This window comes from Pteropus medius, unplaced genomic scaffold (genome assembly GCF_902729225.1).
Source record: "Pteropus medius unplaced genomic scaffold, Ma_sr-lr_union100, whole genome shotgun sequence".
Lineage (NCBI taxonomy): Eukaryota > Metazoa > Chordata > Mammalia > Chiroptera > Pteropodidae > Pteropus > Pteropus medius.
Window position 1 is genome coordinate 16,796,543 of NW_024349803.1, and position 72,089 is coordinate 16,868,631.

A 72,089-nucleotide genomic window follows, 5' to 3' on the forward strand; every position below is an offset into this window, starting at 1 on the left:
GAGGTTATGCCAAGTGCAGAAAATGGGATTACTTGGTGCAATAATTAAATCTCTACTACCCACCTACCCACCCACGTGCATGTGTAATAGACACAACTGAAGCATTTGAAAATAGATGGTCATTTCATGTCATTTCACTCTTAAATATTTCAATATTTATGAGACTGACGCGCTGCCTGCTGCGCAAGGAGGGCAGCGTTATTTCAATATTTAAATAGGGGCATTCTCCTATTTAAATATTGGATCTGGGGGCAAGGTCCACTCACCCAAACAAGGGCAACATAGGTGTTAGGTCCTTTCAGCGGGCAGATCTAGAAAAGGCATGTTATTTTTTAATTTACTTATTTTTAAATTTTAATTAGTTTCAAGTATACAGTACATTGGTTAGACATCTATATAGTTAGTAAAATGGTCCCCCCCAATTGCTCCCTCCCTTCCCTGACCCTCCACTTAGCCAATGTATTAATGCTAATTGTATTCCTTCACTCCATTCTCCAGCCCCCAAACCCCCCTACCCTCTGTCCATCACCAAATTGTCCACTATATTTGTGAGTCTGTTTTTGATTACTTCTTTTTATTCCTTAGATTCCGCATATAAGTGAAATCATATGGTATTTATCTTTCTCTGTCTGACTTAAATACCTCTAGGTTCATCACAGCAATATCTTTTTCCATTCTCTTCCTTTTCGTATGTAAGGGTCTTGTTTTCTTATCCTTTTAGCCACTCCATCCCTTGGCTGGAGCACTTAATTCTTTTCCATTTGAGGTACTTGTTGATAGGAATGTAGCTGTTACCATTCTTTATTCGTTTTTGATACATGTTTTTTCTTCTTTAAGAAGTCCCTCCAACATTTCTTGTAATTCTGGCTTGGTGGTGATAAATTCTTTTAGTTTATTTTTGTCTGGGAAGCTCTTTATCTGTCCTTCAACTCTAAATGATAGCTTTGCTGGATAAATTATTCTTGGTTGTATATCCTGGGTCTTCATTCCTTCGAATACTTTTTGCCAAGCCCTTCTGTCTTGCATAGTCTCTTTTGAGAATCAGTTGCCAGTCGTATGGGTGTTCCCTTATGTGTAATTATTTGTTTTTCTCTTGCTGCTTTAAAAATTTTTTCTTTGTATTTAAACTTTGGCATTTTAATTATGATGTGTCTTGGTGTGGGCCTCTTTGGATCTCTGATTTTTGAAATCCTCTGAGCTTCCTGGGGTTTACGTCCATTTCCTTCACCAGGTTAGGGAAGTTTTCCATCATTATTCTTCAAACAGCTGTTCAACATCTTGATTTTCTTCACTTGTGTTGATCAGACGAATATTTGGAGCCTTAATAGTGTCCCATATCCTCCTTAAATCATCTTTACAGTCTTGGCCTCTTTTTTCTTGCTATTTTGTTTGAGTGTCCTGATTCCCGTCCTCTAGATAGGGCATGTGATCCTCTTCTTTATTCACTTTGTTTATTCCTTTGTTTCTTCCATTTAATATACTTCTCACCTCGGATAACGTGTTCTCCATTTCAGACTGGTTCCCTCTTATAATCTCCATCTCCATTTTTATCTCTTTGTTGGAGTTCTCTACATAAGATGAGTTCATATGGAAATTCTCGATTCAAATTTAACCTCACAGTGTCTTATTGTAATTTCTTTGATTTAATATTTGTTTTTGCATCTCTTTTCTCTTACACTGAAAATCTTGGTTTATAATAGTATAATATTTTTCTTCTAATTAAGAATTGTGTATTTGTTTTCTCCTGGTTCAAAATTATAATACTACATTAACGAAAAGTTTAAATTTTCTTTCTACTCATTTATCCTTAGATCAAATCCCACAAAGAGTGTATAATCAGAGTACTAAAATAATTCTGTTCTCCATGTAGCTATGTTGCCACATTTGAAATAAAGTTAGGCCCATTTGTCCCAATTTGTTTTCCATTTTAGGAATTTCTTTTTTCTTTTTTTATTTTAATTTTTTGAATACGTAAAAAAACATTTACATGATCCCAAAGTAAAAACTATATGAAAGGTAATCAAATTCACAGACCCTCGTCCTTCACTTCATTCCCCTGCCTCATATAGGAAACCATTTCTATTGTTTCTTTTTGAAAATATAAGCAAATACCTAAATACATTCTTATGTCTTTCTTTATAAACATGAAATACTGCATACTGTATGTACTGCTATATAATAGCTTTTTTAAAATCTAAAAGTATGTTCCGGAGGTTATTTCAGTTTACAGATATTTGACTTTGTCTTTTTACGACTGCCAATTTTCTAGTTCGTGTATATCCTACAGTGTATTTGCCCTCTCCTGTGGGTGGACTTTTAGGTTATTCCTAATCTTCCACTACTATGAACGAGGTTGTGTTTCACACACTTGTGTAAATTTATGGAGAGGTACTTTCAGGGTGGATTCCTAAAAGTGGGATTCCTGGGTCAAAGATTAATACATTGCTAAATTTTGTTAAATCCCATTCCACAGGGTTTGTCTTATTTTGCACTTCCACTCTTAATAGAATATATTATCAAACTTTCAGATTCAGAAGAGTTTTCATTTGCATTTCTCTTATTATAAGGACAAGTAAGCATCATTTCATGTGTGTAAGGGGCGACTTGCGTTTCTTTCTCTCTCTGTTCTTACATCTCTCTGTTTGTGACTTGTCCATATTTCTATCCAGTTTGGGGGCTCCTCTACTTCAAGAGCTTTCTTTGTATGTTTGCCCTCATCTGTGAAACGACTTGCAAACGTTCTCTCCCAGTTTGACATCTGTGTTTTTGGCTTGCGTATGATGTTTCATTTTGATTGTTTATTTTTAGGTAGTAAAATTTATCAATTTTTTTCCAATTTTATTATTGGATTTTGAGAGGCTTTCCTCACTTCCAGGTTATTAAGTAATTTATCTGTGCAATACTCCTTTGGCTTTGTGTTTTATATTTGGGTCTCTGATCCACTTGAAGTTTATTTCAATGCGAGGTTTGGATTCATTTTCATCTTTTTCAAGTGGCTTTCTATTTGTTTCAAAACCATTTATTAAAAAGTACATTTTTTTCCTCTGACGGGAATAACGTGATTCATTTTTAGATATTGACTTGATATAATGCAGCACACAGAGACTAAGGAACAAACATCTGGGGAGAACTGAGCTTCACAAATAGACACTTTTACTCTACTGTAGAACAGGTCTGCTCCTTCACGACTCGGAATAGAGGAACACTGCTCAGAACAGTGTGCTCCACAGGCATCTCCAGAGCCAGGCTTTGTCCTGCCCAGTTGCTTACTCAGTCCCACCCACACCCCTGCAAAAGACCCTCCTAAACCCTTTTCTCTTGTGCCTTTTTGGTCTTCAAGTGTGCCTTGTGTGTCCTGCCACAGCCTGACACTGATACCAACAGAACCACAAATGGAGACCAATCTATCAGCAAAAAGATAGGCAATGTGGCTCTATTCCACCATTCCCAAATTAGAAAGTTTACAGAGTAAAGCCAAAAAATGGTCATTGAGGTCACACGCCATTTAGAACCCCAGAGTGGTGTTATTTCTCTTGCTTATCCTCCTTATTCACTACGCAAGGCTCTGGTTTCATTTGTGATTGGTTTCACAGATCAAGCCCACCCTCAAAGATTTAAGGTTGAACTCTTCCTAGGACAACAAAGATCATGTTCCCTGCCTCTGAAGACAATTCCAGCATTGCTGAAATGTTTTGAGCTGGGATTCCCTTTGCAGGGATTGCTTTGAAGTCAGGTACAAGCATGTACAGACTCTACTCTGTTTGCCTAAAAAACAGAAACCTTATTCCCATTACTTACAGCCAAGCCCTGAGCGCTGCTTGACACATTTCTTTATTTATTAAATGACATTTATTTATTAAATGACACATTTATTAAATGACACTTATTAAATGACATATTTAGCTTTTAAAAGTCTCTGGCAAAGTTATTTAAGTACCTCTGCCTGTTATAAGTTGCTTAGTTGACCAGAGGAAAACTTCCATGGGCAGTTAATTAGTCTACTGGAGTCATGTTCAAAGTTACAATTTAGCTTTGTTTCAGTGAACACTAACCTTGGAAAGAAATGTTACCTGTCTCACTATAACACAATGTAAAAACAAAAGGCTCCAGGAGTTCTACTTCCCATGTCGGAAGTAGGGACACTTCCCGGTCCCCTGTTTTGAGCAGGGGTGATGAGGAGGGAGAGAGAGCAGAGTGCCCTCTTACCTGGGACCTGCTCCTTTTATGCTCTCATCTTACATCAGGTGTTACTCTGATTCTGAATCTGTCTTTTAGTTAAAGGATTAATATAACAACGTTATGGTTGAAGGGATCGTCAAAGTCATCTAATCTGGCCTCCATATTTTATAGGGAGGACACTGTGCCTCCGAAAGAATGTTGCTGGGCAAGCCACGGTCACACTGAGTTGACGCTTTCCACGAACAGACTGGCGTGTTTACTGTCAGCTCAGCTATGAGAAGGGAAATTGGTACCAGTCACACAAAAGCCCTTCCTCTCAAGTATTGTAGAGTTGTCCTTGAAGGTACAATGTCTGGAAAGTAGAGACCAGCTTGTTGTGAAGGTGGGAGAGAGGGAAAGCATTCTCTCTTCCCAAAGCAGAAAATTCTCTTTCACCTTCTCACTGTCAATATCTAGGATTCTGCCATTAGAGCATCATTCCTTCAACTACTGGGTCCAGTCCAGGAGACCGGACTACACAGCATTCAAGTATTCAAACCCCTCTGCTGCCTAATTCTAAATTACTTTTCAGCAATATCCCCTTGGGCTCTGGAAGGAGTCAGCGTGCGGAATTTTGAATTCTGATGCAATCACTTACCAGCAGTGTGACATATGTATAGACTTAACTTTTCTGGGTCTCAGGTTCTTCATTTGTAACTGGAGATAATAATAACTGAGAATTCACAGATTTATATAGGGATTAAGCAAGCTTAATACATGAACAGCGATTAGCATAGCGACACACCTGATGACTACTTCTCTACCACCAAAGGTCTTCACCTGTGTCTCTACTCCAGCTGCTGTGCCTCCCTCACTGTGAGGTCCTTCCCTCTCCTTTTTCTGGGAAACCTGCCTCTACCCACTCTTCAGAGCCAGGCTGAAGCCCATCTCCCCCAGGAGGCCTTCCCTGATTTCTCCAAGTCCCCAGGATCTCGCCCTCCTTTAGGATTCTACTAAATACAGTTTTATGGTTTATTTATATAAATGCGAAATTTTACCTTTAAAATGTCAAATAATAAATGATTGTTGTAGCTGCTCTTGTTTTTCTCCACGAGATTCCATGTAAGTGAAGGGGAAGGCGCCACAGCTCCTTAAGGAAACACTGTGCTGAAGCCTGGAACTCTGATGCATTCGCTGAATGGACGGGGTGAAGTCACTGGGCATTTATATAGGGGGCAAAATCCTTGACCATCCCCCAGACTCCTGACACGAAACAGTTCTAGGTGGCTGTAAGCAGGGAGGTGAAAGAGCAGACCAAGCACACCCAAGATTTGAGCCAAATGAAAGCAGATATGCACTACTAAGAGTAACTAATTCCCTGAAATCACGAAGCTTGCACGTGACTGAGGTAGGATTTGAACTTAGGTTTCCTGGGCCCAGAGCCCATGACCTTAATCACTGTGCTAATCAGGAGTCATTTGTGCTAGCCATTTCTTCATTCTACAAATATATATTAAGTGTTTACTCTGTTAAGTGGATTAGAAAAAAAATTTGTTTTTTTAGTTTACATTATGCTTCCCTCTCTTACATGAGATAATTCATTTAACCCTCACAGTAAGTAATCTGTGAGGTAAAAAGCATTATGAACATATACGCAGCTAACGACAGAGCCACAGAATGCAGAATTAAAGAGAGAAACAGAAAATTCAACAGTAATACTTGCAGACTTTAATATGCCACTTTCAATAATGGATAGAATAACTAGACAGAAGATCAACAAGAAAATAAAAGACTTGAACAGCACTACGAATCAATGAGATGTAATGTACATCTACAGAACACGCCACCCAACAACAGCAGAATACAATTTCTTCTCAAGTGCACATGAAACATTCTCCAAGATTTACTTATGTCGGGCTACTAAACAAACCTCAATACATTTAAAAGAATTTAAAACATACATGGACTGTTCTCTAACAACAATATAATGAAATTAGAAATCAATAATGAAAGAAAATTTGGTCAATTCTCAAATATGTGGAAATTAAACAATGCACTCCTAAATAAGCAATGGGTAGAAGAAAATAATCACAAGGGAAATTCGAAAATAACCTGACATAAATGAAAACAAAAACATGTATGAGATAGCAAAATTTATAGAATAAAGGTAATGCTTTGCCTGAAATGTGTAGCTGTCACTATCTTTTCACTATATTTAAAAAGAAAAGATGGTAACTAGACTTATTATAGTGATCATTTAGCAGTGTATACAAGTATCAAATTATTGTTGTATACCTGAAACTAATCTAATGTTATATGCTAATTACAGTTCTATTAAAAAACTTTTTAAAGAAAAAATATCTTATATCAATAACCTAACTTTCCACCTTAAGAAATTTAAAAATAAGTGCAAAATAAACCAAACGCAAACAGAAGTGAGGAAATAATAAATATTGGAGTGGAAATTAATGAAATAGATAATGGGGAAAAAATAGAGACCATCAAAGAAACCAAAAGTTGGCTCTTTGAAAAGATCGACAAAATTGACAAACTATTACCCAGACTGTACTAGGAAAAAAAAGAGAGAAGACTCAAATCACTAATATCAGGAATGAAATAAGCATCTTCACTGCTGACCTTTCAGAAATAAAAAGAGTAAATAGGAGAATACTATGAACAACTGTGTGACAACAAATTAGATAACCTAGATGAAATGGACAAATTACCAGGAAGACAAAAACTAACTCAAGAAGACATTAAAAATCTGATTATACCAGTAACAAGAGGTTGAATTAGTAATTACAAGTAACTCCCCAAAATGAAAAGCCCATGCTCAAATAGCTTCACTGAATTCTACCAAATCTTTAAACAAGTTTTAGCACCAATCCTTTATAAACTCCTCCAAAAATATATGAGGCCAATATTATTATGATACCAGAACCAGACAAAGACAACTAGAAAAGACAACAAGAAAACTAGTAGTGAGCCATATGCAGTGGCACGTGAAAAGGAATATGCATCATGAGCCACTGGGATTTATCCCAGGAATGCGAAGTTGGTTTAACATATAAAAGTTAAGCAGTGTAATATACAATATTAATAGATTAAAGGAAAAAACCCACAAGATAATCTCAATAGATGCAGAAAAATCATTTAGCAAAAGGCAACACTTTTTACAAATAAAAACTCTCCACAAACTAGAAATATAAAGAGATTTCCTTAACCTGATAAAGGACATGTAAGAAACATTCACAGCTGATATCCCACTTAACGGTGAAACATTTGATGATTTCACCCTTAGATCAGAAATAAAACAAGGAAGTCCACTCTTGCCACTTCTACTTAACATTGCACTAGAGGTTCTAACCAGCACAATGAGGCCAGACATCCACGTTGAAATGGAGAAAGTAAACCTATCTCTATTCACAGATTCCATGATCTGGTATATTGAAAATCTTAAAGAATCCACAATAAAACTAGCAAAATTAATACTAAACTAATCTAGTTAGGAGGATACAAGGTTGCAGGATACAAAAATCAATTGTATATCTACACTCTAGCAACGAACAATCTAAAAAATGAAAAACAATTCCATATACAACTTAAAAAATAAAATACTTAGGAATTAATTTAACAAAAGAAGTTCTATACTTGGACACTTAAAATTACAAAATATCACTGAAAGAAATTAAAGAAAATCTAAATAAATGGAAATACATCTCATTTTCGCATTTTACTTCCTAAACTGATCACAGAGTCAAATAATTCCCACAAAAATTGCAGTTGTACTACGGCCATGCCACCCTGAAAGCGCCCGATCTTGTCTGATCTCGGAAGCTAAGCAGGGTCGGGCCTGGTTAGTATTTGGACAGGAGACCACCTAGGAATACTGGGTGCTGTAGGTGTTAAAAAAAAATAATTGCAGTTGCCTAGCTTTTTTTTTTTTTTTTACTGTATTTGATAAGTTATCCTAACATTCACATGAAAATGCAATGAACCCTGAAGAGTCAAAACTACCTTGAAAAAGAACAAAGTTGGAGCAGTCATAAAATATTTTTTCAAAAGAAAAAATAAATAAATCGGTATTCATAAAAATTTTTTAAAATTTGGCTGCAGATAATATCATCGATAAAGCTCTTGTCAAAAATGGATAAAGCATTTGCAAGTCACTTATCTGATAAGAGACTTATATCCAGAATTTATAAAGAACTGTTGCAAATAAACATAAAAAAGACAAATAACTCAATTTAAAAATAGACCAAGAATTTGAACAGATGTTTCTTCACAGAAGTTATACGAACAGCTAACAAGCACAGGAAAAGATGTTCAACACCATTAGTATTTAGAAAAATGCTAATCAATGCTGTGATGAGAGTCTCTTTCACATCTAGCAGAGTGGCTTTTATGAAAAAGAAGGATAATAACAAGTGTTTCCAAGGATGTGGAGAAACTGGAACCCTCGTAAATGGTGGAGATGTATAATGCTGTGCCTGCTTTGGAAAATGACTTTGCTATTCTTCAAAATGTTCAACATAGAGTTACTATATGACCCAGAAATTCCACAACTAGGTATATACCCAAGAGAACTGAAAGCTATGTCTAAATAAAAATGCGTACATCAGTGTTCACAGCAGCATTTTTTCATAATAACGAAAAAATAGAAAGAACCCAAATGTCTACCATCTGTATAAATGGATACATAAAATATGATATGCCCATACAATGAAGTATTATTTGGCCATAAAAAGGAATTGCGTAGTGATACATGTTATAACATGGATAAACACTAAGAGAAGCCAGACACAAAAGACCAACTATTGTGTGATTGCATTTATATGAAATATACAGAATAGGTACATCTATAAAGTAAAAAAAAAAAAAAAATAGGTTAGTGATTACCTAAGGCCGGTGGGAGGGAGAGATGCTAATAGATTCTTTGGGAGATGATGAAATGTTCTGAAATTGGTAGTAGCGACAGACACAACACTGCGAATATACTAAACATCGTGAATTGGACACTTTTCAAGGGTGAACATTATGGCATGTAGGTTATATGTGAATAAATTTGTTTTTTTAATGCGTACTCTGTATTAAATTATCGGATGCTGATGTCGGCCTATAACACTAGTCTCTCATTCACTCCCCTTTGAGTTAGTTGTGAACCCTGTTACATATTGTACACACAATACACCCTGACAATGTCCCTTTCACTCAGATAGTTACACATCATTGTGTACTTCCCACACATGCAACCACAAGAGGATAAAGAATACCACAGGAGTGGGAGATGCGAGACGTGAAAGGACGGAACATTCACACAACAGAACTCGGGTAAGAGGCAGGGAGGTGTTGTGAATGTCTTAAGTAGGTAAAAGGCAATGGCAATGGTTAGAAAAAGAACCAACAGGAAATCAAACTTTAAGAAAATAACAATATGCGGTAACTCAAACTTTTTTGTAAATCATAAAGAATCACGGAAAAAATGTAATCAGAAATTATTTTGAAGTTAAAAAACTTCAGTGAAAAGCAAGACTGTCATCAAAGGATTTCTGGGTAGAGATTAGGACAGGGTTTAGGGAAAAGGACACATGCAAGAAATAATTACCTTAAGCCAGCTGTGTTCTGTGACTTCAGCTTCTTTCATTTCCTGTCTGATAAAATGTGTGTGTTAAGTTGTGTGTATTAACACTATTGTAACAAATGAGCAATTTACTATCTCTGAAAGAAGCCAACAGCCTCAAATGTACTTATGGAAGTGTATTTACAATAACAAATGCCTGTGTTAATTCCTTTTCACAAGGAGTACAATAGCGTCCTTCTTGAGGCAGCACCTTTTGATAAAGTGAATAAAGTGCTCATCACGTCATTTATTTTTTGTCCCTCTGATGTACCAGCAAGTATGTGCTTCTTTCAATTAATATTCTATTACTTACACAAAACTATTTGCCAATAGATGTGATTTGGAGGGCAGTAAAATTAGATGAAATAATGGGTGCAAAATTTGGACAAAGTTTAAGATAAAAACACTATTTATAACATCTTTCTATTCAGCTCTATCTGATCCAAGTCTACAAATAATAAACAAACACTACGTATCCTACATTGTCCTCATTTTCACATAACTTAAAATCTTACATAGAAGAAAAACTTACAAGATGATTAAAAGAACAAGATAAAGGGTGTATCAGCATATGCCATAAAGACAGGATGTAAAAATTCACAAAGTTCCTCCCTAAGAACAGCTGCTGTGTTCAATTGTGCAGTGCATGTCTACACCACACTAAAGGGGGCACTGTCCGTGTAATAGATGTGGTAGTTTTGGAATTTATCACAATTTGTTGGGAAGATAGAAGTAAAGTGTCTTTAGAAAAGAGGGGACATAACTAGCACAGAGAAGCCACCAGGGCTAGAGGCAGCCTGAGTTAAGTCATTTGGTACAGGCAAGATGATGAGTTCCTTGAGAACAGAGCTTTTCTCTTATTCATCTTTATGCAAACAGGTTGATTGAAGTCTTAACCCACTAAATTATAAATGTGAAAAACATTTATTTATCTTTTCCAATGATGCTTCAACCATTCTATGTCGAATCTTCTTTGCCTGACCCTTAAAAACATCAGGGGAAGATTCTATCTTGTTCCAGTCCCTTTTAGTGATTAATCCTTAGCCCGCTCCGGTTCAAGACTTAATGTCATATCGGATTCGAATCACTTCTTCCCTCCCACAGCACCATCTACACCTGGCGTCTCAAGATTGCTTCATATTTCTTCTAGTTCTACTCCTCCACTGGAAGTTGGAAGCGGGCCAGGACTGACAAGGAAGGTGGCATTTCTCATAAAACGGGATTCCTTTTTAAAGATCTAAATTCATAGAAAGACATCCCATGTGCTTGGGTCTGAAGATTTAATACCGTTAAGACGGCAGTATCCTCAAATTGATCTATAGATTCAATGTAATTGGTGTCAGAATTCCAGCTGCCTTTTTTTTGCAGAAACTGGTAAGCTGATCCTAAAATTCACATGGAAATACAAGGGATTCATGATAACTAACTATCTCGCAAAAGAAGAACAGAGTTGGAGAACTCACACTTTCCGATTTCCAAACTTCCTATAAATATACAGCTATCGAGAGAATGGGTACGCCAACAAGATAGATATATAGATCAATGAAATAGAATTGAAAGTCTAGAAATAAACCATTACATTTAGAGTCAATTGATGAGAATTCCAAGATAATATAATGGAAAAAGAATAGTGTTTTTCAATAAATGGTGTTCAGACAACTGGATAATCATAAGTAAAAGAACAAAGTTGGACCCCTACCTAACACCACATATAAAAATTAACAAAATGAATCATGGATTTAAATATAATCATTTTGGGATGAAAATATTCTAAAAGTAGATAATGATGGTGATTATACAACTGCACTAATACACTAAAAACCATTGTATACTTCACTTTAAATGGGTGGATTTTATAGTTTGTGAATTATCTCTCAATAAAACTATTCAAAAAAGATTTAAATGAGTTATTAGAAAAAATATAGTTGGATATTATATGATCTATAGTCAAAGGCCTTTCTAAGCATATTACCAAGGTAAAAATATAACAAAAATGATTTATATACTTGATTATAAATTATTTTTATGATTTAAATATAAAAAATAACATTAAGAAATTTTATAATAGATACCATAGTGTTAATAATATCCTTAACATATAGACTAGTTAAAATCAGTATGAAAATTATCAACACTCTTACAGAGAAATAGGTAAAGAATATGAACAATTTATAAGAAATAGAACTGGCCAATAAACATTTTAAAATGTTCATATTCATTGATGGTAAAAAAAAAATTACTAATTAAAGCACAATGAAATGTCTCCTCTCATCCATGAGATTGGTGAAGACTCAAAAGAAGTATACCTATGGCTGGTGAATACATAGGAAAATAGGATTCTTGTATACTTCCAGTGGGAGTGTAACATAGAATAACTGTGCTGAAGGCAATTTGGCAATATGAATCAAATGTTTAAAAATAAGTGAATACTTCATCTGAGCAATTTCTTTTCTAGAATTATGTTGCAAGAAATAATGCAAGAGATACTCAAAAGATTATGTACAGGGTTATACATGCTTGTAGAAAATCAGAAACAACCTGAGTGACTGACAATAGATTAGATCTAGCCATTAAAATTGTTTGGAGGGATATGAGAGTGGACATTGCTGGTTACTTAGCCAACATTTGTTCTCTCTTGCTTCATTACTAGAATCCCATGAAGTCCCAGAACTCAAGATAGGCTGATCCCCCCCAACCCCTCAGACAGAAAATGGCTGACCAGGTAAATAGTTGACGGATAAGCATGACACTTTATATAGGTCAAAGAGATACAAAGAACAGTTTGCTGGAGCTTTTGAGCAGTTTCTAGAAATAACACCTGTTTTCTCTGGCTTCTGTCACACTTGGATATGAGGCCCAGACTCTTCGCATCCATTTCCGATGGATCTAAAGGTGAAGCTGACGTCAAAGACGGTCAGATAAAAGGAAATTACAGGGAAATGGAGCCACAGCCACCAGATTTAGCCAGCCCTAAAGCCCCTCTTCTTCTGGATTGAAGCTATAAACCTATAACTTTCATTATTATTTCTGGATCTAGAGGGGTTTTCTGGGCTTTACCACCATAGGCACAGTGATCACACACTCTGTAATGCTCTATTTAAATTAGAAAGGTTTCTAATAATCATTTTCTTTTTACGTTTATACACAATAAAATCAGAATGTTTTTGTAAACAAAACTTTAGAATACTCTCTTCATCCAAAAAATAAATGAATCTTTCCATTCTAAGAATGATTGGATGCAACTGACAGAAGTCTGATAATAATTACTACAAGTTCCTTCTCCAGTTCTGCTCTTCTCCAAGGAGCTCCACTGACTTTTTGCAACTTCCGGTCGGTCAGTTGGTCAGCCGGCCAGCTGTCTGTCTGTCTGTCTGTCTGTGTCATCAGGACAAAGATGCCCAGAAACTAAATCTGGGAATGATCCCAAAAGTCCATAAGACTAAAGAGGTTGAGGGAGATAATAACATAAAATATGCATTTCCCAAATTCTGTCCATTAAAGCCGGGGCTTCAATTTCCATTGGCCCGTGTTGGATCCCCAACGGAAGCTGTGTTGTAGGAGGATGCAGGAGATGTCATTGGTCTGGCGCTTCCTTCCATTTCCCTTTCCTATCTGTCCCCCTCAGTTTCCTTTATTAAGAATTACTTCTCAATCCCTGCATAAGGTCCTGAGGGGCTGTCACTGAAGGTGTAACCCCTCTGCCCAGCGGAAGGGAAGGTATTTTCATTGTTCCCTTCTTGGAAGTTATCTTGAGCTGAGGAATAAAGAGACAGAAAACCGGTTTAATTCCATCTTGCTACGAGATGGCTACTGAGGACCTGTCCTCCTTTATTCCGACCCCAGTATCCAGCCTCCCATCCATTCTACCAGCCCCAGTATCCTTCAGGTCCATTTCTTCTCACTTAAGATGGCCCAAGGCAGTTACCGTGGTTACAGCCAAAGAACCGAACTGGTAAGAGTGTCAGTGCCTCACACACTCCATCTTTGAAAGCAGTTGTTTTTATTAATTGTGTGAGAAAGTTCAAAGATATCAACAAATTACACAGCTCTTAGATCTTTCCCGTAAGGTGTGTATTCAATCAGGACAATCTGATGTTTCATACTTGGGTTATAAATAAGTATTTCGTATTTCTATTTTGAGTTTTCTTCTTCCTCTTTTGCCTACTAGTCCTCCTTCCATCTAGATAAAACCCACCATAAGAGCATACAACTGCTGCTATTTAAACAGTCCTTGGAAATAATATAAAATAATTATAATAGTGTAAGTTATATTGGAAACATTACCTTTAAAATTTGCCTCTGTAGAGAACATGAACAATCAAGAGTAATATATCTTAAATTAAGGTGTACTTTTAAAGCCCATGGAATGGAAAAATCATCAAGACATAAGAAGAGTCATAAGCTACTCAAATTAAATTAGCCATTTAAAACTATTCAAATACAGACATGAGCTGCATAACGACATTTCGTCAGCAACAGAGGTCTCATAAGATTATCATGGCGCTGAAAAATTACTATTTTAACATTGTAAAACAACAGCTGTTTTAACATTGTAAAACAACACACTACTTATGTGTCTTTGGTGATGCTGGTGTAAACAAACCTACTGGGCTGCCAGTCATATAAAAGTATAACATATACAATTATGTACGTACATAATACTTGATAGTGATAATAAATGACTATTACTGGTTTATATATTTACTATACTTTTTTTTTTAGGCGAGGCAACCCTTGGTTGACCTCATAGATTGCAAGGACCTTGTCAGTTTACAATCTCTTATTTTTTTTTTTTACGCCTACACTTGGTCTTCCTAGGTGGTCTCCTATTCAAGTACTACTCAGTCCCGACCCTACTTAGCTTCCAAGATCAGACGGGATCAGGCTTGTTCAGGGTGGCATGGCCGTAGACTTTACTATACTTTTTATCATTATTTTTGAGTGTATTCTATTTATGTTCTGTGGGCTGCAGCCTCATACATCTTGTGTTCACCATGTCTCTTGATTGCATCATTTTCTCTTGTGCTTGATTTAATCTAGTGTTGTTTTGTTCAGCATGGTCCTTGGTCATATAAAACCCACTTCTAATGTTGCCACTAAGAGGCCACGTCAAATGACTAACCTGGAAACAAAATTAAAACTGATTAAGGACTACAAAGATGGAAAATCAGTGATGGTTATTGCTCTCCAGTCAGGCATGTCCCATTCCAGCACAGCTATGACCTCGAAGAACAAGAACAAAGTGATGGAAGCTGTTAAAGGATCTGCTTCATTGAGGGCAATGAGACTATCGAAAATTTGAGAAACACCTGTATCACACATGGAGAAACTTCTAATGACTTAGATTGAAGACAAGACACAGAGGCATACCCCTCTCAGCACCATGTCATTCACAGCCAAAGCAAAAAGTCTGTTAGCGATGTTGAAAGAAAAGGCTGGACCTGACTATGATAGTGAATTTACTGCTAGCTCTATCCAATTCCAAGAACTGTTATTCGCTCATTACATAATATGAATGTGAGTGGTGAGTCTGCGAGTACTGATCTGAAGGCAGCTGAAGAAGTGTTGGAAACTCTAGATAAGTTGATTATGGAGGAAATTTACTTGCCAGACCAAATATTCAATATGGAAGAAATCTTATTCTAGAAACAGATGTCTGAAAGGACCTTCATCTATCGGTTGGCTGAGTCAATGCCAGGTTTCAAGGCTTTTAAGGACAGGATAACAGTCTTGTTTGGGGGCAATGTTTCAGGCTACTTATTGAAATCCTTTGTGATCTGTCACAGGAACCCCGGGGCTTTCAAGCACATCTATAAGCATACACTGCCAGTGTACTACAGGAACAATAAAGTCATGGATGACCCAGCTCCTCTTCCGAGATTCCTTCCTGAATTGCTATGCCGGTGAAATGAAGAAGTACATTTGGGAGAGAAATACCTTTCTAGATTTTTGCTTATTGTTGATAATGCTCCTGGATATCCTCCTTTTACTGGTGATTTTCATCCCAATATAAAGTGGTGTTTCTCCCTCCAAACATCGCCTCTTTGATCCACCCAACAGGTTAAAGAACAATAGCAGCTCTGAAGGCCCATGACCTGAGGAGGACCTCTGCCCACACTATTGCTGCAGCTGAAGAAGACACTGGGGCCATTCTGTAAGGATTACGACATTTATTGATGCAGGATGGGGAGAATTCCCCCAAGTGGGGACTCAGGTCCTACACCAAGAGAGAGGGTCCTTGACTGCATGCGGAAAAGAATTGAAGTGCATGCCAGGGTTAGAGACAAAAGGAACGTTTATTAGAGAAGGAATAATGCTCCCCACGGACATGGTCCCCTCGCAAACACAGAGAATGAAAGAGGACCCGGGTGTTTGAAGAATTCAGTCTATATGTGATTCTTAGTTTCTATGAATTACAGTTTAAAGAATCTTGTAGCCTTATCTTCCTTTGATGGTAGGACATGCAGCATGAAAGGTAGGAGTATGCAGCATTAAAGGTATGTTAGTAATCTCAGCCTTTGTTCTGTAGGTTTCCCATGGTCTAGCCATAGGGAATGAATGGTTGGCTTTATTTTGTGTAGCGTAGGACTTAAAGACTCTGTTTTCTTGTTCTCCTTTCATGGTATGGATACCTGGTTAGTAATCCCAGCAGGAATCTTCCTTTGTTCTGCAGGCTTCCCATGGTCTGGGAGCACATTGCAGGCTCTGAATACAACCTGGTTTAATATTTAGTTCTCACGCCTCTTCCCTACATCACTATAACTGCACCAAGAACCTTGCTTGGACTTGAGGTGATGTTACCAAGCAGAGTATGAATGACATCTGGAAGAACATACTCAGGAAGTTCATCTGAAACTTCAAAGGATTTGCCAAGGATGAGGAGTTTGCAAAAAATCAACAAGGCTGTAGCTGACATAGCAAACAACTCTAATCTGGATGTGGGTAGAGATGACACTGAGGAGCTCCTGGAGGTGGTTCCCGAGGAACTGACTAGTGAGGAGTTGTTGGAACTGAAACAGGAATGTATAGCTGAAGAAGAGGCAAGAGAAAAGAAGACTGCAAAAGAAAAAGACCTCCTAAGAAAATTCACAGTGAAGAGTTGAGCAGAAGCTTTTGCACACCTCAACAAGGTCTTTAAAAAGTTTGAAAACAAGGTCACCAACACCATAAGGTTTGCATGAATAGAGAGGAAGGTTCATGGTGCATTATCCGCTTACAAGCAAATTTATGATGAAAATAAGAAACAAATAAGCAAAATATCAAGGATATATTTCTGAAAAGAGTGATATCTCCTCAAGAAGTGCTCCAGGCAGGTCCATCAGGAGGTGTTCCAGAAGAAGGCATTGTTACCACAGGCGGTGACAGCTCCATGGGTGTTACTGCCGCTGGAGGCCTTCCAGGGGGGCAGGATGTGCAGGTGTGAGAGTGATACAGATGATCTTGACCCTGTGGAGACCTAGGCTAATGGTGTGTTTGTGTCTTAGTTTTCAACAAAAAAGTTTTAAAAGTTAAAAGAATAGAAAAAAAGCCTATACAATAAGGATATAAAGGAAAATATTTTTGTACAGCTGAATGTGTTGTTTTAATACAGTGTTATTACAAGATTTGAAAGTTAAAATTTTTTTTAAGTTTATAAAGTAAAAATGTTACAGTAGGCTAAGGTTAATTATTGAAGAAAAAATTTTAATAAATTTAATGTAGCCTATTAAATTTAATAAATGTAATGTAAAATTTACTTTTAATTTTAATAAATTTATAAATGTACAGCATTTATAAAGTCTACAATGGTGTGCAGTAATGGGGAACTGATTACTATATGAGGTGTTTACTTTTACATTTTCTAACTTGGAGATCTTTAATTATACAATTATAAAGAGGTTCTATCATGTGCTTTTTCCCTCCAATAATATGTCATATGTATACTGCATTGTGTTCACTACCCCAAGTTAAATTTCCTTCTGTCACCATATACTTTAATACCTAACGCTAAAAGCACATGCTCTCTATATATTTATTTAGAAACATATATTTATTTATATCTAATTACAAATATAAATATCTAACACTAAAAGCACATACTATTTATAAAGATGCTATATATGTAAATATGCTATATGTATTTATATTTGTATAAATATATAAAAATGCTATATAAATATAGTATATAAAATATATATAGCATGCGCTTTTAGTGTTATTTACTTTTTTTGTTTTCAATACATTTTTATTCTAATAACTCCAAAGAAGTAGGGCATGCATAGATGACAAAAAAATTATATTCATATAATTTAAGTCATTTACGTGTTAAAAACATTTTAATTAAAAGCAATATTATAATTCCGTCATAGCTTCAGAATTTTTAATTTAAATTGAGATCTGTATGATATTGAAAGTACAAACATTAGTTCTGGAATTAAACCTACATTTCAAGTGCTAAAGAATAATTCAAAAGGAAGGATTTAATGTCTCATTGTTCTTTCAAGAGGAAAAAAAAGTATTCAACTGGAATAAAGGTTAAAGTGCAGTGACAATTCAAACCACTGGGAAAAAAAAAAGATTAAGAACTGCAGTTATATGAAGAAAGAAACAGCACATTCTGGATTTGGAGGATTGAATTATTAACTAAACCTGGCAATCACTCTTCCATAACTTGTTAAAATGGTTAAAAATTAATATGAGACCTAAATTTTCTCTTGCTTTGGAATTCAACCAGTATTCTATATATTTTACCTAGAGTGATAATTGCTTTTTTAAAAATTTGTTTTCAACCAAATTAAGATCATTACAGTTATTCTGACAAGAGGAGAAAAAAGAAACTATATCTATATATCTCTATCACTTATCATAATCAAAGAAAATTTTGTTTATTTTTAAATGAAGTTCTATGGCCTAAATCTGGAGATCATTTCTAATTTCCTAATAGGTTAGGAGATTTACGGTTAAGATCCTAAAGTTTTAAACAGAGTTTAGTAGTACTGTAACATACTGTTTATATGACTGGACCAACTTGACTTCCAAGTTTCCAATTAGGATAAAAAATAATCACCTGCTCCAATCCTCAGACATGAAACTGGGCAAACGAGTAGATTCAGCATTCTTATAATTAAATGGCCCACGTGTGTAACTGATTTACAAATGTAAATGTAGCTGAGGTCGCAGCTTTTCCAATTTATTGGTTACAACATTACTTGGAGGGGCTAATTGGCAATGGGAAGAAAGTGTCTGGCTGCTGAGAGCTGCATTATGGCTCCAAAGTATATCTTTGGCTGGTTGTTCAGTAGTTATTGCTCTATACGAAGAAGGCTGACAAAACTAATCTTGTCAGGTTCACAGTCACATTGCTAACTCCCTTCGAGTGCCCTGCAATAGATGTAAATCGGTCACCACTGCTAGAAACACAACTCTAGGAGAGTGCCTTAGCAACGGGGGTGTATGGCGGGATAGCCTTTATCTACCCGCTACCACCTCATGGGACAGCTGCCCCTATGCTAGGGCTTAAGATGAAAGAAACAGAAAAGTCCTCTTGGTTCTTGCTATCATCTCTCTGCATAGTTGTTGGAGAACCTCTCCATTCCCTGACTTCTGGTTTGTATAATGAAAATAATATTAGCTGTTAAGAGTGATGGAAAGATTAATTGGCTTCATCAGGTAGCAGGTATTATTTAAACCTGAGCTGTAACTCAGTCAATAAAAAGGGTTTATTTGGTTCCTACATTATACAGATTACAATATAGTTCTAAATACGTCTGGGACTTATCAAGGAAGAAGAAGACACATCTCTATTCTTAAGGAATCATTATACTTCAGGTGAGACAGGACCAACAACCCAGTGAAAGCTGGTAAGTACACTAATGGAAATATACAACCAATTGCAGCCACTGACAAGGACGCTGATGTTCCTCAATGGTCCACGACAAGATTTAGATGTGGTGAGTTGGAAGATCTGCTGAACTCCAGGAAGGAATACTAGACTTACAGGATGACTTCACTACTGAGAGTTTAACTATTTTGGTAAATTATTTTTGCTTAATTTCATGCTACTACGTATTTTTTTGTTTGAAAGATTTTATCGTACTGAAAAACTAAACTTTTATGACAAAAAAAATGATTGATTCAATTTAGTATAGCTGTATGTGTTAATTATCACTAAAATTATCACTTTCGTTTACATACAATGTTCCCCCAAGGAAAAAAAAATGTGCATATGTACATAAATGATGGTATAAATGAGACTGATGAGTTACAATACAAAAGTATTGAGTAGCAATATACATACTGCACATGCTACTGAACGCAGAGATACTTAATAAGTCTATTTCCCCAACCTGCAGCTGAAGAAATTACATTAAATCAGAGACTACACTAAGAGTAGCTAAGCAACCTTCAAATGTCAAAGGAGAAAAGCTCTAAATTTAGCTATTAAATGTATACTCATTAGCACAGCTAAAAGAAAAAAATGTCTTCATAAACTGATTTGCAGCATCTATTAAAATAAAATAAAAATCCAGAGCAGGTTATAGTGTTCAGCTGAAGTTCTCAAAGCTCAATGTTACCTCTTCTGTTGCAAGCCTGCCTGGATTGCCCACTCCATTACTTTCTACCAGAGTGTCCCTTTTTCTTCTAGAAAATTTGCTTAATAATCTGGATTGTGCTTATATGGGTGTGTTTACTTTGTGATAACCATTATGATTTGTGCTGCATACTTCAACTTAAAATGAAACAAGCCTTATTTGAGACTCAGTTTCATGAATTATTACCACATTTGTTTGATGTAATAACCAGGTCTCTATTTTTCCAATGCTTAAATGTGCTTATCTATACCTGGGTACCTTTACAGAAAGTTGTTATACCTTTGTTGTCCATTTCTTTGCATATTTTTAGTTTATTTGTGTTTATTCACTTTTCCCTGAGAAACCTTAATTTCTTTGCCTGCCATCTCGTTTGTAATTCTCCTATATTGAGGAAGAGGAAGCAATAGTGTGTTGGCAAACCTGCTTTCAAAAAAAAAAAAAAAAACCTGATTTGAAGTGATTGCCAATTTCTGCAGTGTCAATATTCCCGATTTCAAAGTTACTTTAACATTCAGCTCACAAAATTCTTTAATACTTAACAATAGATTCTCATGAACTGACAAGAGCTGGCTCCAGCCACACAGGTAAACAAGATCATTGCAAGATTTACACTGACTTAGCACAGCGTTTTCACTAACTGCTCATTCACTCATACCACCACGAAATTCCTCCAGCTGCGGGCATAGACAATCATAACATATTTCAATGTAGAATCAATGATGAGTGAAAAGTGTTCCCTCTGTGCATCCTTGCAGAGCTAAAACCAAATAAGCCAATTTGCTGAATTACTTAAAACCAAGTATTTATTGTATTGCATCACAAACAGATATTTCCCACTTGTCAGAAAAGGTAATAGAGCCAAGACACCAAGTGTTGTTTGTTTGCTGCCACAAGTGCAGACTAAACTGAATGGATATTCAATAAGCTGTATTAAACTGAAGGATGCATTTTCAAAATGGTGAGGGGGTGAATAAACAGGCAACATTAATGTCAGAAGGAATTAGGGGGATGAACGCTTTCTTTCTACTATTGTATAAACCCGCCCCTGCTATGAAAGTTTAGTGGCATAAAGAAATAATGACCATATAGATGGATTTTGCTCTTGGAAGTTCAAACACAGAAAGGCAACTGACATTTTCAATGTCGACATTTTGGAGGGCAACATTTTTCCTGATTTATGAGGATGCCTATTATTTCAGCACAGACTGATTAAAAAAAAACCAACCAGGAGAAAAATTAAAAGTTAAAATTGCTGCTGGAATATGGTGAGAAAGATCCTTTATAAAACATTGTTTCTACTGAAAATAAAAATCCAGGACTCTTCTATTTTAATCAAATGAAACGGAAGGTGGATAAATGGGACATCATCAAAATTCTCTCCTCAAATCATCATGACTTCAAATTTTCTGGAGTCAGGGGACCTGACTAATAACTGAATGCTAGCCCCTCTGACCTCTCTCTTCTATGCCCAACTCCACTGGCGTTTGAGTTTGACATTGGACAATCACTTCTATGATTTTCCTCTCTAAGTCTGGGTTTCCTAAGGAGTTATGAAAAGTATGAGAAGGACATCAGAATGGGAGCTGGTACAAGCTTGGGGATGATTTCGGGATCATGACTATCAGATCTTTGGCCACATGTTGATGGTGGAGATTTGGCCCTGCTTTACTCCTGGATATTCACCCACTTATCTACCTTCGTAGTGTTGGAACCACCAAGAACTATGGTGACAAAGGAGGAGGCGACAACATCATGCAGCTCTCACTCTGTCCCACTTGTGATCTTTCTCCTTGTCTTATGCGCATGCCTATGCTAACCCTACCACTCACATCCACCCTTTCCCAGCCTTCCAGCTAACTTTCCTCTTTTGCAGAGATGTGTTGAGAGAGTAGACAACTTTCTATGTTGTGACTGACTCCTATAATAGCAGCGTAAAAACCATCAAGTTACAACATTTTCACCAGTCTCAATACCTAAGCCAAATGTCATGCTTATCATTAAATAAAAATGTAACTGAGTGTCGCAGTGTGGAATCTACAAGAAGCAGTCTCTGAGGCAGAGTTCATGGAGTGCTTTTGAAATTGACCCCTGTGGGAAGGAGAGGAGAAAGAGGAATTGCGCAGAGGGAGAAGTCGAGCTGTGATGCAGGCTCAACGGCCTCGGCCACAGAGAGTTCTGGGGCAGAAAGTGGACCATCAGAATTGTCTCACTTTGGATGGAAAGAGTTGGTTCTTTCTATCCCTGCCTCCATCCATCATTAGATGTGAGCCTTCCCCAGAAGGGCATGACCTTGGTGAGGTGGCTCCCTATAGCCGATGTGTTCCCTGAAAGGCCTGAAGGCTGGAAGCTATTCCACTGACATTCTCACAGCAGCTGGGCCTTCCTCGAAGAGGGATTTGAGCACCCATTTCCACGTCCACCACCACAAACCTCCTTACCCTGAAAAATACCTATCATTCGCACATCACACATTCTTACGAGAACACAAGAGACTACCTAGCAATACATTAAAAACTATTTGTGATTCCAACTAATGGTGCTGGAGCAATTAGATATCCATAGGCAATAGATAAACACCTTGATCCAAACCTTTATACAAATCTTAACTCAAAATAGATCATGGACTTAAACGTAACATGTAAAGCCATAAAACTCAGAAAAAGACAAAGGAGAAAATCTTTGAGACCTCAGGTTAGGCAAAAAGTTCTTGGACAACATCAAAAGCATATGCCATTAAAAATCAATACATTGGATTTCATTAAATTAAAAACTTTGGGAAAAAAACTTTGTTCTGCAAGAGCCTATGTGAAGATGACAAGAAGAGAAGCAGCATATGAGAGGTAATATTTGCAAACTACATGTTTGACAAGAGACTAGTACCTAGATAATACAAAAAGCTCTCAAAACTCAACAGTTAGAAAATGGGCAAAGGAGATGAGCAGACATTTCATCGAAAAGGATATATGGATGGCATATAAGCATGTGACAAAATGCTCAGTATCACCAGTCATCAGAGAAATGCAAATTAAAACCATAATGGGACATCACTGCACACCTATTAGAATGGCCAAAATAAAGAATAGTGACAACCCCAAATACTGACGAAGATGTGAAGAAACTAGATCAATTACATTTTGCTGGTGGGAACAGAAAATGATACAGCCACTTTGGAAAGTAGTCTGGTAATTTCTAAGGATACCAAATATGCAACTATTATGTGACTTAGCAATTGCACTCCTGGGCATTTATCCCAGAAACACTAAACCTTAGGTTCACAGAAAAACCTACACATGAACCTTTATGGCAGCTTTATTTGTAATATTACCAAACTGGAAACAATCCAGATGTCCTTCAACAGGTACATCTAACCATGGAATACTACTCAGCTGGCTATAAAAAGGAATGAACTATTTATTGACACATGAAACAAGTTTCATGACTCTCCAGGGAATTATGCCAAGAGAAAGGGGGAGAGAGGAGGAGGGAGGGAGGGAGAGGGAAAGTGGAGAGAGAGGAGTGGCGGAAGTAGAGAGAGAGAGGAGGGAAGGACACAAACAAGACAATCTCAAAAGGTTACACATTGTATGATCCCATTTATATAACCTTCTTGAAATGACAAAACTATAGAGGCTGATTAGTGGTTGCCAGAGGTTAGGATGGAGGGGCTGTGTGTGTGGGAGAGAAGTAGTATGGTTATAGTAGGTCAACATGAGAGATCCTTGTGCTGACGGAAATGTTCTATTTATTTATTACGTCAATGTTAATATTCTGGTTGTGATATTGTACGGTAGTTTTGCACAATGTTGCAAGTGAAAACTGGTAAAGGGTAGGTGGAATCTTTCCATATTATTCTTACAACTGCATGTGAATCTGCAATTACACCAAAATAAAAAGCTACAGTAAAAACTATTTGTGAAAAAAATCCTGAACTCAATAAATCAACTACATAATCTACTATATGAAATAGTGGCATCAGACATTGGTGGGGTAAAGGGTTATCACTATATGATACAAAGGTAAGTAAATTACCTATTGCTACATAACAAAAAATATAGTGGCTTCACACAATGGCCAACTTTCTCATAATTCTGTGGGTCAGGAATTTAAGATCATTTGGGCAGGTATTTTAATCTACATAGAGTGGTGTCATTCACCCAACTGCAATCAGGTGGGGGGAGGTGGGGCTGGAAATTCGAAGAAGGCTTCACTCAAGTCGGTGCTAATAGGCTCTCCATGTGGCCTCTCTCTACGTGGCAAGCAGAGGTTCCTCACAGTATGGTAGCCTCAGGGTAGTCAGACTTTTGCCAGGACAGCTGACTTTCAAGAGAAAGTATAGGAATTAGTAAACACTGAAGCTACAGAGCTTTCCAGCCTGGAAATCACAGAGCATCGTTCTATCATATTCGATTGGTCAAAACAAACCACAGCTCAGATCGAAGGGGAGGGAAAATAGACTCCAACTCCCAATGTGAAAAGTGGCAAAGATTTTGTGGTCACCCTACTCTACCATAGGGGTGATTAATTAACTATTTGAAAAAATATTTTTCTTTGTGGGAAGGTTTTTTTTAATTACATAATCAATTTTCAAAAAAATAGATATTGAGCTATTTAGGTTTTCCTTTTTATCTTGCTAGTTTGGGCAAGTTATAGTTTCTAAATATTTTGTCTATTTTATCTAAGTTGTCAAATTTATTGGTATAAACTTGTTCGTAATATTGCCAAATTATCATTCTCATGTTGCTAGGATCTGTAGTGATATTATCTTTTCCAAACCTGATATTGTTCATTTGTGCTTTCTTTTTTTTTTCTTGATCAGTTAGCTAGAAGTTTTTCAATTTTATTAATCTTAAAGAACCAACTTTTGGCTCATATTTCATGGATTTTGCTTTTCTACATATCAATATGCTCTGGTGAGCTTTCCATATTTCTACATATAGATTTGCCTCATTTGTTAATTGCTGCCACAGTATTTCCTATTGTGGGCGTGCCAGAATTTATTTCTTCATGGGCACTCTTACTGATTTCTTTTTTTTTTTGCTATTAGAAAACTGAAAGGGACATCTTTTTATATGTCTTTTTGTGAACATGGGACAGGCTAGATTCCCAGAAGTTAAATTGCTGGGCCAGAGGGTATATTAATTTTCATTTGTAAATAGGTTACTCCCAAACTGTTTTCCAAATGGCTGTATCAACTAGCATTCTCATTGACTGGGTAGAAATCGTCCCCATTAATCCAAGTTTAGTAACATGAACCTTTCTTTTATGTTGTCATGGTTTGAATTTGCACTCGCTTGATCACAGATAAGTGTGAGCATTTAGTGGCTATTCACTGAGAGTTTTCTCCTCTGAGAATTTTTAAAATCTATTTTCTATTTTTTATTCGATTTTTCTTTATGTATTGAGGATATTAAATCTTGGTCTGTTTCATATTTTTACATTGTTTTAGTGTGTCCTTTTTCACATAGATGTTTTAAATTTTGACGTGATTAAATTAATCTCTTTTCCTTTATGGCCTGGCATTTGTACCTTGCTAAAGAAGGCCTTGTATCTGATTCTAAGAGTTCAGCTGACACTCAGAGGCTAGCCAGAGTCTCTTGTCTCTGGATGGCAGCTCTACCACTGAGTTCCAGAATCCAGCCCCTAGGGGACCATGCTCTTCTTCCCCCACCCCATCATAGTGGAGCTTTCAACCCCTCTTGCTTTATTCCAGAATTTAACATCTGTCCCCCAAACAGTCCCCCATCCCCGACCCCATTCATACCTTGAAAATAACTTGCAAGCATAGAACACTAGAGAGAATATTGGGAATTGTCTAGGCATAAACTCTCATTTTCACAGATGAGGAGTATAAGATCTAGACTTTGCTTTGTTCAACATGATAGCCAACAGCCACATGTGGGTTTTTTAATTTAATTAAAATTTGAAATTCAGTCACACTAGCCAAATTTCAAATGTTCCATAACTACATGCTCAGAATATTTCATCACTGTAGAAAGTTCTAGTAGACGAGGCTGCTCTAGAGCTTCATTATAGTACTACTGGGCTGTACTCCAAACAGAAGAGTCCCCCACAGCCAGCCTGGCCAATATAGGAGATGCCCCCAACATAGATGTGGTCTGAGAGGTGGAGATCACAGAAGGTCAGTTTCTGCAGACACACTATAAGTCTCCGGCAACACCACCAATTCCTGGAAGTGTTTTTATATGTCCTAGTCTTCCCTAAGATATTCATAAATTGGATCAAATACCATAAAAATATTAGTTATGCTCAAGGGATAACGAGCGGCTTTTTTTTTTTTTTTGTAAAACACAAACATCATCCCTATTCTCAAGGAACTTCCAGTGTAGTTGAAAGAATAATCAATAACATCCATTAAAAAACCATAACAACAGCAGTAACAACAAAAGCCATAGCAATCATACTAGGCTGAGAATCTGAGGTCTAGATGAGTGACATAGACAGTATGAATTTCGGGAGCTCAGAGAGAGAGAGAGAGGATATACCGAGGGAAGAGAGTTAGAGAAGGTGAGAAATGAACTGCATTTAAAATAAAGGGTAATATATAATACATAAGATCTAAAGGCACAACACCTATTTCAATCCTTTGTCTCTCAGCGCCTAGAACAGAGTGGGCACATAGTAGGCACACAGTAAATACGGTGGACGAATGGTGGAGAGTGGTATAATTACAACAGCAGGCAGTATCTGATGGCTATAAGACTTGAAAATAGGTTTAAAAAATTTACATTAGTGATTTCCCCTTCAAAAATTCTAAGCGCCTAAACACGGACTCTTTACACCCCTCCCGTGTACGTAAGAGCGCGGGTGAATGGAAGTTGCTGGTTCGGGCCACTACTGTAACCCCAGCATTTAGAGCAGTGAATACTCATTGCCTTAGATTCGTCCTCTCCCCTTTGCTACCCAACTGCAGGGAAGGGGAGGAGAGGTCGGGAGGCCATTCTTCGCCTCCGTTAGGGCACTTCCATTCGCCGTCGCAGCATCGATCGGATACTATCTGGGCTCTTGCAGGGCAAGGTCGCGCCTCGGTCCCAGGGTACCAGCAGGTGCCTACCTGGTGCCTAGCACCCGACAGTCCATCCCAGAGGATGGTGCTTTAACAGAGTCATTACTGAAATCGGCTACTGCACAAACTGCCAGGTGAGTCTGCCAGGGCCGCCCAGAACCCACAGGAGCGCGTCCGGCGGGACGGCGCATGCGTAGCTGGTGGTTGCGGGGGCGGGGTTGATGGCCGGGCACGCGCAAGCGCGCGGCCGCGCCGCGGGGTCGTGCGAGTGGGCGGGCGACGCATGCGCGGGCGGCGGCGGCCTTAAGGGCGGCGGCGGCCGCGGCGGCCCAGTCGGCCTGTCAGCCGGCTAGGAAGCAGAAGCCGGTTCTTACGCAGCACGGCGGCCATGGCGGCGGAGGAGGACGACGCTGGCGAGAGGTGAGTGCGGCTGGGACCGCGTTGGGCTCGGGCGCGCGCCTGGCACGCGGGCCGGGGCCGGGCGGACAGCGCCGGGGACTGCAAAACCCCGGCCGCTCCCTCGCCCGGCCGCGCGGCGCCCCGCGGAGCAGCCCCGGCCCGCTCTGTCCCGGCGGGACGCCGGTCGGCGCCGGGGCCGCGCAGAGGGGTCGCCGCGTTGTCGTGTAAGCGTCTCCGCGGGGCGGCGGCGACGGTGGCCGGGTACCCAGACCCGGGGTCGTCGTCCGCGAAGGGTTCCCTCCGGGGCAGCGGCCGCCTGGGACCCCAGCGCTGCCCTGGCGCGGCGGGTGGGCGGGCGGTGACCGGCAGGCCCTGCACCTGACTCGGGTCATGGGAAACGGCCGAGTCACTTTGACCACTTCCGAGCGTGGCTTCCGCTTTCAGGTACGCGCTGTGCTCTGTCCAGCCTGGGACCAGACCGAAAGTGCCGCCGGGGCCGAGCCTCTCGGAAGCCTGGAGGAAGGGGCGGCGCTTCCTTGCGGCACTAATAGATGCAGAGCCCAAATTCACCCCTTGAAGCCGCGGGACATAAGGGGGCGTCCAGGGAAAGAGCAGCCCATCACGAAGTAAAGGGGGTTGGGGAAGTGGGTATATGTCTTTGGGTTTCAGAAAACGTTTAATTTACAGATACTTTAGAGAAAGAAAGAAAGCTAACACGATATGGCTAGCAAAGTTCAGAATTAATCATCTTTCAACTGGAGATCTCCTTTTGCTTCCAAGTGCCCTGGCTACTGGAGAACTGTGTGTATGTGTAGACAAATGACTAATGTGAATCATTTTTATACACAGGTATACTAAGTTTAAATTATCTTCTACCCGTAACTTCATGCACTTCTCAATAAAATAGTTAATAAGCGAAGAAGTTAAATTGTTATGAACATTATTGCCTTATTTCTCAAGGCTAGTTATTTATATTGGAAAGTAAATAAACTTCTCTCCTCTCCTATGTATGGTTGATATTTTGATAACAATTCTTCAAATGTCTAGAGAAAATGGTCTGCGAAACATAATCTAAAAGATAGAAGATAATATGGAGTACAATGAAGACGGGAATATTTGGGAATATGTGGGGGAGGGGAATTGTGAAATATTAGAAACTAGATTCATATCTTGAGTTTTGTTTATATGATGAATAAGTCCATTGTTTTGGTTTGTTTTGAACTTTCTTGTTGAGGTGAGTTGCTGAATGTCAAGTAGACACAAGTAGGAACCTAACTGATAGCTTGTTCCCATCTAGTTTGTCAAAACATTTTTGGCTCTTTCTGAGACTGCTTTTAGGTGGACTCTTTGGTCTCCCTGTTGTTGTGGGGCTTGGGAGTCCAGGGTACAACTGTGAAAGGAATTTGTGGCTTTGGGTGATAGCTGAAGGTCACTGGGGACAAACTATAAAAAATTCTTAGCAACCGACTAGCCGTAGTCCATGACAGAGGTGGGCCTTCTTGATGCTTGGTCTTAGCAATACACTTGAGCAATGTCCAGTGTCCAAACTAGTATGGCTTTCTGAACTGTACCAAGCAGGACCTGCTCCTGGTGGATGTTTCCTAAACTGCTCATATTAATCCTAAGGTTGACCCTGTGTGCTGGGTATTGCTGTTCCCATTTTTCAGTTGGACCTGCAACTGGGAGGCTACTAGCACCTCACTAGTAAGTAGCAGGGTGCCTCTCAGGTGTCTGAATTTAGTCTAAGGCACTTTCCCCATATCTCTGCTGGCTCTCACCGGGATTGGAACTCATTTGGGATGTTTCTTTAGCTTACTCTACTGACACTTCTTATTTAATCCTTGTGTCGACACAGAGCTCTCTTCAAAAAAATTGTTTTTGGTTTATCAACAATAGAACTATCCCAACAGCCAAGTGGATTGTGAGAAAACAGAATCAAGTTCCCTATCTCTAAGATATTTCAGGTATAGCAATAGAAACGATTATGAAAGTCTTAGGAAAACTTTTTGGAGCATATGATTCTTGTCTTTTCCTTTGTGACTCTTAGTGAAGACAGGCATGCCTAGGAGCCACTGGCTTTCAACATCTGACCCTTTTCAGTCGCAATACAGTTGAGAAAGCTAAATGTAACAAGAGTAGGGTAGACTTCTGTGAATCGCTGCCGGAGAATGATTAAGTATCAGTTGAGTTTAGAGGAACGCTGTCACAGAATTGCTCAGTTGCGGAGTAGACCATAAAATAGGTGGTTTACAGTGGCATGCTGGAGTTAGCTTGTGCTGGCAACCATTGTTAAATTTTCAGGAATTTTGCCACCCATTGGCAGCTTGAAATCAGCCGTGGTCGTAGCATTTACACCACGGAAATCATCAAATGCTGTAAATAGGAATTTTTTTCCTTTCCTTCCTCTCCAGTGCATTTACCAGCCCCCTACTGGATTTACATTAGAATTTGACTTTATAGTTCTTGGAGATAGGAGAGGGTATTTCTCTGTCTTTTAGTAGACTGCTAAAATCAGTCACTCCTATCCTATCTGTTGTCATCTCCCCTTCCCAAACCTTTGCCACCTGACTTTGTAAAAATTTCAGAACTCCTCAATGCCAAATCCCAATGGGCTTTTATTTTTCTCTGTACTTATCTTTCTTGGGTCCTTTTCAGTGTTTGACACTCTAAAGATAGCTACTCCTTTTTGAAACTCTTATCAGACATTCTAGTGCTCAAAACATTTTGCTGCTTGTCTTACCTGAGACGAGTAGTCACTCTTATTAGGTTCTCTTTTTATTCCCCCATTCTCTGAATATAGTCATTCTATCTTCATCCTCGTCTTGTTTACTCACACTCCTTGACATGTCTTGTCTGTGGGGAGAACAATTCTCATCCTCGCTGTGGAGTCCTCTTCAGTAGTCTAGTGATTTTTCTAACTTTGTGCCAAATGTTTGCACCTGATTCCTCAAATGTAAAATGTCCAGGCCAGGATCTTACTTGTACCCTCCTTCCCCTGAACTAAACATTATGAAAGCTCAGTTTTTTCCCTCGTCTTCCCTATTTTTATTAGGACACTTTTATCAGGGTCCTTTTGGTCACCCAGATTCAGAACTGTGGTGTGATCTCTCAACTCCCCTCTTCCCTCTTCATTGCCCCAAATACCAAATCTGTTGCCAAGTCCGATAGATTATAAGAACAATGTCACTTTTCTATTCCCACTGTCACCTGGGAGCCACCTGGTTCAGTCTTACCTTATTCTCTTTTCTAGATTATTGCCGACTTTAGTAACTAATTTGGTTCCTATGCTCTTGACATAGCTTATTTCATTAGTTGCTTTTATATTCCCAAGAGACACCATCTTTTTTGTAGCACAGCTACCCACAGTGGCTTTATTATATGTCCTCGCCTGACTTTAAAGCCCTTTGCAGGCAGTGTGGCTGCCATCTATCTTTGGAGTCTTATTTCCTGTCTGTGCACTGGACTGCCAAGCTGTGTCTTTCATCCCTTATTAAACATTTTCCTTGCTCACTTCCATTTCCCCATGGCTTGGTTCACATTGTTTTCTTGGACCCAAAAAGCAGATTGTGATTTCCCTTCTTCAAGGTCGTTGGTATTTTTCCAAATGTTCTTTATGGCATTTATACCATTTTTGTAGTATAGTTATTTGTATATTTCTTTTGTCAGCCCATTGAGGAAAAAGACTTTGTTTTGCACAAATGTCTAGTAGAGCCTAAAGGAGGTTTATAAATAGTAAGCTTCAATAAATTTTTATTGAATTAAATAACTTCCATTATGTAAATTTATGCTGGCACAAACATTAAGATAAAAAACCTAGTAGTCGACTATATATTTTGCAGCTGTGTGACTTAAATTTTTCATCCTAAGATATTCAAAAGACATCAAAAGATATATTCATAAGAATTCGAAGTTTGAATTTGACTAGGCCAACAATTAGGATCATGAATTTAAATTATATTGGGGAGCTTGGAAATATGATTCTCTTTCTTGACCTTGGATGGGCCAACCCATGCTTCACTGTTTTGCCTGTTCTCCAAAATGACAATCATAGACTTAACAAATAGATTTCAGTCCTGTGACAACTTAACAAAAGATTATAAAGTCCCAGGGATGGTCCATAAAAACAACACAGGATAATACATTTCAGAATTATAGATATCTCTGAATGAGACCTTAAAGATTTGACTTATTTATGATAGCAGTTCAGAAACATATGTTAGGTTTTTAGTCTAACCTCATGGTTCTATAATTCCTCACTACTGACTGTGAATCATAAAAAAATTACATGGAAAGATAATTTTATTAAAAAATGTTATTCAATTTGAATGGGATTTTTAGTTTAGTTTTTTTTGTTTTTTTTCGTTTTTCAATCTAGTGGATGAAACATTTTAGAACTAACACAAAATGTCACTTGGATTTGTTAGCAATTTAAATTATGACTTAAATCTAAAATTACACATGAAGCTTTAAGTATGTTTGATGCTGTGTCTGACTCCAGAATACTTTGTTTACTGTGTGAGAGAAGGTAGGAAACAATTGGAGAAAAAAATATTTCTAGCACATGGCTATGTCTAAAACATCAATTCTCCAAATCTGGGTCTTTAAAAGTTACAGGCTAGAAATTAAAAAAAAAAAAAAGTTACAAGAATGTTAAGTAATGTGTTAAAGTATATTAGAGGGCCTGTGTTGTCATTGATCTAATAATAGTTAGTGATAATTTGAATCACCTAAGTATCATTTAAAATAAAATGGCATGTTAATCACTTTAAATTAGGGTCATATGAGACATACTCTTTTTTTTTTTTTCTCTTTTCCAAGAATAGGGTTTAGGAAGTCAGTTCCCAGGAAAGAAGGCTTTTATTTGCCCAAGTGTTATAATGTCTAGTTAGGAAGTTCAATCATTCATTGATTGAGGAATTATTTCAGAGTAATGTAACTCTAAGTAGTTTGAATATTTATAATAAAAATTAAAACCTCATAGTTCTCTAAATGAGATAGAATACTGTGCTTAGGGTAGCTTATAGAGAGTAGTAATAAATACAATTTCTCTCTCTTGACAGTACCAGTATAGATATGGAGGCTATTCTAAACAAAATTGTAGTATAATGAAATCCTCTTTACTTATAACCTAATTAGAAATGTTAAGTGGCCAAGAGTGTGTGGAAATTGGCCAGATTTCTTATATTTTCTTCAGAATACTTTGAAACCTCTTTCACTATTTCACAATATTTATAGATTGTGCAATTCAGGTTTAGTAATACTATAGATAGTCAAGTGTCTTAGAGAACAAAACAAATTACCAGAAAACTAAAATGTTGATGGTACAGGACATAAGCACAATGTTAAGAATATATATGTATATATATATTTTTTAAAAGGTCAGGTAGAAAGTTTAGGGGAAAAAAATTCAGTATTTTCTCTAAAACTCAGAATACTTAAAATCAGATTCTTAAGTTAATAAACTCTATTAATATGTCAAGCACATCTTTTTCGGCTTTCCTTAGAATTGCCACATCCAGTGTAGTCTTTTAAAGCTTTTCTTGCTCAGAAGCTGGCTCACTAGACAGATCCTTCCTCTGTGCTTATTACAGCGATTATAAAGCAAGATTCCTTTTATTTGGTTTTGATCAGAGGCTTTAGAACTTGGGTCCTCAGCTGTGCTGGTAAGATCAGGGCTCAACTAATGGCGCTGTGTAGAAAAGCTTTCGGTGCATGTTAGTAAGCCTTTCTGTTGTCAAAAATAGGTATAGTCCCTATGGGGAATGGATTTTTCTTTCTTTTTTTTTTTCTATTGAAATATAATGGACATGCAGCATATTAGTTTCAGGTACACATCATAGTGATTGGATATTTGTATACATCGCAAAAAGATCACACTAAGTATTTACCATCCGTCACCATACCTAGTCACAAAAAAACTTTTTTCCTTGTGATGAAGACTTTTAAGATTTACTTTTTTAGCAACTTTAAAATTTGCAATACATTACAGAAAATAATTTTTATGTATTAAACTTAAATATGTTCATACCATTTAATTACTAAGACACAAGGACAAAACTTATATGAAGAGATGATTATCAGAGCATAATTTATGACAGTGAAACAATGGAAGCAGTCTTATTTTCAACAAGGGACTATTTGAAACCACCCTAAGATATATACAAGTGATAGAAAACCATGCAGTCATTAAAAGTTGTGTTTTATGAATAATTTTGTAATGCAGTGACATGTAGGAAAAATAAATTACTGTGAAGAATTTTGTATAAACAACATATTTTAACTATGATGGTAAAATATATTCCTAGCTAGAAAATTGTTAAGAAATTACCAAAATTCTAACAGTTATGTCTAGATGGACATTTGAGATGTTTTTCATTGCAATAATTTTTTGCATGTTGTAAAAAAAATTTTTGCGATGCAGTATTATTGACTGTATTCATCACGTCGTACATTACATTCTGATGACTTATTCATTTTATAACTGGAGGTTTGTACCTCGTGATCCCCTTTACGTGTTTTCCACAACTCCCTGCCCCTTTGGCAACCACCAGTCAGTCTGTTCTCTGTATCTGAGATTGGTGGTTTTGTTTTGTTTTTTATATTCCACATATAAATGAAATCATACAGTATTTGTCTTTCCCTGCCTCACCTATTTTACTTAATGTAATAACCTCAAGGTTCATCAATGTTCTTATGAATGGCAAGATTTCATTCTTTTCTGGCTGAGTAGTATTGGCTGAATAGTGTTCCATTGTATATATCTTCCGTGTCTTCTTTATCTATTTATCCATCAATGGGCACTTAGATTATTTTCATATCTTGGCTATTGTAAATAATGCTGCAATAAACATCTTTTCCCTACCAGTTGGCCATCTGAATATCTTCTTTGGAAAAATGTCTGTTCAGATCCTCTGCCCATCTTGTAATTAGATTGTTTGTTATTGAGTTGTATGAGTTATTTATATATTTTAGATATTAGCCCCTTATCATGTATGTGATTTGCAAATATCTTCTCCCACTAAATGATTTTTCTTTATATTGTGATTGACACTGGGGTCACTTCTGAAATTAGGGCCTCAGTAGTGGATGATGATGTTTACTGATTATCTGCTTAAATAAAAGAAGGAATTTAAGTTTTGCTTTTTTATTTATTTTCCAAAGCTATGAGAAGGCATCTCTGTATCTTGTTTACTGTTTTATAGACGAGCACATGGATTTAATTTTTAGTTTCGATTTTGTGATCTCAGAAGAATGGCTGGATATCTGACAAGCTGCTGTCTGTGTCCTTAGTTCCTGTCTAGTGCCCTTAGTTCCTATTTCATGTCCTTAGTTCTAGTCTTACACACCCTGAGTCTAAAGGGCAGAGGGTCTCTGAAGATGAGGTCAATTTACCCGAAAGACAAGAGGTGAAGTTGGATGGGTGTTTTAGAGAGTTGAAGCAGCAGAGATGGCAAGCTAAGATATGGGAACTCGTGAGCAAAGAGTGATCAGCTAAAGGATGGAAAAGATAGATACCTGCTTTTTCCTCTTTAGAAATGTTTCTTTGAGCCTATTATGTGCATAGTGCTCAATCCTGTAGGTTATCTCTACAAAAGAAGTACAAGATAGTTTCTAGAAAACATGCTATCATCTGGTAAAGGCAAAAGTGGACAGAAACATCAGGACTTAGGAATAGAGAGGTATCTTTACTGTTCCTAAGAATAAAAATAAAATATTTTACTATATTTTGTTACATATAGATTTTTGTGTTTAAATATACTTTAGAAAAATTTTACTTTAAAAAAATTGATGCTTTGATGAAAAGATTGTCCTGAAAACTTGAGGGGTGTTAGTGACTCTTGTGGTTGAAGAGCCCTAATTTTTAATATAATGCACTAAACTTGCAAACATAAAAAAAAAAAAATGTTTTGCCTCTTCTCTAAGAGTTAAGCCCATCACTAGGAGGCAAAATGCATGGAAAAGACATCTTATCCTTTGAAAGTTGGTTTTGTGATGAGAGGTAGACATAATTCCTGTATTACAGACTGGCATATAACATTTTAAACTCTGGTACCTTGTGTATTGTAGGTTTTCAGAGAATGTAACTGTTTTTAAAGAAAAAGATGGCAAAAATTGTGAGTTTTTCCCCCTCAACATGTCTGTGATGTCAGTTGGAGCAGTAGTAGAGTATAGTTCATTTCACTTTAATTTTCTTTTCTTTTCTTTTCTTTTTTTGTATTGACCTCTGATCTTCTCTGGCAGAGAACTGTGGTATAATTTGAGGCATATTTAAGAAAATTGATAAGGTTGAGTTGTAACTAACTTCTTGGTACCAGCTCATATTTTTGTGACCAAACATAGAATGATGATTATTCCTGGTCAGGGACCAAAGAGCTTCAGCTCAATAATGGTTTACTTTAAGATTTTTAAGCTCTAAAGATCATGAGATTCTTTTCATTGCTTGTTAACAACGTTTTCCCAACAATTGAAAAATTATTGAATGAATTGACAAATTCATTGGTGAAGCCTTTAATTGATTTTCCTTGATAATTTCTAAATGGTCTTACATATTTATAAGTAGGATAATATTAATAATGTTTTATATTATGTTTATAAAATTTTGGTAATTTATATGTAGTATTTGTAGGGGATGCCTAGCAGTCTTATCTTGTTAATGCAGAAGGTTTGAAATTGGCAGCAGAGAACACAGGAAGAGAGCCTCATTGTAATGCAGGCTGTTATGTATCTTCTGTTCTGTGCAAGTCTAAGGAATGTGATTTTATCCTGTAGATAATGACAGCTCCTCATATATTTTAAGGAAGGTAGTCACCTGAGGAAAAAAGGGCTTTCAACTGAAATCTCTGCTTGTGTCACTTACTAGCTGTATACTCATGGACCTGGTGCTTAACATTTCTGGACCTCAGTTTTCATGTCTATGAAGTAGGGATAACTTGGACTAAGTATACCCTGGATTATGAGTGACTTAATCACTCAGCAGACATTTCTGAGTGCCTGTTATACATAATGCCCAGAGAAATTCTACAGGGGAGGGAGTTATAGTAGGATGAGCCTACAAAGCTTAGAAAAAACTCAGTGCTGGATCAACTCATCCAAAACTTAGCACATTTTTCTACTCACAACTGTTCTGTCATGTGTTCTCTGTCTTTTTTAGTGGCACCTAACAGAGAAGCCTAGGAATCCTCTATTATACCTTCTTAACCAGTTATCAAATCCAGCCTGTTTTACTTTTTTTTGGTATAAAATTGCATTATGAAATCCTTAAATTTTAAGCGTTCATGTGTTGAAATTTGACATATGCATACATCTGTGTCATCCACTCACCTCTTAAGATAGAGAACTTCGTGATCACCCCCAGAAAATTCTCTTATTACTCAAGCGAGCCACTTATAATTCACTGCAACAGGTGCATTTCAGATGAAGCAAAAACTTTTTTCACTCCTATCATCAATGTATATTATATTAACATGTTAGGTATTGGCATAGAAACTGAGAATGCATTAGTGGGCACAAAGTCCTTTCCCTCAGGATCTTACAGTTGAGTAAGGATACTGATGAATAAATAAGAACGTCATAATATAACACAACTTGAGAAGAATATAAAGCTTGAGTATAAGATACCATTTTTCCACCACAATTTAATCCTTTTTTGGGTAAATGAAAGGGGAAATGAAATCTAATCTGAGATTGGTAAGAGGTGTAATGAATCATGAATGGAAGGGGAGATACATACTTAAAGGTTATTCAGAGCCAAGAAGCAAGAGAGCAGGGAATATTTATGGTTAGAGAACAGAGAATTAAGAAGTGATAAAAATGATACCAGAGTATCAAGTAAAAGGCTGGAGAAAGGCTGAGTTTCCCACTGTAGGTCAACTGGAAGTAGCCTTATCTTTGAGACAAGGAGTGATACAAAATGACAATTGTCATTTCCTAATTTTGAACTTCTGAACCTTAGTTAAAACTCTCACTTTAGGAATTACTTCCTAATTAATGCCACATCATTTTAGTAAATTAGTATAATGTCAACTACCATTTATTGAATGTTTCTACATATTTTTATCTTGGAACACACTCCATGCTTTATATTTGTGGTAGTGGTCCCAGAGATAATGGTCTCCAAAGATATGTCCATGTTCTTATCCCTGGAACCTGTGAATGTTAACTTTATATGGCAAAGAATTTGCAGACTTTAACTTAACTGATTGAGTTAAAAATTGTGAGATGATCCTGTATTACCTGGGTGGGTCCTGAATGTAACAGTAGCGTTCTTACAAGTGAAAGACAGAGGGAGATTACAGACAGGCTGAAGAGGGGAAGGCGCAATGAAGAGAGAAGGCAATGTGGTAATGGACACGGACAACTGGAGTGACCCTGCCACAGGGTAAGGAGTGCCAGCAGCCACCAGAGCCCAGAGGAGGCAAGGAATGGATCTTCCCCTAGAGCCTCTGTTGGGAGCATGACCCTGGCTGACACCTTAATTTCAGTTTAGTGATACTGATTTCAGACTTCTGGTCTCCAGAACTGCAATAGAATAAATTTCCTTTGTTTTACGCCACCAGGTTTGTGGTAATTTGTTATAGCAGCTATTGAAACAATAAGCTTGTTATCTCAGTACACACATTATGCACTTCCTATGACATGGACTCATGCCCTTTCCTTCACTGGAGGTGCTTGAACCACTACTTCACCTTTGAAATAATCCTATTTGTCTATGAAGATCAAGCTCAAAAGCAACTCCCTGATCCCCTCAACAAGAAATAATCACTCATACTTCTGTTTGGTGGCTTATATGTCCGCAGTGATTAGAGTAGTTCCTCACGGATAGTAAGTGCTCAGTAAATACTTGTGGAGTGGAGTAATTCTGTCATATATTGTAGTTGTTGAGTCACCTGTTTCCTCTATTTGATTTTTTCTTTGAGATGTAATTGACTGTAACATTGTATAAGTTTAAGGTGTACAGTATATTGATTTGCTACATTTATATATTGCGATGTGATTACCACCCATAGCTTTAGCTAACACCTCTATCATGTCACATAATTATAGTTTCTTTTTTTATGAAAGAGAACATTTAAGATCTAGTCTCATGGCGATTTGAAGTATAAAATACAGAATTATCGACGGTAATCACTGTGCTGTGCATTAGCTCTCCAGAGCTTATTTATCATCTAGTTTTAAGCTTGTACACTTTAGCCTGCTTTATTTTAAATATCCCTTTGGCCTCATCTTCTTATCTTCATTTCTATTGCCAAAGCCTTGATTCAGGCCCATACCTCTCTGCTGGAATCTGCAGTAGTTGGTATCTCTTCCTCCTCTAATTCATTCATCAGAAAGTTCTCACTTTAAATCATAGTGGTCAGGTACTGAACCCTTGCTGTCATGTGGCTGCTGAAGCGCTCCCTTACCTCAGACTGTTAAAGTAAGCCTGTGGTCCACTGATGCCAGGCCAGGAGTTCAAGGCTCATGCTCTTCTTTCTGGTTAGCTATTAGCAAAGCTAATATAATAGCTATTAGCAAAGCATGTCAGTTCCAGCCTCCCCACACGTTTCCTCACTTGCAGTCTCAGGCTTATTTCCTTTTTCTCTTTGTTCAGCTGTCTTCTGCCAAATGCCTGGGTCATTCTTTTCATCTACTGTTTGCCGGAACTCAAAGATTTTCCATTAACAGTTAACCAGTTCACCCTAGGCAGATTGTACATGGGCCAGGCCCCTGCATTTGTATTAGGGGTGTGTTCTAACCATAACTATGAGATTTTGAAGCCTTTTTATAAAAATAATCTCACATTTTAATAAGATTTCTCTCAGCCCTCATAGCAGGTACATTTTATACCTGCTATGAACCTCCCATTGTAATGAATACTCATGGTCTTTAACTTTTTTTGCACTTCTGCCTTGATAAGAGGCTGTCTCTCAATTGCAAGGTGGGGGGACCGCCTTTGTTGCCTTTTCTTGTTCTGCCCATTTTTAATCTCTGCTTGATTATTTAGAATCTGCCTATCCACTAAGATAAGATGCACTTTGATATCCACTTGCAAGTTCACAGGCTGAAGTTGAGTACCTTAATCCCAGTACTTTACCACAATGCTTTGTGCCCGTTAGGTGAATTTTGTCACATATAGCTTCACCGTAACGCAGGCGTATGTTTCCTATTCTCCGTTCCTTCTCTTCATGTAACAGTTGGGAGTTGAGAAGAACATTTTCTCACCTATTTGTATTTTGTTTTGATGCTCTAGGTCAGGATGGCTAACTGGTTGGCTTCCCACATGGTGCCCTTCGTCTACATCACACCTTAAAGAAGCTGAAGAGAAAATTTTAAAATGTAAGGTTTTTGTCTTGTAAGTTAACTGAGCTCTTTGCTAAAACAGGTCCAATATTCGCATTGTCCTGAAACCGAAGGTAATTCTGTGGTGTGTTACTTGTTAACAAAAGAACTTCTTTTTCTTTTCCATGTCATCAAGTGTGTCAATGTGGAGAGGTTCTCAAACATCTGGTCTTGGGTCCCTGTTATACTCTTAAATTAGTAGGGCCCTTAGGAGCTTTGTTTATAGGTTATAGTTATCAAAATTTACCATATTAGAAATTTAAACCGAATAATTTCAAATATGTTAAATTTATGTTTAAATAATAGTAATAAACCTATTACAGGTTAAAATAAAGAACATGTTTTCTAAAACTAACTAGTTTCCAAACAGAAATGTGGTGAGTGGAGTAGCGCTGTGTACATGTTTGCAGATCTCTTTAATGTCCGCCTTAACGTGAGGCAGCTGCGTTCTCATGTTTCCTTCTGTCTTTCGTTGTTGGTAATCACATATTTTGTGATCTCTGGAAAACTCCACTGTATACCCATCAAAGAATGAGAATGAGAAGGCAAATAAAGACTTAGTATTATTATGAAAACAGTTTTGACCTTGTAGAATTCCTTGTAGGAATTCCCCAGAGGTCCCCAGACTGTACTCTGAGAATAGGCTGGATGTGTTCCAGAGCAGGTAGCCTTATAGAGTGAAACAAATTCTGGACCAGAACAAGGTAACCTGGTCTAGGCCCAGATCTGCAATCAGGTTGTTACAGGATCTTGGGCAAGATACTTTTCTTAGCTTCCTATATTTACCTATAAAACGAATGATCTTTAGAATTCTCTCTGGTTCTGGTATTCTGGGATTCTTTAATTCTCCATTTATAGTGGTACAGAAACCTTTTTTTGTTTGTTATGGGCACTGAAATTCACCCAAACTCTTATTGTTAGGGTGTTCCCAGGATTCTGTGGGTATACTATACTTTTAATAGTGTTTATTGTGCAGTTTTGTTCTGCTGATGCACATTAGAAGAGTGGATTAAGCGGTGCGCTTCACATGCATGATTATCACATATGTATGTGCAGATGTTTGTCCATGACTGTTTTTCGTCCTCTCTACCACAAATGAATTTTCTTGTTTGTGCATTTGAATGACTCAGGTATAAGTGACCTTACCTGGATATATCAATAGGAAGAGATCATTAGTAAACTTACATGGATTTTTTTAGCATGAAAATAAATTTCTACTCACTATGTATACTTGAGTAATCTTGTTCTCTACAAAGCTGAGAAAGTTGTCACTGTGGTTTACTAAAATAAATTTCTTATAAGCAGCCGAACTTGAATGTGTGGGACATGGGCTGTGACTTGCCCCGTGCCTCTAGGCCACCTAGATCCACATCACCCTGTGGAGTTCAATATTAACTTCATGCTCATGATACATATTGTTCCCATGGTGGAGTGGGTGGCACTTCAAGGTGGCCGATACCTCGCTCTGGTCGGGGTGCCAAAAGGGCCAACTCAGGGACGTGAGCGTGACAAGAACCTTCTGAGGAAGATGCTCCACATGCTGCCGCAGGTGGATGTGTTGGAGGTCACCCCTCCGCCTTCCTCGCCCAGAGTCTGGGTGCCTGACACCCGGCAGCGGGGGCATCCCCAGCAGGGTGCTGACTGATGAGGAAAGCGGGACTTAATCATGCCATGCAGCAGCTTTGCATTCTGTGACTGTGCGTACCTTTGTTTATGTGTGTCCTCTTTGCTAGTTCTGTCACATGTATCCCCAACCCTTGACCCAGTGACACACTAAACAGTGTTCTTGAGTTTGGTATTATATTTTTTTCTCATCAAGTTTTTGGAAACACACAAAATTCTTGACAGGAGATGAAAAAGGGTGCTAGATCCTCAATTCATACATTTAACAAACATACTGAGTCCCTACTGCTAGGTTCTAAGGATGCAAATAAGAGTGAGAATTGGCCCCTGGTCCAGTATCAGATGTGAAAGCAAGTGGAGTGAGCTCTCAAATGGAGGCCACAGATGGGCTCCGTGGGAACGTGCAGACATCGGTGTCCCAAATGCTGATGTGGTTCGGTTTGGCATCAGTGCAGGATCGTCTCTTCAAAACTGGTGGCATTTCCCCCAACTCGGGGGCACAGGCTCAGTTAATACCCCAACGAATGCTGCGTTTTCTCTGCTACCACTCTGCATGCAAAACCTGAGATTATGTCTTTCATTAAAGGGCAGAAACTCCTGGTTCTTCAGTGTTTGTCCACTGTAGACGAATACACACACATAAGTAAAGGGTACCTTTAAAGTATAGCTATTCAGTTAATAATTTAATTAAATGAATTTCAAATTAGTTTCATCTTAGGCTATTTTGGGGGAGACTTAAAGTATTTAGTCCCACAGCATTGAAGGCCAATTAAGAGTTTTTACAAAATTGTGATTATTTGCATTTTCTAGAGATTGTTAGACTTGAACTCACTGCTTGGTGCCTCCTGCTGAGTTCCTACCATACCCTGACACCTTTTTGCTACTTAACTCTAAAGTGACTTAAAATTTCAGTTACATGTTTAATACAAATACTGTTAATCTTTCCCTAAATTCATGATTTACTTTTTTTAATTAAAAATTTTAAGGGTGACATTGATCATCACAATCCAAAAAGTTTCAAGTGTATCATTCAACAGTATGTCATATATATATTGCATTATATATTCACCACCCATAATTAGAGATCCTTCTGCCACCAAATATTTGACCCCTTTTTACCCTTATCTACCCATCCCCCCCACCCTCTGGAAACCACCAATCCACTGTCCATGTTCATGAGTCTCTGTTCGTTTGTCTTGTTTGTTTGTTGCTTTTAGATTTATATCCCACATATGAGTGATACCATGTGGTATTCAACTTTTTCCGTCTTATTTCACTTAGCATGATTATCTCAAGATCCACTCATGTTGTCGCGAATGCCAATATTTCATCTTTTCTTATAGCTAAGTAATATTCCATTGTATATGTGTATACCACATCTTTAATAAAAAGAGATCAAGAGATACATAGAAACATATCAAAATCTGGGAGACACAGCAAAAGCGGTAATAAGAGGAAAGTTCATATTATTATAGGCCTGTCTCAAAAAATAAGAGCCCAAATAAACAACTTAACACTACATCTTAAAAAACTAGAAAAAGAACAACAAGTGAAGGACATAATTAGAACTAGAGCAGAATTAAATGAAATCGAGAAAAGAATAGAAAAAAAATAAATGCAACAGAAAGCTCATTCTTTGAGAAGATTAATAAAGTTGACAAACCCCTGGCTAGACTCTCTAATGATTTACTTTTTAGGGAAAAATGTTTCTTTGAGTCTGAACTTCAATCTTCAATGCTTAATCTTCACATGTTAGACAGATTCAAGGTGGCATTCTTTTGTTATTGTTGTCAAAACTAGTGGATCCAATGAACACTGAGTTCCTCTCCAGTTCCACAGTGTAAAATCTTCATTTCATAGATGTCCAAAGAGCTAACATGACTTGCCAAAGACCTTGGCCACAGGTACTTCAGACTTGTCTGAAATGGATCTTCCCACTTAAATGTAAAATATGGTTAAGAATTACGTCCTTCAGTGAAATGTATATGTATATTTTTAGGGATGACATAATAAAGGCTAAAATCATCTAAATGAGCACCAGATGATTTCTAAATTATTAGTTTCTGATTGCTCTAAGAAACTCCCCTTCTCAGAAGTAGTGAAGCTAAGCCAAATTTCTCTTTTATGTTTTTATTAGGTGTCCCCTGCACATACAAAAAAGAATCTGTTCATATATCTAATGGAAATAAAATATGGACACTGAAGTGTTCTCACGGTATTTCAAATAAGACTCCGCTTGTCCTCCTCCACGGTTTCGGAGGAGGTCTTGGACTCTGGGCACTAAATTTTGGAGATCTTTGCACCAATAGACCCGTCTATGCTTTTGACCTGTTGGGCTTCGGACGAAGTAGCAGACCCAGGTTTGACAACGATGCGGAAGAAGTAGAGAATCAGTTTGTGGAATCGATCGAAGAGTGGAGATGTGTCCTGGGATTGAACAAAGTGATCTTGCTTGGACACAACCTCGGTGGGTTCTTGGCCACTGCTTACTCACTAAAGTACCCTTCAAGGTAAGTGATGGTGGCAGAAGAGAGGCACCCACGTGCTGCTCTTGCGTTCTCGTCCTTGGTGGTTGTGGTACCTGAGCTTTCTAAGACGTTCTCCTAAAGGACCCTGTAGACCAGATAGTCACAGCCGATGGCCAATTTAGTAGCTGAAATAATGATGTCAGATTTTCCTATTACACATTGATAGAAAGCTTGAGAAAGGACTTTTCTATTTTGTCAAAAAGCATACAATTTAAGCTACAAGTAAAAATTGTCGTTTTAGTAATGCTTATTATTATTGTCATTAGACCTATGGATCCAGAAAGTTTTTTGTTAACCTTTTCCAGGTTATAGTAAGCTGTAATAGGAGAGTGGAAGGTTAGAAATTAAAAGACCCAGGGCTAGCGCTGTCTTTTGGCTTAGCAGATCACTTAACCTCTAAGCTTTAGTTTCCTCTTATCTAAACTACAGAAGATATACCTGCATAGGGTATCTTGCAGGGTTTTTAATAATACCGTGCCCTAACTTTTATTCTTCTAGAATTATTTTCCCGAGTCCTTGAATTGTTGTCTGTTTCAGAATCTCCGTAGCATCTCCTTTCTGTACTTTTCCTTGTGCTGTTTCCTATTATTTATGTTGCTATTCTGAGGGGAGGTCACATTAAAGTGCTAAGAAAATAGAAGAAAAGCTCATTCCTGTTTTTTTCATCTTTTGGAAAGATACAAAAAGATTAACACATTTGTGTTGCCAGTGTATTTTTCCATTGGACTGTTTTAAGTCCAAAATTGCAACCAGCTGTGACATTGAGGCCTGCTGCTGAGACAGGGAATGATGGCATTTTCAGAGTGCATGTATGCGCCTGTGAGGCTGCCCACTGCCTAACTCCAGGTGTGCCGTCCGTGCAGAATTTGATATATGGATTAGCAGCCCTGTGTACCTGAGCTTTTCTTCTCTGGAACAGCCAGCGTTTTCTCTACAGATTCTTTGTCTAAACTTAAGCATTTACACTTGATTTTTCTGGAGAGTTTGCAGTCCTATGTGTGCTAGAGGATAATAATCTTGTCAGCTGGCAGACCTGTTCTTTCAAAAGAAACCCAAATTCTCTTCTGGTTGGCCTTTTAGGGGTACTGTCTTCAATGTGTCCTACTCTCAGTGACAAACACCTACCTGTATTTGTGGCAAAAGTAAGAGAAGGAAGTGGATACTTTTCTGGATACCACAGGACAGATGTAATAGAAGTCGGGCTTTCTTTGTTTCTTACCAGGTGTTTATTACATTCGTCCTGTGGTATTTGTCCCTAGGAGATATGACACGGGACTCTGTGGGCCAGACTCTGGTCATGAAACCCCTGAATCTTAGGATCCTGACCCTTCATAGCTATCTGTTATTTAGGTCAGTTGGTGAGATTTTCATTTCCAGCTATGAAAAGAAATAGGGGGGTTGTTAATACAGAAGGTAATGACCACTTTACAAATCATCTATAAGAGAGAATAGCAACATATTTTGAATGACATGGGGGAGAGAACTAGTATCTAAAACAAAGCCAGTGATCCTGGCCTTGGACTCACATCATTTATAGAAAATGATCTTTGAACATTCGTTTCTAAGGATAGAAATAAAGTACTGTGTCAGGACCAAGAACCACTAAGTATTAGCAATGGCTGACTATGAGAGTGCTTGAAACAATCCGCATGTTTAAACTGGCTGACTGCTGCCCAACTCTGTGGAACATTTTGAATATTCAAGCCTATATTCGTAGCTGCATAACTTAAATTATTAAACACAAGTTAACTTTGAAACAGAGGTTCTCTGTATTTTCAGATCTCTGAAATCCTGAAGGAAGTTCAGGCAGAACACTGCATGGCACCCAGTGGGTGTCCAGTGATGAATGAATGAAACAAGGAGGCTGCTAGACTGATGTGGCTCTGACGCTGAGGCCCACGTAAACAAACAAATTTAAGCCTGTAAACGCCTCAAGATTACGAAATCGAAGCCCAAGGACAACAAACCACAAACCGCCAGACCTTTCCCTGGCTTCTGTCGGTGGGATACTCCTAACCACTTCTGGTTTGGCGCTGCCCGATTCGAATTGATTTTTGCTCAAACTCTTAAAATTTTTAATATGTTTCAGTTTATCTTTTACCAGTGTTAACTAAACAAGTATAGAATGACCTATTCTAAATGCCATTTATCCAACTTTCACTTGATCCAAGGACCTCTTTTTTTTTTTTTTTTTAAGATTTGTATTTGGGGAGGCGGGTAGTTTTGAGTTTACAATAAAATTAAGAAGAAGGTACAGATCCCTGCCCCTCCCATGCATAATCTGCCCCACAAGTACTGTTTTTATTCTGTCATGAGATTAACATAAATCTTTGCATTTCAGAAAGATTTTGTGGGGCTAGGGAAGCCAGGTGAGAGGGTGGGGAAAAGGGGTAAAATGGAGACCAAATGAGACTCGGTTACTTTCCTTCGCTCACTGTGCATCTTTTCTTTCTCTTTCTCTCTCTCTCTTTCTCCTAATGGACTTTGAGAATGTTACTTTTTTCTTTGCCTCCTCAGGGATAACAAATATAATGTTTTCTTAAGTAAAACATAACTCTTTAATTTCTGTTGTTTCTATGCATAGAGGGGAAAAAACCACAAAGATAACATTTTACTTGTTGGGACTTAGTGTCCCAGTTTATACCTGTTTCTGTCTTTCTCCTTTATGGGCCTCCCCAATCTTCTGTTCTTTGTCTGTTTTTTAGGACAGTTTGAGGAGAAGAGTAAAAGTGCCTACGTTCATGGACTTGTTTAGGAAGGATTCTTCTGATAGAGAACAAATAAAAACTGACCAGTTTTTTTTTTTTCGAGTTTTGGTCCATTAGGTCAGCCTGGGTGCTTCATCTCTATGAGCAGATGAGTGGCTCTGTCTATAAAAGTTGTTTCATAGCCTAACTTGTGGCAGTGACCCCATATCTCCCTCCAGATTCTTGAGACTGATGAAAAACTGAGTATTCTGAGTATTCGGCAATTGTAATGCTTTTTGTAAAAGTACCTGGTTGATTCCTTCTTTGAAATATTGGTAATGAATAAAATACTCTAACATTATAACCTAGCAGATTGGTTGTGTTTGAATGTTGAATGACTTTATGTACTTGTAAGGCTTACAGTGTCTTGGGGAAGGAGACACAAATAACCATGTGAGTAGCGTGACAGCTGTGATGTGGGCTGTGAAGGGGAGGTGGGAGTTCTGTGAGAACTCTTGATGAGCACCTGACCCAGTCTGGAGTCCAATATGGTTCCCTAAAGAAGTGCAATTTGAGCTGAGGTTGATGTCTCAAAAGGGAGTGGCGGGAGAGCATTCCAGGCTGTGGGGACAGAACTTGCAAAGGCCTTTTGCTAGGTGGACACCTGGGCCATTTCTGGAAAGCCATGTGACTGGTGGGCAGAGAAGTCACGAACTGGCTAATAGATTACTCCAGATAGGGGCACAACCCCTATCAACGTCCCTTCCCCCAAATGACCTTAGTTCATTCAGTCCTCTTAACACGACCTGTGATAACTAGAGGTGCCATCCGTAATCTCACTTGTAGATTAGTGTGCTGGGTCACGGACAGGGCCACTCACTGTGCGGGGTGTTGTAAAGCCTTCTTCATCAAGCAGTGTCTGACCACCTTACGGCGGGCATGGCGGGAGAGCAGGGTAAGCCAGCAGTAGCAGCCAGAGACGCCTTCCCCTTTCTTTGATCCATGTGCTATTTTTCTCTTTTAATCTTGCATTCCTTCAGGATCCAGCTGCTCAGTCCCTGTACAAAGACTGTCTGTGTTTTATAGGTGTTTGTTCTAGACTAAGGAAAAGGGCCCTAGGAAACTTTTATTACCTTAGAAAGTGTTTAGCCAAGAGACTCCTTCCAAGTTACAGTAGAGTAGGTTACAGCTGGTTTTGTCTCCTAAAAGGTTTCCAGGTCATCTGACCTTTTGACTTCTCCTAGCTCTGCCCGCTGACTCTGCAGAGCCGGGCTGAGCATCTCTTGTTGGCCCCTGTTGAGAAAAAAGGCTGTTCTGCTTGATCTGATGTCGGACCTGCTGCCTCCGCACAGTGGCCTCGGGCCAACTCCATCTTCAGAAACCCTCATTCGTGCACTGACTAGAATTCTTTCTGGTCCTGTTTCTTCCCTTTCCTTGCTCCATAAATAGGTCCTGTAAGCTCCCTTGAGCATTTTGGTTCTGGGTCTGTCCTCCTTCTTGTATTTCTGGCTGGTGGCTGGACTTAAAACATGTGAAAGTCAGGTTTATGTACCCTCGTTAGCGTTTAGACTCACCTGTCCCAGCGAGTCAGAGCCGTTGCGCTGTCCACCGCTCTACCCTTTATGCTGTCATCTGCTTACCGTCTCCCACCTTGAGACCTACGCCACGGGCTAACCTGGAGAAGAGAGCCTCTGTATGTTTTGAAACTGATGGGCTCTTCTCTTGTTCCTGCTCTACTGGTTCTTTGTTTTTCCTGTAGTTTGAATGAGCCTCTGATTTTTGACAAAGATGTCTGATAGGTGACTCACATATGCTGTCTGGCTAGACCCATCTCTTAATCTTAGGTGTGAATTTACAATCCCATCAGGCTGTCCTGTATGGAATATTAGAGGGTAGGGTCTGGATTACTCTAATAGTTTAGATATTCATTAAAACCAAATAACTTCTATCAAATGAAATGACCTTTTCACTAGAAAAGGAGATGAGAAGATAGGTAACTTGGTCTAGTACAAGATTATAATAACCTGTGAGCTAAAACCTGTGATCAGGCTTTCCTGAGTGATAAAAGTTAAATTACTTGCTGCTCACGTGGTCCCAGCCACTGTCTCCCATGCTCCCTGGGATAAATTCTTTTCTAATAGTCATCCTATTTTTACTGCTACAACTAGCTAACACTTGATATTTATTATTTAGTAGCCAGTGCCCGAGGTGCTTTGCATGGTCTATCTCATTTAAAATCCTTACAACTAAAAATAAGCCCAGTTATTTTCTGAGGTCTTTTACCTATAGTGGAAGCAGATAATATGTAACTCCAGTTTAGACATTGTTGCAGAGCTTTTAAAAATTGTTTTCAAAATGTTTTGATCTCAGTAAGGATTTTTGTGTGTGTGTGTGTGTGTGTGTGTGTGTGTGTGTGTGTGTGTATAAGTGAAAGAGAGAAAGAGCAAGAGAGTGAGAGAGAGAAACAGTTTTATGGAATGATACTCATGCTCGTTATATGCTTTCCTATTCCAAATTATACAGTTTTAGACTCTGGCTGTCTAAATGGATTGTACTACTACTACTGAGTAACGACCTGTGAGATTACTATAAGAAATAACTGTGATGTTCTAATGTCATATTGGGGACTTGAAAATCCAGACCAGGCTAACTCCCATGCTTACCCCATGATTATACTTTGTAAAGTTTGTATATCCTCGTAGACAAGGGCCAAGAGGAAACATGGAAAAATGTAATATTCCAAATGTTTACTGAGCATGTACCATGTGTTAAGTGCCATGCTAGGCTGAAGATAAAGAATTGAACAATTGTTAGGACAATTGACTCCCTTTCCAAAAAAAAAAAAAAAGTCATCCGCTCTAGTGTATATACTTTGCATAATTTGTTAAATTGGTATTTTTACCTAGGGATAATATTTCGAAGATCCACGTTAAATAAGGCAAACCAAAACTAAGGTCAAGACAAAACAATCACTCAGCTAGAGCTAAATGAGACTTTCCCGCCCTCTCAGGTTTGCCTTTGTCCTTCCCCTTGGGTTAGCAGATCACTAAGAGCCTAGAGCAGACTGGGCAAAATCCTATAACAAAATTTTAATCATCTTTTTGGATAGAGTATGTTTTAAGAAGTTTATTTTTCTTTTTAGAAGGTAAGTCAATAGTGAATAATGCTAGCTATTTCCTAACATGACTGCTGCTTTCAACTAGGTGGCTGTTTCATAAATTCTACTCATACCTCTGACATGCCACCCCCACCCCCTTCCTCAATTCTCATTGTGGGCTTACATAAGAGGAATGTGGGAGGAAGTCAAAATATCAGAGACAGTCTTTGCCATCAAAAACAAAACATTCTGAAAGAAAACCAATAAAATGCACATAAGCCATCAAAACAAAACAAAAAAATTTCTGTTCCCCTCCCATACACTGTTAGAAAATAGCCTTATAAAATTTGTAAGCAGTAAAGACACTCAGTCTGTGGGAATCTCAAGCATCACTCATCCCCAAGCAGATTCATAGTTACATTCTGTAAGTCTTGATGCTATGAAATCTAGAGCATAATGTTGATTAAAGTTAAACTTTACTTTTACTAATATGTTTATTTTACGTCGCTTGGCCTGTTCTTCGGAGAGAGAGCCTTCTGCCGGATGGCTTGGCACCTGTTTGTGTACTGGAGTCAGGAGACGCGGGTTTTAGCCCTAGTTCTTCTTTAACTAGCTTTATGTCTTGGAGCAGGTGCATCTCAGCTTCCTTCTCTTCTGTGAGATGAAAGATTGGACTGAGTATTCTCCAAGGGCCTTTAGAGCTCTGTGCTCTGGGTCTGTGCTCTGAAGCTTTCCGTTTGAGAAAATGCAGTCATAGCAAAGGGCTCGTTACTAACTCAACCTTATTGTAGCTGGCAAAAATAATAAAACATTTTATGTTGGGAATAATAGCCATCAATGCCCATGTTCTGGTTTCTTTACCTTTTTATTTCAATTATGACTTAGGAAAGGGACTTTAGAATCATTGTCAGTTCATCCTTGGAGATTTTTGCTGGCATTTGTTGGCTGTTTGGAGATCATCTTGTTGAAAACCATTTTGTGTCAGGAGAACCTTCATGCTTTGTGTCGGGTCTTCATGATGTATCGTATGTAACACCATGATGCAGCCTCATGGAAGCACTGCGGATGGTTCTGGCTTTCCCTCATCAGGAAGCGGTTTCATTAGATGGAAAAATTTAAACTATTAGCGATGCGAAACAGCTTGATATTTATGTTTAGAGGTTAGGCTGAAGATTTTCTAGCTCTTTGGTCAGTAAGAAGGAAAATTAGGAAGGGATTAAGAACAGAATCTAAGGCCAGTTTTAACCTGATGTCATGGGTACGGTAGATGTGTTCCCGTTCATCAAGCTAGAATCTAAAACCAGGAGATATGTTTTCAGCCTGTATCATGATATTATCCTTATGTCTGTGAAAAGCCCATTTAAAGTCCTTTTGAACCCATCTAAAGTCCTAACTCCTCCTAAATTTTTAGAATGATTGGTTCACAGAAGGTAGCTATCGTTGGTGTCTGAGGCTATTTTATGAGTGTAATATTAATCTTCGGTCATTTCTGCAGTGTCGACCTTGAGACAGATGGAACTATTGGGTTTTCCTGTGTGGCCAGTGATCTGTATCATCTGCCAGAGTGTAGTTTCAACAGCAACAACAACAAATGCCATTTCTCAAGAGTGGTCACACAGTTATCATATACCTTAGATATATGAAAAACGAAGCCTTTTTTCTACCATACACCTCTGAAATCCTACCAGATCTCAGAAGTTTACATGTGATAAGAGCGTGGTGTGACCTGTTCAGCCATTAGTCTTCTCTTTAACGTGAAGATTTTGGAGGGTGGTTCATTCTATCTTTACATCATAAATCGTGTTAATTCTGGAGAGTCCTAGGGTGAATTTGCCAAATGAACTTAAACCTGTTCTTTCCCCCACAGGGTTAGTCATCTTATTTTAGTGGAGCCTTGGGGTTTTCCTGAGCGACCAGACCCTGCTGATCAAGACAGACCAATTCCAGTTTGGATCCGAGCCCTGGGGGCAGCACTGACTCCCTTCAACCCTTTAGCCGGCCTCAGGATTGCAGGACCCTTTGGTGAGTTCTCGTATCTGCATCCTAGGAAAGCAGAATGTTTACAGATTCGCAGTAGAGGAGTATCGACTGCTCACCATTATTAGTGAAAATCTGAAAAACAAGCAACGAAAAAAACCGAACCTAACTTTTTCTCCTCCCTGTCTAAAGAGTGCCAGTCTGCGGGTAAAGAGGAATGAAACCAGGCTCTTCTCCTCAGGAGGAGTCTGTATTGTAAACATTACCTGTAATTAACAATAATTAACAAGCTGAGAAGGCGGGGATGCTGAGGGTGAGGTCAGTCAGCCCAGGGCCTGGGGACAAGTGCCACATCGCCCTGTCGGTAAGCATTAGAGAGCTGCTTAGAGAGCGTTTGTCCCGTTGATGATATCCAGCTGCAAATGACAAAGCCTGACCAGATAGACAGTGGGGATAACAGGCATCATCATGCTCACGGATTCCTTTCTTGCCCTATAATGTCATTGTTAAGAGGGTAGAGTCATCCTTTTCCACAGTGATTTCAGGGACTCCTGTTTTGTAATTCTGATTATATTTTAAGGTACCAGTGTTTGGTCTCTGATTTAAGTTCATTTGACTCTGAACTTCTCTGTTTCAGTCCCAAAGCCAAGAGAATCTCCTTCCCTCGTTGTCACAGATGGTGATGACATCTGCCTTACGCTCTCATAACTTGTATCAGTTAGAAGTGCTGTTAGCTGCAAGTAACTGAACACCGAAGTGGCTTAAACCATAAGGCCTTTTATTATTTCCTTAACAAGCCGTCTGGAGGCAGGTGGTTTTAGCATTTGTCTTAGTAGCTTGCTCATTGATGTTAGGGTTTGGGCCGGGAAAATGTCATTCCCTTGACCGTTTTTCTCACAGTTGTTTGATGGCTGCTATAGCAGGAAGCATCATCTCACAAAGCAGCACTCTGAGCAAGAAGAACAGGGAGCACAGAAAATGGTCTTCTCTTTGTCAGGGAAGAAAGTCTTTCTTCGAAGGTTCCAAGAGACACCTCCCTTTATGTCTCTGCCCACCCCTAGTTCTTCCATCAGCAAAAGAAAAATTAAATTTCTGTGACTGATAATCATGATCTGTTCGCAGTGGCTGGAGTGAGGGGCCTGCTTTCCTGGCACGTTGCCACCTAATTGATACACAAGAATCCGGTTCTGTTAGAAAGAAGAGAGGGTTGGGGGGGTGGGTGAGGGTGTGGGAATCACTGCTGCATAGGTGACCCTGATTCTGCTCCCGTCTGCCGGGACCTCGCCCCTCCTCGCCCTGGTGCCATCCCTTGGGATGGAGAGACCAGTGGGGCTGCAGGGATCAAAGAGGGCACAGGGATTAAATCGGTGACCGCCCTGCACTCCCTCAGTGCTCTCGTAGCCTGTTTCTCCTGCCCACGTGGAGCCACTCCCTCTTCAGCGCCTGGTCCTCCTTTAGCTTCGTTCAGTCTGTAGAGCCTTGAGATACAAAGTGATTTTACTTGATCACAGATACACAGGTAGCAATTGTGGGAAAAATAAAGTATGGAAAGAAATTGGGAGACCATGGTGGTGGAGGGAGGGTGCCTCCCACTATTGCTTGCACGTGGCAGTGGCGGTGAGCAGTAATGAAGAATATCAACTGCATCATGAAAATCTTGATGGAGCTGTATAACTCCTTCAGAAACAGGAAGGAAGGCCACTAAAGAAATAAGACCTTGCTAGAGTAATAGGCAGTAATAGCAGACAGGGAAACTGGCCAGTTTCCGGGGCCCCAGAAAGGGAACCAGTGACCAAAGTCTCCTGCTCTCCATCCTCTTTCCTTTGGGGGCCCCGCGCTGCCTCTCACTCAGTGGGAGCATGGGAGCCACGATGGGTTTCCTTAGCAGGGAGTATTGCTAATGTCCCAGGAAGAAAATGAATTTATTTTTTTCACAGAAATTGTGTGTGTGTGTGTGTGTGTGTGTGTGTGTGTGTAAATATATATATATATGTGTATATATATATATAAATAAATAATATATCCATCCCAATTTACTTCATTTAGATGCTAATATGTTGTAATTATTGGAGAAATACAAGTTAATAAGTTAATTTTATGTACGAGCTGCTTTATTCACCTGCCATGTTTAGTAGAATTTATTTTCCTACAAAAATAAGTCTTAGAAAACTAACATATGTTTTTGAACTAAAGCACATCTGTAAGTCAATATGAAACACTCTTTAATTCTTGTTTTAAGCTTTCCTTAGGGAACTTGAGAAGAACAGCTTCAAGGAATGTGCTTTTTTATACCTAAAATATATATTTGATTACATGTGTGTGTAATCACATAGTACTCATATAAGCAAACACTAAAACTTTCTATGTTAGTCTATGCATTAATTATAATTTAAAACATACATGTGATTTAAAACATTCATTTTCTGTTAAACAGGTTTAAGTCTAGTACAACGTTTAAGGCCTGATTTCAAACGAAAGTATTCTTCGATGTTTGAAGACGATACTGTGACAGAATACATCTACCACTGTAATGTGCAGACTCCAAGGTAAAGGTTATCATTCTCAGTGTGCTGTGTTTGTGTTTTAGACTTTTCTTTTTCGAAAATATGTGAATAGTCTGGGAGATTATCAGTAGTTAAACGACTAAATTTAAAAGGACAAGTAGTTAAATGACTAATACTGTTTAATTTACTCATCTATTCATGGAGTACCTACTGTGTAAGACATTCTGATGGGAGATTAAAAAGCAAGACATATTTTCTTGCCCTAAAGTTCTTATGGGTAAGTTGCGGAAGTCTTGGTCTTGGGCATCTCTAGGAGGTAGGTAGCATTGAGAGATAAAGAAGATTTCAAATAAAACAGCGTTCCCAAACTGAGTCTGTGTGTTCTACAAAAAAGGAGTGCTGGGTTCAACAGAAGTCATTGGTTTTCTGTGCCACAGATCCCCTTAGAACCTTTGCCAAAAAGTATTAAATCTCTCAAGTGCGTGGGAGATGCTTCGCAGCATTTTTTAAGTTCATTTGATCATTGCAGCTCCCTTTACTGAGCAGCTCTAAACGTGTATAGATCAGCATGAGAAATGCTGCTGAGTAAATGGGCTGGGTGGAGGGAGAGAATTCGGTATGTATTTTGACTGTGATTAGAAGGAGAGAGTATAGTATAGAGGGCCAAATAAAGGTATTTTTAAAAATATGTATGACTCGTGGATGTTAGGTGTAAGGAGCCAGAGGAGAACGCAGAGCCTGGAGATCGTGGGGACCTAGGAGGAGCCTGAAAGACAAGACTCTAGAGTCGCTAAGGAGAGGGTCAAGAAGGGAGTATGAAGATGAGAGCTCCAGTTCTCATGCTTCCTTCTGTACCCGAATTACTGGGGGAGCTCAGCAGAAAAGTGGTTCCCGAGGCCTGTTTCTAAGACTCTGATTTAGCAGTTCTAGGCTACATCTTTGCCATGTGCTTCAGATGAGTCTGGTATAGGTGTGCCGTGGTTTATGCTTTAAAACATAGAAGTGGCACCTCACCCTTCCTAAGACTGAGGTGTGGGTGAAAGGCTGAGAGGTTAGATACAGAGACAGCCACCCTCACTTTCTTCTTCCTCCTCATTTCTCCCCGCTCACTTCAGGCAGAGAATATGTGCATCGACTTTATTACAGATTGCGGCCATGGAAGCTACCGAGGTGTAGCTGTAGCCTCAGTCTTTTTAATAAAGCAGGTTAGAGATTGTCAAGAGTGAGGGAGGCCGGACACTTTTGGGGTCCTCAGAAGATTGATGTTTTGTGACCCCTGGGCAGTTGAGTCTGGTGGATCAGGTCTACATACTTTATTGACTTGTTCCAACAGTTTTTAGTGGTCTGTCCATCAAGGTACATCATATATTTTCCTCCATGGTCTTAGTGTTTTATTCTTCACTCACTCACATTCAGAACAATTACATTCGCCCATGTAGCCTTTCTTGTGAACTTGAATTCTTCGTAAAAGGCAATTCAGAATTATGCCTGCGAGAGATGAAGAAATGACAGTAAAAATGGACCCATCCTGGGAGTTCGCAATGTGTTCTGTGTTCGTTTATGTGATGGTCAGCCAGGTGTGGCCACAGGAGAAGACACGGGAGAGGCTCAAAAAAACAAAGTTTATTATAGTCACAGGTCCTAGAGAATGGGGCCAGGGTGCAGGGAGGGTCACTGAATGCCAAGGGGTCACAAGGGAAGCACCAAATTTTAGTCAGGTGGCAGAAGACAGGAGCAAAGGGAGAGTCCAGGTGAGAGCCTTTGTTGGGTTCTTTGGAAAGGAAAGGCAGGGCGAACAGCTGGGCATTGGCCAGTTGAATAATTTCGGTGGGCTCGAAGATACAGGGTGGTCTCTAGTTGCCTGGTCCTTGCCCTGGGATGATTACCCCAGGGGCAGAGGAATATTGCCTCCTGGGGTGTGTGGGCATCAGAAGAGGCAGGCTCTGGGTCAGTCAGTTTGCATATCAGAGGCATGTTCTTGATTGAGTCCTTTGCCATTTCTGAGAACTGGCTAGCTCCAGGATTCACAGATCTCTCCAGCCAGAAGGGTATTTTTAAGATGTCAAACTTCATAATATGTAGAAAATAAAAATTATAAACACTACACAAAGAATACTTAATCTGAATTTCTTCTTATTTTGATATTGGCTTTGCCATGGCTGGTTTTCCGTGAACCTGTGGAAAAGCTACCTTCTACATTTGAAATAAGTTAGAGTGAAAAAACAGGTTTTGATTTAGAATATGACTTTTTTTTGATGAATTAGAGTTTTAAGCATCCTTGTCTACCTAATGAAAGCATATGTCCTCTGCAGGGTATATACAGAGGTATGTATCTTCTGTGGGGTCTGTTCCTTATACTTTCTAGTAAATTATTTTCTATTTAAGATGAGGTTTTTCTTAAGTGGGGAAGCTAAATATGAGTCTGTTTTGATAGAGGTGGGAGTGTGATACATGCTCATCCCCAGAAGCCATGTATGTGATTTTCTCCCTTTCCTTAAAGTGGTGAAACAGCGTTCAAGAATATGACAATTCCTTATGGATGGGCAAAAAGGCCAATGCTCCAGAGAATTGGTAAAATGCACCCTGACATTCCAGTTTCGGTGATCTATGGCGCCCGATCCTGCATAGATGGCAATTCTGGCACCAGCATCCAGTCGTCACGACCACATTCATACGTGAAGACAATAGTAAGTGTTTGGCTTATTTTGAGTCTTCAGTTGTAGGTTAAGTCCGTTATATATATTTTTTTGTCTTCAGTGGCATTTCAGGTCATCCTGTGCTTTCACATCTGAGCTATAACTGCAGCCTCAGTCAGAAACCTGATATGACTTGTTAAGGGAGTAGGGTTAGACCCACACAAATTTTCGTGTCCAGACAGCAAATTGCCTTTCTTAGGGGCTTCTCCTGTCCCTAAAGCCATAGGGTCTTTGAGGTGAGAGAGACCGAAAGAGAAACAGACCCAATAGCACCTTGACCAACTTCCGCCTCAGCAAAGCAGCACTTTCTCAGTTCAGTTCATCTGCTGGCCCTATCATTAGTGGTCAATTTAGAATTTTTTTTTTTTTTTTTGCATATTAAAATTTAGTAAGAGTCAATATATTGTTTTTTTAATCTCAGATTTTTTTGTTTGATGGAAATATATAATAGCTAATTGCTACAGAACAGTGTTGCTAAGTCTTTTATATCTCAGTTATATATAGCTGTTCTCACTTTCATTGCCAAGTGTCTTGGCTTATGTCATTGTGTTTTATTAAATGCTTTTTACTCACTGACCATCTGACTGCTTTCCCTTTCCCAGGCCATTCTTGGGGCAGGGCATTATGTGTATGCAGATCAACCAGAAGACTTCAACCAAAAAGTAAAGGACATCTGTGACTCTGTGGACTGAGCACCGTGAAGGCGATGTGGGAAAACCAGCCGCCTGATGGCTCCCTCAGCAGTAATTCAGTCTGCGAAGAGTAAGGAATACGAGAGAACCAGGCAGTCTTCCTGACTGTACTTTGCACATGAGTCTTTTATGAAGCTGCTTGCACATCTAAACCAGTTAGTACCTTCTAGAAGAATGCCTTTCCTTTCTCCTACACAAAGTCGAAATATACAAGTCTCTGAATCTAACAGCTTTAATAAAAGGTGGTTTGTCCCTCTGCTGTATTGAAAAATGGTAATTTTTCAACTGAAGTTTTTTTCATTTCTAACTATGCTATGTCAGGTACTTTTTATATTTCAATCTATATTGCCTATTTTAAAAATGATTTCTAAATATTTTATATACTGTAAGGTGCACTTTATTTTCTTTGTCTACTTGTATTTACTATGTCTAATAACTGATACAGTGCATCAAAATTCAGTGTGTTTTTATGTAAAAATTTGTCACTTGTTTAGCATACTTCACTTCGTTTTTGAAATGGAATGATGGGACAGCATTTTGGTGAAAAAGATAGGAATCGATCACTAGCGTTAATTTTTCTGATTTTCCTCTGTTCTCTACTTAAGGCTGCAAAGCCATGCGATCCATCCTGGCATCTCTGCAACAACTCCTTGGAATCCTCCTTCGTGTGATATAATTCTCTACTTCCAGAGAAACATGGCATCAGTACTCAAGTAATTCAAGTACTGAAAAGCCTTAACTAAGAGTTTATCCTCCCCCTGCCCCACCCCACTCCATTAATACTATTCTTCTCTGTGAGCCGGGATGCAACAAAAGGAACGGATTTTCTCACTGAGGTTATATTAAGATTGTTACCTTCCAGTACGCCAAATCACTTATTTTCGTTAACAGCTAACTTTCGTAGATGGGTGCTAAAACTGGATTATATTTTTACCACATAAAAATAGGTGCTGCTATTATGTCTCACAGCACCAGAAATGGGCTTGCACTGTGTTTTATTTTTTTTTTAAGAATTTTGCATTGATTAAATAATTTACATGCTAGAAGTTATATTACAGAAATTCTATAAAGTTGATTAACCTATTTGACAATAACTACCATCAAATGTAGTATCTTCTTGCTGTTTTAAAATGAGGAAAACATTGAAGCTGAAAAAGCTCCATGTTTAGGTAACTGGCTACTGAGAAGACCTTCTGAAAAAGAAAATTGAATAGGATTGTCACCAACAAGGTGTTTTTGCCTTATGTTTTGTTAATGTTGCTTGTCTAGGAGAAAGCTGGTTAAGTAAATAAAAACAGTGAACCTAGAGCAAATAATGGTTTGATGGTTTTGACTGTTGCACTTTAAAAATAGTTAATTAGGAAATTTCTAGTTGTTGGGAGATGTATGGTTGTATCACTGTTGATTAACTGCCAAAAAGACCAAATGTCCTATTGTCAACATCTCCCCTACAGACAAATAGCAGATTGTACAAATGATACTGAAGCATGATAGCTTCCCAAGAAATGTGTCTCACTGGTCAGGTTAAAGCAGGTTAGTGCAGAGGGTCACAAGAGAGCCAAGACATAGTGTCAGACTTCTCTACCTTAAGAACAAACGAGCCTTTACTTTTAGTATCTTGGATGGCCACACTCACACCTATATGTGGTACAAATAATAGGGGTAATATTTTTGTGTTTGTTTGTTTGTTTGTTTTGACAGACTCCCCAGTCTTTCTTAATTATTCTTTGCTGGGCTTCTGACAGCTTTCACTTGTACAGGAGAGTTTTTGTGCAGGAAACTTGGTCCCAGCCTTGAAGGGAAGTTACTAGGTTCACTTAGTAAGTGGAGTTTCTGGCCACAGATATGTCAAGTGATTCAGGAAAAAAAAATGTAGACAAATGTCAAGCGGAACTTAGTTTCCTACCGACTGATTTTGCTTCAGTTGAAAAATATTTTCATAATTCTTTTTAAAAGTTAGATTTTACCTCGGGCTATCATATATGTAATCTCGTGAAGCTTGATCTATCAGAGAAAGTCATAATCCTCAAACTCCTGATGATCCAGTGGGTGCTAAATGATTTTTTTTTAATCTATTACAGTATTTCATCTTTCTTAAATTATACATAGTGTACTTTAACTTTATTTTACAGAATAAATTTTACTGTGATAGTCACAACATGACAGCTGCTGTATATTTTTTTGAGTTTTCAGCATGGCCCAGTCTGTTTATGCGAATTGTCATAGGAGCGTGGACCCAGTGAGTGAGCAGCAACACTCGTAGCCATCCTGACGGAAGGCTGCTCTGTGGCACTGCCACCTCTGTACGTGGCTTCACCCCGCCCACACATCCCTTAGTATCATTTGTTTCCTCTAATTTTCAAAAAGAATTTTGTCTAGAATTGGTTTCAGAATATAATCTTGGAAACACTTTGGAACTGTCTCCCTTTAAATATATATTTTATATACATTTATATTATATTTACATTTTATGTATTTATATTTTTATTTTTATATTTGAAAGGTGTACTAGATCCAGTAAAATGAGATTTTTTTTTTCCTGTATAAAGGTATTAGAAAGAATAAACAGTAATAGCCAGAAGTACCCTAGAAAACAACAGTGGAGAAGGTGGGAAAACCCTACTAAATATTATACTCTAAATAATATAAAGTCCAGGAATTTAATCTATGATAAAGGAAGCACCTTTATTAATGGAGGAAGACTTTAAAAATGGTGTTGAGACAAATATGGTTAACTACATGGTACACAAGGATAAACTCTGAATGGATCAGAGGCCCAATTGTGAAAAGGAAACCTAAATAATTAGAAGAAAACATAGATGAATTCCATTATAATCTGAAAACTCCTATGACCGGAAATCCAGAAGTAATACAAGGAAAGTTTATATCTCTAAAAAATAAGTTTTGAATGGCCAGAAAAAGCAAAGTTAAATAATGAAATGGCAAAAGTATTTGCAACATATCGCAAAAGGCAAATATAGGCCTAATACGTGAAGAATTTCTAAACTTTGAGAAGAATCTGAAAGAATGGGCAAAAGATATGAACAGCTTATAGAAAACAAAATGCAAATGGCCCTTAAACACGAGAATATACATAGGAAAAATGCAAATTTAAACAGATACCATTTCTTACCCATCAGATTGGAAAAAATCCAGCTTACGCAGTACACTCTGTTACTGGTAAGCCAGTGAGGAAACAGGCACTCTAAAAAGTACAAATTCCTGTGGATGGAATTTGTTAATAATTAGCAAAAGTAAATATGAGTTTATCCTTCAGCCAGGCAGTCTCACTTCTAAGAATCTACCTGAGATGCATTGGCAAAAATATGAAATAGTGTATCATTACAGCACTATTTATAACAGCTAAAGATTGGAAGCCACCCAAATCTCCATTGAGAATGGGTCGATGGAAGAAAATTTCATACATTGATACAATGGAATACTGTACAACTGTGAAAAGAAATGAGAGCTCTTTTCTATAGACTATTCTGGAGTTATCTCCAGAGTAGAGGAGGTAAGGAATAGGATGTATGGTGTGCTAAGAAAGGAGGAGACAAATGAAAAAAGCATTTTCTTCTATTTTTAAAAAATGCAATAGAATTAGTTATACCAATAACTAATAAATCAGTTCCCTCAGGAGCGATGGTAGGGAGCTGGCTGGAGATGGCAACTAGGTTTGTATCTTGTTTTATACTTTTTACTTTGGGACCCTGTCAGTATTTTCTATTTTTTAAAAAAGATCAATTCTTTAAAACAACTGTCAAGTTGGAGGTATAACCACACTTAGAAGAGTTACTTCAAGTGACTTTAAAGCCCAACATTTTGTCTGAACTTCCCTGATGGAAGAAATCAAACTGCACTCAATATTTTTATTTTTAGCAAGGATGTAGATGATAAAGCAAATATGTCAGTGGAATTCAGAGCCCAGATTTATAGCACAAGAGAAAAGAAGTTCAAGAATAAAATCAAGTAAAAACCCTGTAATTATGTATTTCAGTTGCAATTACCAGTAAAATATATTGACAATATACTGTAAAATGATAAGTGCTTCATACCACCTGACACAGCAATTTCGTTTCCAGTTTTCAGTCCTACAAATACATCTGCACCTTTGCAACAATGTAATATTAGAAGTCTGGAACCCAATATATCTGATTAAATTCCAGCACATTCATACACTGGAATATTATACAGCCTTAAAAATGAGGTGTAGCAATCTATGGATATTTCGCTTTACTGTAGGAATTCCAGTATATATGTATATCAGATCATCACATTTTATATCTTAAACTTTTGTTATATGTCAATAATATCTCAGTAGAGCTGGGGGAAAATGAGGTAGATCTGTAAGTGACAATATGGAAAAGTTCCAAAACATCTTCAGTTAAAAAAAGACAAAAAATTCAGAATATTTCATATATATATATACATATACACACACACACACGCACATATATATACCCACAGATATATAAATATATACAAACATACATAATAGCGTGTGTCTCTGAAGTTATATAAAGAGACACATGCTCCTATAAATAGACATTTTGGAGAGAATAAACATGTACGTGAGTTTATTAATAGTGGTTAGTTTTGAAGGACGATTCTGTTATATATGCTTTTGTAAATTTTGGATCCATGCGCATTAATTACATTTTAATGGAAGCCATATAAAATACAAGAAAAAGTCTTGGTTAATATTTCTGCTAATTTGTGAATAGGTGAGAAGCTAACTAAAGGGGCTTGCCAGCTATGGTGGTATCTGTGCGGATGTGCAGACCCAGACTAGGGAAGAGACAGGTGTTCAGGATATGAAGGCTGTAAGCCTCAGTAATTTACTTATTGAAAATTATGCGGTAAAGTCATAATTGGTCTGTCTCTGTTCCCTCTAGCAAACACAGTCCCGAAATGAGACTGCCCTTCTCATTTGTCGTCTGTTGCTTAAACTCGTTGAATTAGAATGTTTCTCTGTATCTATTAAGCTCTACCTCTGTTTCTGTCTCTCCCCATCTCATAGGCACTACTTTATCTGTCCTGTTATTATTACTTCTGAAAACTCTTAGAAAAAAATTTTAATGTTACATTAAATTAGAACTGGTTAAATTTGTGTTTACCGGCTGTAGTCCTGCTTTAGGATCGCTTAATTAGTTTAACGACCAGATTTAAAATTGAAAAATACTTTTAGCAAGTAGTTTTCTAAATGAATGGGTAAGAAATTTTACTCCACTGTATGTTTTAATCCTTTAAAAGATTGTATATACTCAAGATTTAAAAGGTTTCCGTGAAATGCCCATTAATTCTTTGAAAATTTAGAATAACCAAGCCTACTTTTTCCGTATTAAACATTGCATTCATTTTGAGAGAGGGATCACTTGGCTGAGAGTTCTAAATCAGGTTTGCCACATTGTCTGACAACACTTGTCATGGAGACGACAGGCATGAAAAGCTAAATGACTGGGCCCATTTCCTCCTTGGTAAGGGGAAGAGACATATTTGTCACGATGACCAAGGTGGAGACATAAGTGCATTACGAACATTCTTGCTATGTTTGTCATGTTCATTAAGAGCTGTTTCCTAGTATTTACCTACGAATGTTTTTATAATTGGAAGTTACAGCAATAGAAACAATTAAGTGTTGAGACAAAGATGCCAGACATGAATGACTGGTATTTCACCTTCCTGTGCCAACCAGCTTGCTATATTTCTGCTGATTTGTGAAAACCCCAACGTATATTGAACATATATCTATTCGAGACTTGAAAATGCTTTCCATGGGGTGGGAGGGGCACTAGGGTTAGGGTATGTGGAGAGTGTGACCTGGCAGAGGACTGCTGGCAGACACCCGACCCGTCTCCACGTGGCCGCCTTCCATGCCAGTTTTCAGTAATCGTCTTCGGGAGTGAAGCATCTCCATCTGTGCCTCTGAGTGACCTCTCAGCTCCGTGGGGCCAGCACCAAAGATGTAGGCAGCTGACACATCTTCCTTGGCAGCCAAAGACAGACACCACGCCCTCAAGCTCAGCCTATTTCAGCAAAATGTGAGCATGAGATGTGAACTATGCCAGCTCTCAGAGCAGCGGCCTCGAACTCTAGTGTGCCTGAATCATCAAGGCCACTTGTCACGAATGCAGAGTTGAGACGCTACACTGAGAGATTTTGATTCTGCAGATCTGTGGGTGGGGCCTGGGAATCTACATTTTTAGCAGCCCCCCTCCCCATGTCCACGAGCCAACACAGCTGACACAGGAGGGTCAATTTTTCGTGTGGTGTATCAGGCAGTTAATTTGGTGGGACTCAAGCTACTAGTGCTGTTTCTTTGTGGCAGCTGAAATCCCAGTTCAGTTATTTTATCCTTAGCTATAGCGTGCCCCATACAAGATAGCCAGAAATTTGGGCAGAGATTATATTCAGACTTTGAGGCTCCTCTCCCTGGCACTCGCCTTACCAGGACTCTCCCCTCATCGTTTGGCCGTGACTGTGCTTGCCCTAAATTCTGTCCTCTGGTTCTTGAAGCCAGAAAGATCTGCTGGTGTTCTACCAAGGTTCTGGTCCCCTTCTACCTCGTAACCAAGGTATGGCCTTCACTCAGGCTAAGAGCTGTGGAAATGCTGTCCTCCTTCCATTCCAAATGTCAAGTCCCTTCCCAAGTCTCCTTGCTTTTTGTCCATTCTCTAGTGCCTTCGGTGGTGGTTTCTCGATATTGTCCAGTTTATGACCGTTGTCAGTGGGTGAGTTGGTCCCCAGTAGGATCTTCCTCAGCTGTACTGGAAGCAAAACTCCTGGATCAGACTTCAAGATCAGTGTTTTCCAGGGTTCTTTTCATGCAAGCTCGAGACCGGGCTAGGTAGAGGCTTGTCTTGCTGAAAGACGCGCTCGTGTCTGATTTCTGTACTTCACTTACCATCAGCCTGCCGTGGCCACAGGCCGCGAACTGTGGATATTTCACTTTACCGTGGAAGCGTAAACAGGGATTAGACAATGCAGGGAAAGCACTGTCATATTTGCACTCTTTTTAGAGAGGGAGGCCCTCGAACTTAGCTGAGATAAAAACCAAATATAGTTTACAGTCCATATCCTGTCTGGAAACCATTTCTGTCTCATCTCTCAAAAGCTGTTTCCTTTTAAGCCCTTCTATCTTGTGCTTTTGCTGGCCTCACAGGCCTTGCTTACCCTGTCCACCAGTGGTTCCAGAAGCTTGCAACATTTCGTTGATCCATTGTTTGCCGAGGCCTCTGCCCTCTCTGGAGTTGTATTTCTCATACTTACGGTTGGAGTCACGCTGGTGCATTGTAATCTAATAGCCCTAGTGCTGTAAATTTTTACTAACCAAGCCAACAAAAGCAAAATGGTTAAATTCTTGAGAAATGCCCAATTCTCATAAATCAGGAAAGTTCCAACAACTTCAGATAGTGAAGTACCCCAGTATCCTGCATTACTCAGAACCCCATGACACCAACTATAGGATAAGATCAATGAAGTCTTATTAGTCTATAAATCAGCAAAAAAATTTGAGGGATGAGTGATTTTAAACTTGTGATGGAAACTATTCACGATTCCCTAAAACTAACCCAATCCAATCCGAAAAGGTGATGTTCCTGGCATATTTCCTCCATATCTCCACTCTCCAGTGCTGATAAAGAATGAAAAATAATCAGCTGATACTAATGAATTTATTTACTACACTGAGACTGAGGAGGTAAGATCTGGAATTCTGAGAATCACAGTCTTGTGACCTGTGAATTGGTGCTGACATCGTCCTCATCATTCATTAATCTTTGGCCTGTGGGGATAGGAGGAGGCCATTAAGTCAGATATCTCTCACACACACACACACACACACACACACACCCTATTGAGCAGCCTCCACTATTGGAGACACAGCTGGGAACCAAGGAAGAGGAATAAGACATGAGCACTCCAAATGGACACCACTGAGCCTTGCACATAAAGCCCCGGATACAGGAAAACACGGAGACCCTCCCTCAGCATTTGGGCAGCTGGCATTCTCACTGCACTTCCAAATTGCTCTTTTTAATGTGCTGCGTGGCTTAAAATTGCGTATGACAGCAAGGGTTTCCTCATTTTCTAAGCTGCTGTCTGGGAGCGAGACCAGGCAACAAGGAGCAGCAAAGAATAAGCTGGTTCATTTAAAAATGAGCTTTTTAAGTTTTCATGGCAATCTAATCATGATGGCCTTGGACAGAGCTCCCAGGAGATCTACTGTTGTGAAAAAGCATTAGGTCCCTTCCCTGACAATGATGACTTAAAAGGACACACAACTGCAGTGACCTCATGATGAGGTTGGCAGAGAATATCCTGTGATAAAGACAATGCAGAGAAAGCACAGCATTTTTATAAAAGGTGCCACCAATGCCTTATTTCATCCTTACTACCCGTGCCGCGTACCTCATAAGATTTTGGATTTCCTCCATGCAAATGTGGAAGCGTATACAGGAAGAGCAGGCGTTGGGACCAGGCACATTCAAAAGATGTCTCCAAAAACCTCCACTTTACAAAGGAGGGAAACAATGGTGAGAGAGGTTAAGTGACTCACCCAGGATCACACAGCTAACAAGTGGTGGCTGGGACATTGGAACCAAAATAGTCTTTCTTATTCCTCTCAGAGTTCTTTTCATTTGGTCTTCCTTCTGCATAGTTTTGTGCCAAATATTATAAATAATAGTGTAGGATCGGCCTGGAGATGTGGGGTCCCTGGCCACATCCTCAGGAAGAGTTTGATGGTAAGTTTGGGGGGAGGGGTGGGAAGGGAGAGAGTAAGAAGGCAAAGAAAGGAAACAGAAAACTAGCATCGAGTGGGGGACAGCTGTGTGCCCCATGTTTTCGCGATCCAGCTCATCTGCCCCTCTCGATCTTGAGAAATCACCTCTCAGACCTCAGTTTCAGCCCACGTAAAATGTGCTTAATAACTGGCTACAGGTCTCATAGGTCATTTTACTGGTCCGGCATCCATGAGGTAGGGACTGTCGCCATCCCCATAAAGAGACAGAGCCCGGAGAGGTTAAATGACTTGCAAAATGAGATGAGATCAGAGCTTATAGGCAAATCTCGGTGCATCTGACTTGATTTTGGAGCATTGAGAAGGCCCAGCGAGGGGAGGCCCTCAGCCAGGTGTGACAGCTGGGGGCTTTGGACAATGGGGTGAAAGAATATACTGAGCACCTGCTATTTGGAGTGGCAGCTGGCACACCTTTTCTGTAAAGGGCCAGATAGTAATCTTTTCTATTTACTTTGTTGGCCATACAGTCTCTGCTGGAACTACTTGACTCTACCTTTCCACGGCAAAAGTAGCCAGAGACAATATGTAAATGAATGGGTGTGGCTGTGTGCCCATGTGGCAGGTCTGTGGGTCGCAGTTTGCCCAACCCCGATTTAGTCACATGGCACAGATGGATCAGGAGGGATCAGGGTGACACAAGAAGCACGAAAGATTAGGGTTAGCAGGGCACTGGCTCCTTCACCTCAGTCTGTGTCAATGGCATCCCATGGAGTTGTGCTGTGCATAGACCACACAGCCGCACCTGACAGTCCTGTGTGTGCCATAAAAAGAAAACAAGCCTTGTGATCCCCCTTGGGAATGGTTAAGTGCTAGGGCCCTGGACAGCACTCTGCTCCTTTGTTAGGTGGAGGTGACTGAGTATTAAAAGGGCCTTGGAGAGGAGAGTGGAAGGGCCAATTACCTGCCCAAGGGTAATGAGATCCCAAGAAAATTAGGTTCTCAGTTGTTGTCAGGACAGTGTAGGATCCTATTTCTCAGACGGTGAGGAAGGCAGACAGACCCACATGGTGACCCGGTGTCATGGAATTTGGCTGCCCTGCTTCATGGGGCTTGTCCAGCTCTCTCCTCCATGGAAGCGGGGTGTGGTTGGGTCAGCATTACAGAAGGAAAATGCTTGCAGAGCAGAACCACGCATCTAAGATTAGACTAGGAAGGTCATAGGTCTCGCTTCCGTGGAACTCCATTCCTGGGTTCCCAGGGCAGCTGGCACGCAGCTGTGCAGTAAAGCCAAGTTCACCTTTGGCTGCTCTCGGCACTAGCTGCTCCAGCAGATCAAGAGTGGGACAAAGTGCAGGAGAGAGTTTGAAGCTGGTGCTGCTTTGAGCAAAGTTGACCACGACTGGATCAGGAGGATGGAAAACCCACTTGTCTGCTAAGCTCCAAGCTGTTGGCAAAGACCAGTATGAGGAGTTCTGCTCTGGACAGGAGAGTTTGCCCAGCAAATGCTGGGACAGGGGTGCTGTGCTCAGGAGTTGGGGGCTAACTAGACAAGGCTGGAGAAATGGACTTGGAGTCAGAATGGGAGATGCTCCCAGCGAGAACAAGGGAGGTCCTGGTGGGGGACGTAAGAGGCCACTGCTTTGTGAGGGTCTGGCCTGCTTGCCAGGGCCGTGAACATCGCCTACCAAAGGAGACACACAGGACTGGTTCTGGTGCAAACAGCAGCATCTCCGTCTGCTGCTTTTAAAATCCCAATCTTGGCTGTGGAGCTGGGGACCTGTTATGCAACAATAGCTTTCATACTGCTCACTCAGAAATGAAACTCCAGCCAACTTCCCATCTCTTGCGTTGACTTAAGGCCCTGTGGTCGTCCTGCTCAGGAGCTGGCTGTGTACTCAGGAGGTGAAGTAGTTGCTCAGGAAAGTTTAATAATTGAACACCAGCAGAGGGGTGACCCCAAAGAGTTTTCTAAAAAAGATCTCCAAAGAAAGAAGTCCTCTCACAGGCTCTGAGACCTATAGAGGTAGGCTGCTTCCTGGAGGCAGAGATGTGCACTGGATCGAAGGTCTCCCAAACTGGTAATGTAGCAGAATGACATTGGGGGTCTTGTAAAAACTTTTGAGGCCCAGCCAACTGAATCAGACCCTCTCAGTGTGGAGGCCAGGAATCTATATTTGACAAGTTTTCCTCATTCTTCGGACTTACAGCCTGGTTTAGAAATCCTGGCCTAAGGGACCTCCCGAGATTTCTGCTGGCCTAGAGCAGAGCTGAAGTGACTGACCCAAACTGCGCCCACACTGCCCTACTGCGACTGGCCTTTTTGCCTAACTGTGCTACAGTCCAGAAGAGGGTGACAAGGTGCTCAGAATGAGGGCATGAATCCTGATTCCAATAGCTCCCAGTGCCATGTTTAAAAATCATGGCACCCGTTACATGCCCCTCCACAGCCACAGATATAGAAAGCTGGGGAAACCAGCGCCTGAATGGAATAAACATGGCAAGGCAGGGGAGTGGTTAAGAGTTGTCCTGCTGACTCTCTTTTAAAAAAAAAAAAAAAATTGATGGTGGTGAAAATCCAAAGGGGCCATATTATGCCACTCATTCATTTCTATCTGCACACGTTTAAAATTCTAAAAGCAAAGTCATAAAGTATATAGAGAAAGAGAAGGGGAATTAAAACTCCAAATGGAAGCACAGAAAATATGCTGAAATACGAAGTATGATGATTCACTAAGGATATGAATCACACAAGGCGAGAATACTGAGGCCGTAAAGAAATACATAACTAGACATACAAACTAGACACACATTTTAGGTTAACATGAAAATTTGTGGTAATAGAAAGAGAGGATTAGATCAAAAAAATATCATTCGGGCAGAGCATTAAAAAAAAAAAAAAATTTTAGAAACGTTCGATATTTGGTAGACTTCTCCAATGAAACCATCTGTGCCTAGAGATTTCTTTTTGGGAGTCTTTTAATTACACATTCAACTTCTTTAATGGTTGACTAGTCCTATAACATTAGAGAAATTGAGTTCAGAATTTAAAAAGCTTCTGAAAAAAAATAAATCATTCCTGGTTTCGGCTCTGACACGTAAAGAACTTGCAAGTCATTACCCCCATCCTTAACCAAGAAAAAGCAGGGGGGAAAAAAAAACCACCACCTGAAAATCAATGACTTTTCTTGGACTCTTTACAGAACTGAGCTCACAGGGCAATCTGCTACCCCCAAATCCAGACATAGAAAAATTTAACAAATCACAGTGGAGATCTGTTTTCCTAAAGCAGAAGAAAATGGCAAAAGGGGGCGAAATGGTTTTCAAATATAAAGGAGACAAAGGGGTGCTGTCCTCAGCGGGTAAAGGGCTTACACCTGTCGCTCGGGACAACACGCAGACGCCAGAGATCACGTGGGCAAAGACAATGAGCAGGCAAAAGTAGATATAAAAATGCTCAAGACATTTGGGAAAAAAAAGTTCAAGTTCACTTAGGATCAAGGAAGAGCAAACGCAACCAGTGGGGCAGGGTTCTGCAGTTCTCATCAAGCTGCTTGGAGCACAGACACGCTCTGGAGGCCACGTTACACTGTCACATTCTTTCTAGATGGCAGTTTAGCAGCTGGTATGAAGCACCTTAAGTCCTTGAACACCCTTTTGCCTAGTAACTCCAATTCTAGGAAACTGTCCTGGAAAAACAAACACAGTTGGGGTCAGAGATTTCACACACAAAGATGTTTGTTTCAGCACTATAGTAATAGTGAAGCACCACAATCTGCAAAATGCTGGGGCGTGTAGACAATTTATGGATCCATTAAAATGATGTTTCGGAAGAGTTCTTAATGATATAATAATATGCTATGGTTCAATGCTCAGGAGAAAAAAGAATACAAATTTATATAAATCACCTATTTTCACCTGTACTTAAAAGCAATACAAAATATTAAGAATTTGTGTCTGGGTAGTGGCTAGTAGGGTGATTGGAAAAATACAGACAAATATTTTTTAAACTAGATTTTCAATAATAAACGTGCATTTTTGTGTTGTTGACTTCTAAAAATCGTTTTTGTTGTGCTTAAAATCCTTTTTTTGACTACAAAAGTTAATCAACTTAAGGAAAGTTAATTAACTCGAACAATGTGTTGAAATAATTAAATTGATAAGAAAATTCATTGAATTTTTAAAAGGCACTAAGACTACTCACTGTAATTATATAAATTCTATAAACAGAGAAAGTTATTTAATGATGGGAGGAAAAGGAGAAAGGAACGGGCAGTGAGCCTCTGCCGAAACCATGGTGCCTGTGATAGAGAGTTAGTGTGATTCCTCTGTGCATACGTATCAGAGAGCAGTACTTTCTCCATTTTTCTATCCTTCTAAAAACTCTTTCGACACGGAAAAAGTGAGAGGATAATATAACTCACTCCCAGATTCGACGCACATCAGCATTGTCTTTTTAAGGACGTAAACATCGTGGACACGTGTGAACTCCCGCCTCACGCCCCCTCCACTTCACTCTCCTCACCCACTCCCTCTCGCCACGCTCGTGTCTCCTTTGCTGGTTCTCTGCTTTGCCAACACAAGAGGAGATGTCAACACTCTGGCTGTGAGCTCCATTCATTTGTGCTTCCAGCACGGCTGGGGGCTGGGGTGCGGGGGTGACCCCCACTCACCCCCACGAGCCTGTCCATGCAGCCTCAGCCCGGCCAGGCGCCTCCCTGGGACCTCGTACCTCAAAGGGCACCCACGCCCCGGAAGTTCTCCCCGCTCGGCCTCCATGACTGTGTGACCTGGAAAAGTCTTCACCCACAGGACAGCCTCTTCCTCGGTACCAGAGGCATCTGGGCTGCCAGGGATGGTCCCTTCCGCCTTAAGAAGAATAGGATACGTGGCATCCCCCCTTCCCCATCCCTACCGACACTGTAGCCTGTGTTCCTAACATCCTTCTGTTTGTCTTTTACACGCTGACTCTGAGAAGTGGTTTCCCACAGCTCTTCCTCTGGGCACCGGAAGTGTCGCGAAAGCACACACATGATGGCCAGTGAGGAGCTGGGGGCTGCTGCAGCCTGAATGCTGGGTGTGCCATTCACGAGTGCCTGCCCGGTTCACTCGTTCATGCACCAGAGATGTACTGAGCCTCTGTTCAAGAGGGAGCACTGTCCTGGGCGTGGGTGACGCGTGTGGAGCAGGCACAGAGTCAGCTCCTGCCTGGATTAGCTGCCTATGACCCACCTGGACGATCCAGGCTAATCTCTCCACCTCAAGAGCCTTAACTTGATCACGCCTGCCAAGCCCCTTTGCCCTTAAGATAACAAATTCACAGGTTCTAGGGGTTTAGATGTGGACGTCTTTGGGGAGAGGGTTGTCATTCTACCTCCCACATTGTCCTCGTGGCAGTTTTCACATGTGATTAGTAGTGAAATCATGGCAAATGCAAGGGAAGAGGGGTGGGCAGCCT

The 72,089-nt window shown here is 39.3% G+C and overlaps 1 protein-coding gene and 1 pseudogene across 1 annotated transcript; both read left to right on the forward strand.

The window, feature by feature from the left end:
- The first annotated feature begins 7,944 nt into the window (after positions 1 to 7,944).
- On the forward strand, positions 7,945 to 8,063 carry LOC120582493 (uncharacterized; annotated as a pseudogene).
- Positions 8,064 to 27,639: 19,576 nt separating this feature from the next.
- On the forward strand, positions 27,640 to 59,210 carry ABHD5 (abhydrolase domain containing 5, lysophosphatidic acid acyltransferase). Its single transcript, XM_039837460.1, has 7 exons — positions 27,640 to 27,793; positions 40,002 to 40,087; positions 43,851 to 44,223; positions 51,893 to 52,047; positions 54,437 to 54,548; positions 57,007 to 57,193; positions 57,805 to 59,210. Exons 1-7 carry the CDS (start codon positions 27,762 to 27,764, stop codon positions 57,892 to 57,894), a joined length of 1,035 nt encoding a protein of 344 aa, XP_039693394.1. The 5' UTR covers positions 27,640 to 27,761; the 3' UTR covers positions 57,895 to 59,210.
- Positions 59,211 to 72,089: the final 12,879 nt, after the last annotated feature.

Bases quoted from the DNA above. Each gene is read 5' to 3' on its own strand.
- ABHD5 (XM_039837460.1), top strand. From the start codon at position 27,762: ATGGCGGCGGAGGAGGACGACGCTGGCGAGAG. The intron at 44,224-51,892 runs GTAAGTGATGGT...TTTCCCCCACAG, and splicing joins TCACTAAAGTACCCTTCAAG to GGTTAGTCATCTTATTTTAG. The intron at 52,048-54,436 runs GTGAGTTCTCGT...TCTGTTAAACAG, and splicing joins CAGGATTGCAGGACCCTTTG to GTTTAAGTCTAGTACAACGT.